The sequence below is a fragment of the Lactuca virosa genome, chromosome 1 (genome assembly GCF_052849685.1).
Source record: "Lactuca virosa cultivar CGN04683 chromosome 1, Lactuca_virosa_CGN04683_v6, whole genome shotgun sequence".
Classification (NCBI taxonomy): Eukaryota; Viridiplantae; Streptophyta; class Magnoliopsida; order Asterales; family Asteraceae; genus Lactuca; species Lactuca virosa.
The window spans coordinates 152,830,414-152,902,502 of NC_136426.1; the positions used below are offsets into that span (position 1 = coordinate 152,830,414).

General features: G+C 39.4%; 1 pseudogene; it reads left to right on the forward strand.

The window, feature by feature from the left end:
- Positions 1-29,016: 29,016 nt before the first annotated feature.
- LOC145107105 (protein DOG1-like 4) lies at positions 29,017-35,598 on the forward strand (annotated as a pseudogene).
- Positions 35,599-72,089: the final 36,491 nt, after the last annotated feature.

Here is a 72,089-nt window from a genome sequence, read left to right on the forward strand (position 1 = left end):
AGCTGGACGTGAACGCCCGTGTATGGCACAGGAACGCGCTGTGTTCCCGTTGAGACCCGCGACCAGGACTGCGAAGGAATGCCCAACATTCCACAATGGAACACCCAGCGTTTGTAAGTCAGTGGGCCTCTTGGGCCATTCCCTTGGACTAGGCTACTATGGGCCTATTGGATTATTCTTTTGGTTTGTTATTCGACAAAATCACATGATGGGCTTAATGATGGATCCATTTAAGGAGTTGGGCCCAATTTAGAAAATTGAGTCATAAGTGGGCCATTAGTGGGCTTGGGTCAAGTTATATAGAATTGGGCCTCCATGTTATGTATTTGGGCCTAGGTCATGGACCAAATTAGATCAGGGGTAAAATAGTCCTTATAACCTAAGAAGGATTATTGGATTTTGACTAAGTGACATTTTAATAATGATAGTCGGGGAGTCGTTGGAGCAGCTGTTAGAGATTCCTTATCGTAAGATTCAACACTCAGCTTTGCGAGGTGAGTTTCCTCCTAGGAACGAGTCTAGGCTACCAATGTCAGCCCGTTTATGTATGTTAGCATGTGCCGGACTTCAGTCCGATGTCGGGTAGTGCCCGATGTAGGTTTATATGTTTATATGTCTCCGGACTTCGGCCCGATGCCGGGGAAAGCCCGAGGAATGTGTGTATGCTTGATGTCTTTGTGATTCTTGCATGTGCTTATTTTGTATGCTTCCGGACTTCGGTACGAAGCCGGGGAAAGCCTGAGGAATGTTTATATGTTTCCGGATTTCGGTCCGATGTCGGGCGGGGCCCAAGGAATGTTTATATGTTTATGTTATGTGATTATTTATGTGTATTTGTTGATATGTTGATATGTATACCGAGCTTTTCTCGATGTCGGGCGGGGCCTGATGCCGGACTTCGGTTCGATGTCGGGCGGGACCCGATGTCAGACTTCGGTCCGATGTCGGGCGGGGCCCGATGTAGCGGGCAAGGCCCAGGTTATGTTATGTGATTATGTGATTATGTGTATGGTATGTGGTAGTTTGGGGAGACTCACTAAGCTTGGTGCTTACAGTTTTCAGTTTTGGTTTCAGGTACTTCCGGTAGCAAGGGGAAGAGCTCGGGATGACTGCAGTGCACACATCATTATGTTTATAGCCTAGGATGTTTTACTCTGATATATTGAAATGTGTTTTGATATGATACTCTAATCGATATGATGACTTATGTTTTTGGATGAATTGATTTTGGTAACTATGGTTTATTTAATAATTAAAAATGAAATTTGTGGTTATGATTTTTGGCATGTTACATTATCATCATCTTCATTATGTTCTTCATCAATCCAACCCTCAATTCCATCCCTAACATGGTTAACATAAACAAAAATTATGCCATATGTACCATAAGCATCACTAAGAAAACCAACATAATCTACAGCGTTTAGAATAGGTCGAATGCCATCACACATAGATTTTTCTACTTCATAGTAGTAAAGGTTTTTAATTTCATCATGAATGAAACATTCTAGGTAAGAGACACACTCGGAATATGTCATAGCAGAAAAATTAACATCATTGAAGGTGCTTTTCAAACCCCCAAAGTAAGATAAAGGATTACGAGTGAATACACCTTGGTAATTGAGTTCCACCATAGTAAACATTGAAGGGTTTTTAGCATTCTGACACTCCTATGGTGTACATGCAACCCTAGATGCTTTGGATCTATGTTTTCTCTAATATACATGCAAACTTTCAATTTCCAAAGCATCATCCTAACTAGCATACAATGGAGTATCTTTACTACAAAATTCTAGTTAGTTGACATACCTTTTATTGTAGTTGGAAACCTTGGACCTTTAAGAACTTAGTGCCCCAAGTGTTGCACCTCAAATGGAATCACACAACACCACCAACAATGGAGGAACTTGAGAAGAGATTCCTTGCACACATAAAATTCGGCTAGCCATCTTGCAACTCACTTAGGTGCCAATTTTGGTAGCTATGAGGCTTCTTATATAGTGTGACACAACTAGGGTTATACCATGTAAACCCTAATGTGCATGACTTTCCACATTCCTTAGGCTCCATGGGTTTTAACTTCCATGGAGTATCCATGGGTCACCACATAGGTTTAGCCCAACATAAAGAACTATGGATCATAAGCCCACTTTATAAGAATGAATGATTTACACAATCAATCATCGTATATTTAATTAGTCTCTTTTGATCACAAAATTAATTTCAAATTAATTCTCGATCAATACTAATTAAATAATATGATTTCATATTAATATATTAGAACTTATAATATATTAATAAACCATAAATAACCTCTTCTCAATTATCCATCCTTCATATTGTTCCGGTGCCATGCAACCCAAATGGACCATGCTACTCTCGGGTCAAGTACATACCAATTATAGTTATAGACTTAGACACTAATCCAACAGTCTCCCACTTGAATAAGCCTAATAACTATTATTGCAAGTATGACTCCACAACCCGACTAGCAATCGTAGCTCTTAAAAGCCGATGTCAAACTCCGACCTAGTCAATGACGTGTCCATTAGATAAGGGATCATATATTCCTCCATTCTAGATATCATATGGACTAAGACATGGATTATAATCATTCTCTCTATCCATCTGTTGTTTCCCGATTTCCGATTTATGACGACTGACTAATTAAACAAATCAAAATCAGTCCAGGCTTGGCCAAGCACTTAGGGGTGTCATCAATAAATCATCAAGGGGCTCACCAATATCGCTTTTATCCCTCCAAGGGTAAAAGGAATGGATAAACTTCGACTCATATGCTTTCTCTATCTACTCATCAAATGACACCCAACGATATGTTTTATAACATCGAGTTACCGGTGCATTTACATATCATCAATGTGCAAACGACTTGTAGACTGCAACTCATATCTCTCTGTTTGAAGAATATAAGATATTATCGTCTCATGATCACTCGTGATGAAATCCATCAATTGATTCAAATGAGCGTGGGTTGAATCCAATACTCGAATCTTATTCCAGGAGTACTCACGAACGCTACAACCACCTTGTCCTAGACAAACTTCAGGCCCATTCATGATAATCTTGCCACAATACCTACTTACAAAGTATGATCGACTGTGGATGGTTTGAATAACCTAGTTATTCGGGAAGTCAAAACATGCAAGGTGAAACACAAGAATAATACTGATCCTATATGGCCCAAAAAGCTTTTGAGTCATATTGATTACTTATTATTCATTGTATAATGTTTCGAATAATCAACTTAATACTTGAATTAAAACAATAGCTATGCCATGCTCCAAGCATGCACACTATGTTTGTCTAAACAATAGTTATGCCATGCTCCAAGCATGCACACTATGTTTGTCTGTGGTCCTTACTTTATCAATTGAACACATCTTCAATGAAACTCATTTCACAATTCTAAATCTTTATTACCAGTGTAAGAATTCCAAATTCTTGTCACTTCCAGAATGTGTTAGATTCTAAACTATCATGCAATGATTCCTTTGTAATGTCTAGGTACCAAAAGTCACAGAGACTTGATCAACGATATTACAAAGTATTCCATTGGAGATTTTTACAGGACAATTCCATGGAAGCGAAGTCTCAAATTCAAAGTACATTCCTTTAAACATCCTTCTTGCATAAAAGTTTCTAACCACAGATTCTTAATATCCAACACCCAATATGAAATCATTCCATATTTTCCATATGACAACTCATTATTGGTAGAATACTTTCTATTTATAATAATGTCGATATAGTCCATCCATTACTATGCTTCCAACTGCGCTTAAGTGACCAATCCTCGGTGAACCTTAGATTGTCCTTTAACAGTTGTTTAACCACTTTAGTCATATCTGGTTCTATCTATTTTTTCCCTCTTAATGCCCTAGGCGTTTGGAAAATATGTAGAACGGATGAATATTATAGCACATGTAATCGATCCTATACCCGAAGCATATAGGACACGATTCATGATGTCTTACATAAAGACATGATACTTGACCAGTCTTTTGCTATAATATATCTATTTCCCATGTTCTCATCATTCCAATTATGAAAAGGGATGTCGTAATCATAGTCGAATTTTGAGAACGCAATTAAAAATCCATATATAGAATTTGACTAAATGTGATTAAAATCTCAATCTAAGCTTTTAGATCTGAAATGAAGTATGAATTCATATCCCTTAATTATAGCAAAACAACTTTTCAAACCCTGCAACTTTGCGATTTGAAACCTTTGTTTTCTATAATTAACATTGCTAACTTGCAACACTTACCATAATAATTATGCTCCTACTAGCACAATAATTATTATCTTACTAGCATAACACTTATGCTCCCACTAGCTTTGACATGTATTCAGAAATCAGCTGGACTTGTAGAAATCAATACTTATTGACTTTTATTACCAAAGTTCAGATTTCTGATACGAGATGCTTCGATAAGACTTTATCTAGCTTTCTCAAACTCATACACCTTTCCTTAGATAGCTCACATGTGTGTCTAAACAATTTAAGAAGTTTACAACAATAAGTCTCAAATGTTTAGACCCTTTGCCATTTCTCACGATTTAAATTATGAAGAGGGATGTCATAATCATAATCAATTTTGAGAATGAAAATATCAATACTGCTATCTCCTTAAAATCTACTTAGTGAAAGCGTTTCCTCACCATCATTTTCATGAATCGGAGAGAAACCTTATGACACTTAGATTTTATGGTGTATGTGTTCCTATCCATGTGAATTTGTCAAAACCATAATCACAAGACAAGGTTTGTGACAAATCCAAACTCATATGGATTGAACTTGTTCAATCTTAATTTCTTTCCACTTGGCAGCACAAGGGCCTACCATTGCTTCCAGGTTGTTATGCAAATAACGGAGAACTCACAGAACGCACATGCATAGTCAACTTTACTGGAATGGGCACAAAAACAAGAATATGTCAACACGATAGGTTACAAACCTCAAGTCGTGTGCTAGTGTTTAACAATAGGTTTATTCTTGATTAGTTCTTGAAACTTGTCAAGATCTTTAAGACTCTCACTGACCTCTTGACATATAAGATTCTCTTGTCAAGAACCATTCCTTGACAAACAAATATTCAAGAGTTAGTGTGGATTCTAATCAAGAAAGACACTTCACACAATTAGTTTTAGTTGGTCTTTGTCCTATCCAAAACATCACAACTTACCAATTTCAAATGTTCAAGAGTAGAAAACATTTTAGTCTACATCTGATAAGTATTATAAACCTTTCTTAAGATTATGTCACTCAATTTACAATCTTGGAGAATAACTCTAAGACTCGATTTGGAACGAAGTATGATTCACCTTTTTGATTTAACCATTCCAACAATTCACGACTCCTCTTCTTAGCCATAGAAATGCACTAAGATGACCTTATAAGATCAATTGTCATATAGTTTTCCATAATCATTAAGATGATCATAAAACACGATACTAAAGTACTCTTCCATCTTTTCAGATTGGAGAAACTTTTATCTTTCTGCCTAATTTGATTCTTCTCCTTCGTTCTGCCAAACATTGAAACTATTCCAATGTTTCAGAATTACACTTAAACTTGTAAGCATAACCATATTTACTAAACTTTAGTAAATTATAACGAATAGTCTTATCGCTCTCTGTGGTGGCCCTGACCAGTGCATAACCAAGTTTACCCAATCTCCTAGTCCTTCACTTGATTCACATATCCATGTGATCAAGGAATTAGTCTTAATTTCCCAAAGACAAAGGTTCTCATTCATCACACAATACGAGTTGCATGCTTCCAAGTTTCCATCCAACTGAAACTTGGGTGATGAGAATCTTTCTTTTATTTGGAAAATTATGACACTACCACAAACGAAAGAATCAAATTCATATACCAATATTGCTATCAAAGGAAACATATAAGCTACAATTTTTTTTTCACAAATGCCATTGTAAGGAAATTTTAAAAATAAGATAAATTTCAAAAATTTTCTTTATTTATAAAAATTGTGGAAAACTTTATCCTTACAATGCAAATATAAGTGGAAAAATGTTGTTATCTGTTCCTAAGCAATCTATCATAACTCTTAAGCAGCAGCTCACAAGCCTGATCATCGAACCATGCGATTAAAATCCATCTCTTCGCGATCAGACTCAGCATACTCTTCCTTTAAGCTTCCTTTCATTTATTCGATTCTTCAAAACACCAAAATGTAATTACATTACATCATGTATTAAGAATCTCCAAATAGGAACTTAATAGAGTTAGACAGTGGATTTTACCTGAAGTAGAGTCAAAAGTTTTGACTTTACCATCCTTATGATCTTTCAGGAAAATATGGCAGCTTCGCAACCAATGCCCGTTCTCTTGGACATAGAAACATATGGACTCTTTGGGAATGGCAAATGGGACAATCTCAGACTTAGCCCTTCTCATTACCATTTGGTCAGCCGGTTTGACTATGGTCGATCCCTTTCCATTGGGAAGAGAAGGCTTTTCTGGACTTCTAATGTTACCATTGTCAATATCCATGGAAGTTTACGGAGTAGATCTTCTAATCAAATTTGCTTTTATCAGTGCACCAAATCATTGCTGATTCAGCAGCAACAAGCAAATAGGTAAGATCAATAAGGGTCATGTCGTGGTCTGCCACATAGTAGTCCTTAATGAACTCACTATATGACTCGAGAAGTGATTGAAGAACCCAGTCAACAGCCAACGTCCTTGAGACTTCGACACCCAACTCTCCCAGCTTGTCAATATGTAACTTCATCTCCAAGGCGTGAGCACATACAGACTTTTCTTCCTGCCAATAAGGGTTTGAGTGACCTTGAACTTGTAGGTTAGGGAGAATAATTGGAGGACGTGGAGGAAGTGAAGTTCCACTACAACACGAAGAAGGGATTAATCTTTCACCTTGATTGCCTTGTGGAAAATCATCTTTAAGAGGAAAACTTATTCTAAGAGATTTGAGAAGACCATAGTTGTATGAACTGGACATCTACATGTGAGAAATTCAAGTTAGTTGATTTAAGTCCTTAATATAACACCCAAATGAAATATTAAGGCTAGGACCCAACACAATATTTTACAATTCGGAAGAGGGATGCCGTAATCCGAATGCAAAATATTTGAAAGTAGGTAAATGACGATTTACCAATTTCCACCACGAAAAACGAAAAGGAACTTTAGGTTTTAAGTGAATTTAAATTCCTAGATCCTTTGAGATTCATTGAACTTTTCAAGGACATGTTTAAATCTCGATTGTGCCCTTCAAGTTTTTGACTGGGATGCCAAGGATCATAAAAAAGGTGTGAATAACCATGCAAATTAGCTTGGTACTCTTAATGTTACCTCACCTAATAAATATGCCGGTTAACCACACACGCTCCATTGATCTATGATTAACATCAAGCTACCCTTTGTCACGCACTGTCAGTCCTAGATTAGTGTGCCGGTTAACCACACACGCTCCACTAACGACTTAACAAGGTGCAAAGTGCAATTTCATGGGTTAGCACCAAATTCACATTTTTCCTAAGTAACTAAGATTGGGAATTTATAAGTGTTTAGCTACTTAGTATTTCATTATCCTTTTAATGAGAATTTAAATGTCCTGTCAAACCCGTTCGGCTAACGACCCTCCACCAGTCAAGGAAGCGGTGGGTGAGAGTGGACACCCATTAAACTGCCATTTTATAGGCAGTAACCTTATACCCCCCTTATAGACCGGCTTCGTGAATGAGGCCTACTAATGGTAAGACTGACTTTACTCTTATATATATATATATATATATATATATATATATATATATATATATATATATATATATATATATATATATATATATTAAACCTATAATTTTATAATAGTATAAGGGTTGAATTTTAAACTTTCAAAACTCGAGGGTTTGGAACTAAAGTATTCAAAAGGTGAAACTTTACAAATTCCAAAACTTGAGGGCAAGTTTTGAAACTTGTCAAAGCTTTTCAAATTCGTAACTTATGAGTTTAATATTGGTTTTAATGAAAAGACTCTTGAAAATTCACAACTTAGGGACAAGTTATGGAGTTCATAAAACCATTTATGGGAAAAAGACTATTCAAATTCATAACCTATGATTTTAATGATCTCTTTAAAAGAAAAACTTTTCATTTTCATAACTTGAGGACAAGTTATGGAATTCATCAAAAAACCATTAAGATCAACTATTGTAACTTACAAAATCAAACAATTTATCTATGATCTAAATTAAACTCATAAGAACAAGACAATTCAAATCAAACAAATTTCATGTAATTAGCCTAACCATATAAACTAATACAAAACATGAAACTTTGACAATTATCTTATAAATGGGATAAGCATGATCATTGCCACATCAAAAACAGGTTTATAAGTTCAAAAACAGTTTAGGCTAATGATCCTAGTCCAATTCCAGCCTTAAAATTCGAAAATCTGCATCCAGGAGCACCAACTCGTCGAGTGCATGAACAAACTCGGCGAGTTGGTCAGGTTTGTGAGGGGACTCGGCGAGTCCACTGTTAGACAGCAGAAAATCGATTTTTTCAAGCTTTGAAAACTAGTAGCATCAAGTATATTGGAAAACAACCCTAGGCTCTGATACCACTGATGGGTTTTTAGCATTCTAACACTCCTATGGTGTACATGCAACCCTAGATGCTTTGGATCTATGTTTTCTCTAATAAACATGCAAACATTCAATTTCCAAAGCATCATCCTAACTAGCATACAATGGAGTATCTTTACTACAAAATTCTAGTTAAATGACACACCTTTTAGTGTAGTTGGAAACCTTGGACCTTTAAGAACTTAGTGCCCCAAGTATGGTACCTCAAATGGAATCACACAACACCACCAACAATGGAGGAACTTGAGAAGAGATTCCTTTTGCACAAATCATTCTGCTAGCCATCTTGCAACTCACTTTGGTGCCAATTTTGGTAGCTATGAGGCTTCTTATATAGTGTGACACAACTAGGGTTACACCATGTAAACCCTAATGTGCATGACTTTCCACATTCCTTAGGCTCCATGGGTTTTAACCTCCATGGAGTATCCATGGGTCACCACATGGGTTTAGCCCAACATAAAGAACTATGGATCATAAGCCCACTTTATAAGAACGAATGATTTACACAATCAATCCTCATATATTTAATTGGTCTCTTTTGATCACAAAATTATTTCCAAATTAATTCTCGATCAATACTAATTAAATAATATGATTTCATATTAATATATTAGAACTTATAATATATTAATAAACCATAAATAACCTCTTCTGAATTATCCATCCTTCAGATTGTTCCGGTGCCATGCAACACAAATGGACCATGCTACTCTCGGGTCAAGTACATACCAATTATAGTTATGGACTTAGACACTAATCCAACAAACATTCCATCATCAAGATTCGGTTATGTAATTTCTGATAGTATCTTCCCCCACTTGAACTAGACTTCGTCCTCGAAGTCTGTTGCAGTGAACAAATTCGGATAATGCTCCCACATCTCAGCCTGCGGCTCCCAGGTCCACCCGGAGCCCCTCCGATGCTGCCACTGTACCTTTATAAAAGGTACTTCCTTGTTATGCAAAACCTTTACCTTCCTTTCCAGGATAGCCACTGGCCTATCAACATAGTTCAGGCGCTCATCAACCTGAATATTATCCAAGGAAACCACCGTATCCTCATCCAATACGCACTTTCGCAGCTGCGAAATATGGAAAGTGCTGTGAATCTGACTGAGCTCCTTGGGAAGATCTAATCTGTAAGCAACCAAGCCAACCCTGGCGATCACTTGAAACGGACCAATATACTGGGGACGCAATTTTCCCCTCTTCCTGAAGTGTATCACACCTTTCCAAGGTGATACCTTCAGTAATACCATGTCGCCGACCTGAAACTCCAACTCGGATCGGCGCCGGTCGACATAGCTCTTCTACTGACTCTAAGCAGTCTGCAATCTCGGTCTGATCTGCTGAATCATCTTCGTGGTTTGAAGGACTACTTCGGGCTTCCCCATAACCCTGTGACCAACCTCGCCCCAACAAATTGGGGTACAAAATCTTTGCCTATACAAGAGCTCGAAAGGTGGAGCACCAATGATGGAGTGATAACTGTCGTTGTAGGAGAACTCCACAAGAGGTAGGTAGGAGTCCCAGCGCCCACCAAAATCGATACCACAGGCCCACAACATATACTCAAGGTTCTGTATCGTCCGCTCACTCTGGTCGTCGGTCTGCGGATGATAAGCAGTGCTGAAGTGCAACCTCGTACCCAGTTCCTATGGAACGTTTGCCAAAAATGGGAGGCAAACCGAACATCACTGTCTGAAACAATGGAGACCAGAACCCCATGGCGAGCAACGATCTCGCGAACATACACATCGGCCAACTTCTCGACCGAAGAACTCTCCTGAATCGCCAGAAAGTGGGCACTCTTGGTCAATCGATCCACGATGACCCAAATAGCATCAAAACCCCTTGCCGTCTTCGGCAACTTGGTGATAAAATCCATTGAAATCTGCTCCCATTTCCACATGGGAACCTCCAGAGGCTGCAACTTGCCATGCGGCCTCTGATCTCAGCCTTGGCCATTCTGCAGGTCATGCATCTCTCAACGTACCACACTATCTCTCTCTTCATACACGACCACCAATAGCTCATTCTTAAATCCCGATACATCTTGGTGGTCCCCAGATGGATAGAAAAATGAGACTTCAGAGCCACTTCCAATATAATCTGTCTGAACCTACCAGACATCAAGACCCAGACCTGACCACATCGGGTCAACAACGCACGACTATATGATACAAATCTAGCAATTTCACCTCTGATCCTCTCTTTCTTCCAATTCTCTTCCCGAACACCTTCGGCCTGATCCTCCCTAATCAATCCCAAAAGCAGGGAATCCACTTATATCCTCATACACGACACCCCATCTGAAGACCCAACCGACTTGCGGCTCAAAGAATCCGCCACTACATTCGCTTTACCCAGATGGTAAAGGATCTCGCAGTCATAATCCTTGACTACGTGCAGCCACCTGCACTGCTTCATGTTCAGGTTCGGCTGATCCATAATATACCTCAGACTTGTGTAGATAGTACAACGGACCCCATATAGATAGTGCCTCCAAATCTTGAGGGCAAAAACTACTGCCCCCAACTCCATATCATGCGTGGAATATCGTGTCACGTGCAGCTTCAGCTGCCGCGAAGCGTAAGCTATCAATCGTCATCTCTGCATGAGGAACGCCCCCAAACCAGTGATGGATGCATCACAGAATACCACGAAATCCTCAATTCCGTCCAGAAGGGTCAATACTGGGGCCTCGCATAATCTCAGGGCCCCATCGAAAATCCAACCCTTCCTCGTCAGACGAGTGAGGGGTACTGCAATCTTGGAGAAATCCTAAATGAATCTCTGATAGTACCCTACCAAACCAAAGAAACTCCTGATATCTGAGGGAGATTTCGGAACCTCCCACTACATCACGGCCTCGATCTTGTCCGGATCGACCAATATCCCATCCTGGTTAACGCGATGTCCACTGAACTGAACCTCTTGTAACCAAAACTCGCACTTCGAGAACATAGCGTAAAGCCGTTCTCTCCTCAAAACCCCCTAGAAGCTCACGAAGATGTTCCTCATGTTGCTCTCTGGTCTTGGAATACACCAAGATATTATCAATGAACCAAATAACGGAACGATCGAGCATCGGCCTGCATACCCGATTCATCAAATCCATGAATATTGCAGGTGAATTGGTGAGCCCAAATGGCATCACCACGAACTTGTAATGCCCATAACAAGTCTGAAACGCGGTCTTCTCCACATCCTCCTCTCTCACTCTGACCTGATGACACCCAGACCTCATATATATCTTGGAGAACCAAGATGCACCCTGCAACTAATCAAAGAGGTCATCAATCCGCGGGAGGGGATAACGGTTTTTCATCGTTATCTTGTTCAACTCCCGGTAATCAATGCACATCCAGTGTGAACCATCCTTCTTCTTGACGAACAAAATCGGCACTCCCCACGGAGAACTACTCGGTCTGATGAACTGTTTGACTAGCAGCTGAGATGACAAATCCTGCATCTCAGGCGGTGCCAAGCGGTATGACGCCTTGGCAATAGGGGCTGAACCTGGCACAAGGTCGATCCTAAATTCGATATGTCTCTCGAGAGGCACACCTGGTAACTCCTCCGGAAACCCATCTACGAGCTCCCTGACAACCGGGACCTCTGAAACTGAAGTCTGATCCCCAACACGTGTATCCACCACATAAGCCAAGTAGCCCGTACACCTATGCTGAATCTATTGTCAAGCCCTGGCTGCATAACAAAACCCTAAACCCATCTTGGTGCCCTATCCGTAGATAACCAGTTCTCCCCCACTTGGGGATCGAACTACAATGCGCTGACCCTCACAATCAATCATAGCACAGAATCGACTCAGCCAATCCATACCCACAATCATGCAAACATCCCCCATAGGGATAGGGATCAGATCGATCAGATAAGGCACCCCGAAGATCTCCAGAACACAACCCTGATACAGTGATGATGAAGAAACCTTGTGTTCGTTGGTGATAAAAACTCGCAACGGACACTCTAACTCCCTAATAGGCATATCAAACTCTCTACTGAACGATGGAGATACAAAGGAACGACTCACACCCGAGTCAAACAACACTAGAGCAGGCAAAGAGTTCACTAGGAACGTACCTAACAGAGGCACATAAATTAGCATAACATAAAATATAATCAATAGAATAATGGATAGAAACGTACCAGTCACAACATTTGGAGCTGCTATGGCCTCCTCGACAGTGAGCTGGAAAGCGCGACCTCGAGCCCTCGGGGGCTCCACCCTACCCTGACTCACATCAGTGATCTTCAAAGTAGCCGGTGCTGGAGCCTGCGCCGGCCTAGCAGCAAGCGAGGGACAGTTGGCCTTCATATGGCCAACCTGATCTCAGTGATAACAAATCCTGGAGCTGAGTGCTGGGGCCTGCTGGCGGCAATCCCTCTCCATATGGCCCTTCCGGCCATAATTGTGGCACCTAGAAGATGATCAGAAAGCACCCTCATGAACCTTGCCACACTTCCCACAAGTGTGGCCCTTCCGACTCCTAGATCTGACATCAGCGGCCTTCAACCGCTTCGACGCTGGCTGTGACTCGGCCCAGTCCGACCTCTGCTCCGTTTTCTGAAGCTCCATCTCAATCTCAGGCCGCTTGGCGGCCTCCTACAAATCCAACAAAGAACCATAGCGTTGGGTGGACACAAACTGTCGGATCTTCGTATTGAGCATGCTCAAGTAACGGGTCATCTGAGCCTGCTCCGAAGCAGCAAAATCAGGACAAAACATGACCCTCTCAGTGAACATCTTGGTGATCTCTGTCACCAACTCCGTCCCCTGTCTCAAATCCAGATACTCCTGGGCCAACCTTTCACGCTCTACTAGCAGCACATATCTAGAGCGGAACATCTCCGAGAACTGCTCCAAAGACATAGTAGCTCTCTGCTTAGAAGAAAACGAACTAGTAGCAAGTCTCCACGAATGCTTTGCTCTCGACCTCAGAAGGTTCAGAGCGCCCCTAACCTTCTGGTCAGCTGGGCAAGAACAGGTGAAACACCATCCCTCAACATCAGACAACCACTTCATGGCTTTGATCGGGTCCAGCACTCCATCAAAAGTTGGGGGCTTCGTATTGTCGAAGTCCCGATACTGAAAAACCCGACCCGGCCCGATCTAATCCATGCAGCTGCAACGGCTGCGGTGGCTGCAGCAGCAGCAGCCTTGGACAAAGTAGCATAACGCTCATCAAAGTACTCTATCATGGCGGTCTTAATAGACCCAAACATCTCTGGCAACTGAGCTCGGAAGTGAGCAACAACCTCCTCCAGTAGGATCTCCTTAATCCTGCCATCCAATGCATCTGACCGACCCTGACTGCCAGCTCCCCATCCCGATCCGGACCCAACCTCAAATCGTCTCGTAGTCACTATACTAAAAGTAAACCAGTTGGATATCAGATAACACGCATATCACATCAGGGGAACCAACTCCCAATAAATCCCCAGGGGTTGTGACTTCCTTGTTACGAGTACGGGTCCTGTGCTTTTAGTAGTACGGGCCCATACTACCTTCCACACCTACCTGTATTTATCTCAGAGGATCATCACAAAAACCCTAACAATACACACTAGCATAATCATACATTCAATCCTCACTCCCCAGAGGAAAGGATAAACATCTCGAAACTGGTCGGCTGACCCTATACAACTCATCCATGAAACTTCCACCAACCCTGCAGCACACGTGTATGCTAATCATACATAACGCTGGATCCTATAGACAATCGAATATCTGATCCTACCCTAAGCCTTTCATCAAACAATAATAGGAAATAAGGCCAAACCAAATATTCTCAGGCTATAGAATCTTAGTTATGTATAACCATGATGCACACACTAAGCAACTACAATAATGATGTCAATTCCATTGAAGAAGAACCCTAGGCTATCAGACATCATATAATCAGACAATTCTATCATGCAAATTCTTGAAGATCCCTAGCCTATCACTAGCATGCTGTTCTAACATATCACAATATCAAGTAACAATGTGGTATTTTGGGGGTCTACTTACTGGCTTCGGTTGATCGTACACATCGCATCCTCCTTGATTATTTTGAAAACCATTTGAAAAATCATTTTTAAAATCTTTTTCCTTAGTTTGAGACTGGATTCACACGAGAGTTCCTCCAATCCACTCAAACCAATGCTCTGATACCAACTTGTAACAACCATAAAAATCATGAAAAATTTAAACTTTTAAACTTTTAAAACCAACCAAAAATCATAATAGTTTACAGTATAGTTTTCAAAACATGTTTAATATCAGAGTATTCCCAAATCATAAGTCAAAAACACGAGGAGGTACACGATCACGCCTTCGCCTTCCCGCGATCATCTGAGGTACCTGAAACATAACCCAAAACTGTAATCCCAATGCTTAGTGAGTTCCCCCAAAATACCAACACAAAAAATAACACATATACAATATCAGCATGCAATGGGTCCACAACTAACAGACTGGATTACCCCTGAGCCCACAACATAAGTATGACTTACCCTCGGGCCGATAGCTTATGTCTGGCTTGCTCCCCAACCAGATCATTCCCTGGACTAAATACCATTGAGCCCTCAGTACGAGTCTGGAACTCAGCTCGTATCCGGAATACACATGAGCCCTCAGTATGAGTCTGGCATGCCCTACCCGGCCCTCAGCTAATATCTGGATTGCTCCAAGGTTTATTGGCTACTACACTAAGTAGTACAACCTCAACCAAACCCGCACAATATGTCGACATATAACATATAATATCATATACAAATAATCATACAAACAATATCACAGGTAGTCCTACAAATCTACCAACTAGCATATTAGAACTAGCATGCATATCTATCCATACTCAGCATACCAATGAATATCAGGTTATCAAACCAAAGGACCAGTCGTGGTCCCTTCGACCCGTAAATACAGTGAGGAAAACTCACCTCGCAGCTGAACAGAACTGATGAGGCCCGACTCCGAATCTTAGCTCTCTACACAACACCTATATCCACCAAATGGCCAATTCCATCAAAATTCCAAAATAACCAAAATGCCCTCAAAGTCAAACTTGGTTAAAGTCCAATTCAATTGGTCAAACCCACTAAACCAACTGAGTCAACCCAGCCGAGTCAACTCAACAAGGGCTGACTCCTGCGAGTATATGGGGCGTAACCCAGAGGTACGCTTAGCGTACGTGAAGCCTCGTATTAACCAGCTTACGGGGCGACTGACCGAGTACATGGGGCTTACTCCCACCTATGCGGGGCGTAACCTCGCAAACCTTAAAACTTCATTAAGTGCTTATTGGCTTAAGCACTTAAGCCCATACTTCAGATCTACGGTCTAAATGCACCCTGGATTCATAAAGTTTCCAACTTTATGACTTTACACGTCCATAAAGTCCTTAACACAAGGTCTTAATCCATTAAGACATTCTACAAGATGCATGAGACAATTCTAGCCATTGTGACCTCATTTTTATGGCTTAGGACCCTCAAAATGACAATAACTAAACATGCATAAAATGGGACCTTTGGGACAAGAAAAGTAACATAAAACACCCAAAAGTGGGATCTAACCACCAAGACATCAAGGTATAGACTTTATACCTTCTAGAGCTTCACAATAAGGCAAAGATCCCAGATCCACAAGCTTGCTTCCACTTCAAGGCTTCTTGATGCAACTTCTTCTTCCTCTAACACACCAAAAACACACTCTTGAGCTCAAAACACACACTAAGGGGCTAGGGTTTTGCAAAAACGTCTCAAAGGATGTGGAGCTTGAAAAGGTAGAGAGAAATGAGCCATAAGGATTTTTAAATACCACCCAAACCCTAAAATTTAGGGTTTCCTCCTGTCATTAGTACGCCTAGCATACAAGGGCGCGACCTAGTACACTCATCGTACCTTCATGTACGCTTAGCGTACTCCTCCTGCCCAAAATTACAATATTGCCACTAGGGCTTCAAGACACATTCTATTAGACTTACGGACCAAAATGTTATAAAATAAAATTATAGGGATGAATTCAGAAGTACCTGAACCTCGAGGTGTTACACAAATGATTGGCTTGCTTCTTTTGGAATATGAAACCCATCCTTTCCAACTTCTCAATGTACGACTTCGTTTTCATAACATGCGCACACATAAAATTTCCATTTTTATGTTTACATGGAAAAAGGGCTTGAGTTGGTTCATATCTTTCAAATTGTGATGTTAGGAGAGTCACAGGAGGAGGTGGTGAGAGTGAACACCCACCATACAAGGGAGCGGTGGGTGTATTTTAAATTTTTCAAAATATTAGGGTTTAAAATTAATTTTTGAATTAAAAAATTAATAATTAATTAATGTTAAACTAAATAATGATTTAATATTTTATCTTAATTAATCAAGTAAATAAATTTAAATCATATGGGTTAAATAATTATTTACCAATTAAACAATTAATTAGATAATTAAAATTTAATCCTAATCCCGTTAGCTTCTAATTTTCGAAAAAGGCATAGGGTCATCAGGTTTTAATTATTCAAATTTCTATTAAAATAATAAATAAGGAAACTAGAAACCCTATGGATACCTATCAAGATTTCGAAAATAAGGGGGGGGGGGGGCTGTCTAGGATTTTAGAAAACCCTAGCCAAGTCAAAATTCAAGCCTTAAGGGTTTATTTTCGATAAACACTAGATTTGATCAATTCACAATTATGCATAATCAACAGAAAACAAAGGCTCTGATATCACTGATGGGTTTTCTAGGTTATAAAAATTACATATGAGAACAAAAACACTTAAACCCTTAAGTTTATATACAAGCTAGAAAGGATCCACATATTCTCTATTGATAGCAATAAACTATGAACATCAAGAAACTCTAGAGAGAGGCTATGAAAATCGAAATTAACATAAGGTTAGGGTTTACATACCTTTTTGATTATTATGGCAAATAATCAAATCAAATCCTCTTGAAAGTCCTTGGAAAGCAAGCACCAAAAGCTTGGATGTCACTAATGACTCACACCCAAACCCTAGAACTAGAAGACACTTGAAGAGAGAAGAGGAGAGTGTAAATTTTCGTTCATAACCCTCTTGGAAGAGAGAACCACGAAAATTGATGTCCAAGGGGTCTTATTTATAGTTTACATAACTTAGGGATAAAAAAAGATTTGAATAATTAAATAATGGATTTAATTTCAATTCAAATATTTTTCTTATTATCATCTAGGATGTTTCTGTAAACCCTAGAAAGGCTCCCAAAACCGTCCATGACATGATGCTTCTAGATCTATCTGTTTTGCTCAACCATTAAACAATTACAATTCACCCCTTGCACATTTAATTAATTTCAATTAATCCAAATTTAATTCCAGATTAATTTTGATTAATAATTAATCAATTCTAATTGATGCCATATTAAATTATTAACCATATATATTAACAAATAAATTAATTTAACAATTGATCTCTTATTAATTTATTAATCACATAATAAATTAATAAACCAACTGTCTATTTCCAATTAATATATTAATTATATAATATATTAACAAATTATTTCATCATAATTTCTAATTAGTTTATTAATCATATAATAATCTAATAAATCATCATCTCTCTATAAATGTCATTCTAATCAAGTTTAGTTCTAAGGGCAACCCAAAAGAACTTTGCTTCTAATTACAAGAATATATCACTTTAGTTATTGACTCATACACCATAATCTAACACCATGAATTACTCAAAAAACTTGTTTCAGAAAATCAGATTCTGGTATATTAATCTGAAAATAACGCTTTAAAAAAAATCAATTCTTTTCCATATAAAAAAAATCATTATTTGCTCATAAAATTACACAGCAAGTCAGCATCATCACAGATGACGAATTAGGGTAGAATAGAGGATAGAGTATGACGAACTAGGGCAGGGAAAAAAATAAATTACCACTTACCACGGCGTCTTTGTTCAATTTTAGAGAAAGAATGTGACCGTCGGTCGATTTTAGACAGTCGAGTTAATTTTCAGCAAAACGAAGGTCGTGAAGACCGGGGGAAGGGCGTTGGCAGGCGGAAGGCAACCGCCGGGTGCCAGACCGTGACTCTGTGTTGACGAAGCTGATGACAGGCAATTGCCATCAATTGATGCCAATTTCAATGGGCGGTGACGAAGAAGAAGGGAGACGCGGTGGGATTTAAAAATTGAAGCGGCAATCGTTGAAAATAAAATCAGCCGATGACCATCCCACCGGCTAAATATATTAACCGATTATTCCACATCTCCAAACCAGCCAACAAAAGAAAAAATGGTTTGGTTCGGCTAAAAACATGCTACTGCATTCTTGGAATTTATTGCATGTATAATTACAAAGTAAAGTGCTTCTCACCTGCTAACAAATGTAATCTTACATTTTTAGTCCATGATCTTTTATGTCTATTCCATAATTAATCTACCCCTAAATATATTTCGTTTTATTCCCTGATTAGAATTTCATTTTATCCCTAAAGTTTCAAGTTCATAATTTGTTTCATTTTGAATTCGTTTTTAAATGTAAGGGTAAATTACACCAATCATCCCTCGTGCATATCTCAGAAAGCGTGTTTAATCCCTATTTTAAAAAATTAACTCGGATCGTCCCTAAGTTTGTTTTTTCTTGCACGGTTAGTCTCTATGGACATGAAATGACTATTTACCCTTAACAATTTATTTTTAATTTTTCTTTTATTCATTTATTAGTTTTACTTTAAAAAGAAAAAAGAAAAAAAAAGTATCTTCACCCTCCCTCCCCCTTTTCTTTCTCCCATACTCGTTTCCGACTTTTCCTCTCTAACTATCGACGGACAACAACCATGAAGCCGTCGACAACCATGAAGTAGCCACCAACGAAATCTACTCAGTCACCGTATTCTCTCTTCTACAACCCAGTTGACGACCACACATATCCTCTATTTCTTTTTGTGGATCGCACGAACCCTATCTCAGCCACTATAGGTGCAAGGCAATCATCGGAGCAATCAGCGCCGCCATCGCCCATCGTCTGTACACCAGCCTTCAACAGTACTCCTGCCAACACCCTTTATCTACGCCATCACCCTCATTGAACATAAAAAGAAGAACAAATCTCTTATTTTCCGCCTCCGCCTCCGTTCCAAACCTTAGTTTCGGTGGTACCAGAGGGTTTTGTGCCAAATCAAACTCATTACAAAGTTTCAAGTTAGAAGAAATCGAGTCTGCCATCCGATATGTTTCCGATGCGAGATACGAGTTTGCTGCGGAGGAGAAATGTATTCAGTTTACAAAGGGGTTTTGAGGGATATATCGTCTATTGTCAGTGAAGTGTTAAGAGGTGGATGCTTTTTATTGTATGATTTTGCATCAAAAGGGAATTGTTGAAGGAAGATCCATGTTAGGTTTAAAGTGGGTGTTGGTTGCGGTTTGTGATGGTGAACACGGGTGCAACAAGAGTGTTCCTGTGACATCCCCTAATTTCTCGGCCAGAAACGACCGATTTAATTTATGCTTTTAAAATAAAGTTAGAGAAAATATTTTAAAATACGTTGCGTAATTGGTCCCCAAAACAAAACGTGATAAAAACTTATCAAAACCTTTCTTTAAGAAAGTATATAATTTCCTTTTATATCAAAACCTCAGGATGTCATGTTCCGATACAGATCAAAAGCATAAACAAGACATTATAAGCCTTACAACAGTTATTTACAACTACTGGCCTATAATCCAAAAAATCTCTCATCATCATCCGACTATGCTCGGGGTCCACTACCTGTAAGATAAAAAGCTGAGTGGGTCAGGCTTGGGAGCCTGGTGAGCATATAGGGTTTTCCACCCACAATAAATAAATTTATCAATTTCATCAAACAACAATAACCCGATTACCCATTCCCGTTATCCTCACTTTACATCCCTAAAACAACTATCACAAGGGACCTAGTCTAAGGATTTTCATCGGGGCGACAACACTGCTTGGGGGGGGGGGGGTTCCCAGCAATTTATGTCAAATAAGGCAACCATGTGGGGGATGGAGTACAGCAAATGAACACCCAAGCTCATTAACACCTACAAGTTGCGAGCCTGCCAGCGTTCCACTGGACTGTCTAGAAAAGTCTGTGGTCGTCATCCATACTCCGCTAGATGACTGGATCACAATAACATCGAGGTCTCTCATCATTTTATTTCATCACACATCAACTATCTACCCATGTTTTACCCAACATATTTGTAGATAAAAATACATATACAGTTTAATTTATTTAAAAATCTGTATAAATCATTCATTCATCATCCATCTCAAATAAATAAACAATATATAATCACACAGCACGTATTTTATATACATAATTTCATATCTATGTGTAAGATGAAAGTGACTACACACTCACTTGATTTAATGATAATCGGGCAGCACTTCGTTTCCTAAAACGATTGTTTCTAATAAAACCGGGAGTTTTATTGAGAAACCGGGCTCTGCGAGGGTTGGGCTTCAAAACCGAAAAGATAAATTTCTCGGGCACTTTGGGGCGTGTTTCGGGTGTTTGGTATAATATCGGGGCCTTGGGGGAAGTTGGAATGAAAGAAATATGGGTTTATGGGTGTAAAATGACAAATTTCCAAAATATACCCGGGAGGTCTCGCACCCTTCTATTTATAGGGGCGAGGCTTGTGATCCAAGGGCTGAGAAGACTCCACGCGGAAGCAAATCCGAAGAGAAGGAAGGTGGCTCGCACGTGCGAGCGTCAGCTGTTGGCCTCTGATTGGACCGAGGTCTAGGTCTGAGGGTTGGGTCGTGGCGCTACGTGCGAAGCTCGGACACGTCAAGAAAGGGCACGCGTCGGACTCTTACTGGATCGCGCTTCGGATGTGAGGGCATGCGACACGCCTCGCCAGCTGGCTTTGGTGACTCAGCAATTTCAGACACGTGGCGCGTTATGAGCGAGGGTGACGTGGCCGAAGTCCCACCATGCGAAATTTATCGGATTTGGCATTTTTTCTCGATTTTTGTGCCAAAACTTCTAAAATCCATAACTTTCGCATACGGGCTCCGTTTTTGTCGTTCTATATATGCACATGTAGGTAAAATTACGCTCTACAACTTTCGTTTACACTTTGTCGGCTAATTTTGACTTTAATTTTTATATTATTATTTTTAACAGACCGGGATAGGAAATCCGTTAAAAATTCATAACTTCTTCATCCGAAGTCCGTTTTCGTCTGTCTTTTTACCGTTGTACTACTATTGACGAGACCTTCGATTCTCGTTTAGGTTGTGTCGGCTAAAAATCACTCGATCTAAAATTCGAGTTTTTAGCTGTCTACTGCTAAGCTGAAAGTTAGAAAAATCATAACTTCCTCATACGAAGTCAGATTTGGGCGTTCTTTTTATACATACTCTCGGTTTAACGAACACTACGACTTTCGTTTATATCACTAATGCTAAAAAGTAGTTTATCAAAAACTCACTTTTTACGTCATTCGGCACCGTGCCGGTTTTGTCGCGAAACTTCGACATGTCATAACTTCTTCGTTATAACTCGGATTTCGGTATTCTTTATATATCCGTAATCCTTGTCACGCCCACTACAAGTTTCTTAATAGATATCGGCTTTATCTAATATTTATTATCGACGCTCATTTTTATTCTTAACTAATTAAATCCTAATAATTAAGCATAAAACACATAATTCACATAATATTCACATAATTCCTTTTCATTTCTTCAAAATGAGTTACAAAGGTTAACCTAGACTATTATGTCAATATTAATTCCTAGCCTAGAAACACGGGCGTTACAATTCTCTCCCCCTTAGGATGATTTCGTCCCCGGAATCACACATCAGCAAACAAATGCGGGTAGCGACTCATCATGTCACTCTCCGTTTCCCATGTGAGATTTGGCCCATTCGTAGGTTTTCATCGCACAAGCACTAAATCGACCATCTTGTGTCACAACTTCTTAGTCTTACGGTCAACGATTGCCTCAGGTTCTTCAATTAACCTCTTGTTTTCATCCAACCTTAATTCAGAAAATGGGAATTATGTCGGGCACATCTCCCGTAAACTTTCTCAAATAACACACATGAAAGGTATTATGAATACCCTCTGGTTCTTCCGGTAATTCTAGCTTGAAAGCTTGATTCCCAATCCTCTGAAGAACTTTAAACGGTCCAATAAACCTTGGACTCAACTTTCCCCTCTTACCAAACCTTATAAGTCCCTTCCACGGTGAGACTTTAAGTAAAACCGAATCTCCAACTTCGAATGATATCGATTGTCTTTTCTTGTCAGCATAGCTCTTTTGACGATCTTGAGCAGCTAACATCCTTTCCCTAATCAATTTCAACTTTTCAGCAGTCTGATGGACTATTTCAGGTCCCATAAACTGCTTTTCCCCAGCTTACATCCAACATGACGGCGTTTGACACTTTTCTCCATACAAAGCGTGATAAGGTGCCATCTTGATACTCGAGTGGAAACTATTATTATAGGAAAATTCTACTAGAGGTAAGTGTTCATCCCAGTTACCTTGGAATTTCAGGGTACATGCTCTCAGCATATCCTCCAACGTTTGAATTGTTCGTTCACTTTGACCATCGGTTTGCGGATCATAAGCTGTACTCAAACACAACTTGGTACCCAATTCCTCTTATAGACTCCTCCAAAACCTTGAGGTAAAAAGGCTGTCACGATCGGATACAATCGTTAATGGAACACCGTGAAGCCTCACAATTTCCTTCACGTAAGAATTCGCAAGTTTATCCATAGACCATTTCTCGTTGGCTGCTATGAAATGCGCACTCTTAGTGGAGCGATCAACGACCACCCAAATCATGTCGTGACCGTTCCTTGTTCTGGGCAGTTTAGTCACAAAATCCATGGTGATGTCTTCCCATTTACCCATGGGTACAGGCAAAGGTTCTAAACTCCCATACGGTTTTTGATGTTGTGCCTTAACCCTAGCACATGTTACACACTCGGCCACATACTTAGCAACATCGAGCTTCATCGTCGGCCAACAGTAATAGGGTTTTAGATCCCTATACATTTTTGTACTGCCGGGATGAATCGAGTACATGGTCTTGTGAGCTTCTTCCATTAGAAGATCTCTTATTCCTCCCATCTTAGGTACTCAAATCCTATCTTTGAATACCTTCAGTCCTTGACCGTTTGTATCAAACACTAATGTTTTACCCAAACGTTCCTCCTTTCGGTCATTTTTCTCTAAAGCTTCCTCTTGAGCTTTCTTTATACTTTCCACAATTGCCGAGACAACTTCAATTCTCAACGCTCTTGGCCTTTTCTTTTCAAGATTTACCTTCCGACTGAGAGCATTATCAACAACATTTGCTTTACCAGGGTGGTAAAGTATCTCACAGTCGTAGTCCTTGAGTAATTCTAGCAAGCGTCGTTGCCTCATGTTCAATTCCTTCTGATTAAAGAGATATTGAAGATTCTTATGATCAGTGAAAAGTTTGCACTTTGTGCCATAAAGATAATGCCTCCATATCTTTAAGGCGAATACTACCGCTGCCAACTCCAGATCATGAGTGGGGTAGTTCTTTTCATGCTCTTTCAATTGCCTCGATGCATACACTATCACTTTATCCCTTTGGGTCAGAACACAACCTAACCCAACTTCTTTAACAACGAACGCGATACTTCTATTGATCGCTTTGATCATCCTTTACTTCAATTTGGCTTAAGTCAAATGCTACATCGAACTTGGTTATCTGAACCACGTAATAAACTCATCGTATTCGGACTCGATTCGATGTGACCTCTAGGGTCGGAATAGCAATCATCTTCTTAGTCATTACCGAAACGATGGTAACGACATACTTAAACAAAAACGAAATCAATTACTAGCTTCTTGGTAACCTTGTGACTTTCCCTGATCCAAGTGTGAGTCATGTGCTTCCAGTAGTATAGATCTCTACTACTATTCACACCTACTCATACTCGTCCCAAGTACTGTCTCCCAGTCCCCAAGTCCGAAAATCACAAATTATTTTAACACATACGGATGTGTCCTATTAATCATAAAATTTTCCTAAACTCTATTAGGACTTCTTCCATGCGTATCTTCAATCATCAATTCTACTTCAACTTGGTTGGTGATGGAAATTCCAGACGATGGGACAACTTCAAGAATTACACCAATCATTCCATCATCCTGCCAATCGAAGGTGTACTTCAGACGTACCGTACCCCTCTAAACGTTCCGTTATTTTATCAGACATATTCTAAAGGCAAGATACCACTCTTACGATATCTTCCGATAGGTGTCATTCACTATCATAAGCCCTCCATTTACTTAATTCTCTACGAGTCTTCACCATAACGTTTGGTACACTCAAGCAGACGCTCGGTGTACTTAGGCAAGAATTTAATATAGGAAAGCTTTATTTATGATAGACGTATAAATCTCCTTATCACTTCGAAACGTTTACATGCTAGTTGTAATATCGTAGTCATACGCTTAGAATCCTGAACACATAAGGTTTTCAGATCCGGTCGACAACAGACCATAGATCCGAACAAATAATATTATATATGGCAACCATATAACATTTAGCACATAAAAGCATTTTAGGCATCTTTCCTAAAATAAACTAGTGCTCGTGTTTAAAATATGGTAGACACTCATCTCACAATCATCACTTAGCATTCTAAGTTTAAGTCTAGAAATCCTACAAATTCCTAGTTCGCTTAAACTAATGCTCTGATACCAACTGTGACATCCCCTAATTTCTCGGCCAGAAAAGACCGATTTATGCTTTTAAAATAAAGTCAGAGAAATTCTTTTAAAATACGTTGCGGAATTGGTCCCCAAAACAAAACGTGATAAAAATTTATCAAAACCTTTCTTTAAGAAAGTATATATTTTCCTTTTATATCAAAACCTCGGGATGTCATGTTCCGATACAGATCAAAAGTATAAACAAGACATTATAAGCCTTAAAACAGTTATTTACAACTACTGGCCTATAATCCAAAAAATCTATCATCATCATCCGACTATGCTCGGGGTCCACTACCTGTAAGATAAAAAGCTGAGTGGGTCAGGCTTGGGAGCCTGGTGAGCATATAGGGTTTTCAACCCACGATAAATAAATTTATTAATTTCATCAAACAACAATAACCCGATTACCCATTCCCGTTATCCTCACTTTACATCCCTAAAACAACTATCACAAGGGACCTAGTCTAAGGATTTTCATCGGGGCGACAACACTGCTTGAGGGGGGGGGGGGGGGGGTTTCCCAGCAATTTATGTCACATAAGGCAACCATGTGGGCGATGGAGTACAACAAATGAACACCCAAGCTCATTAACACCTACAGGTTGCGAGCCTGCCAACGTTCCACTGGACTGTCTAGAAAAGTCTATGGTCGTCATCCATAATCCGTTAGATGACTGGATCACAATAACATCGAGGCCTCTCATCATTTTATTTCATCACTCATCAACTATCTACCCATGTTTTACCCAACATATTTGTAGATAAAAATACATATGCAGTTTAATTTATTTAAAAATCTGTATAAATCATTCATTCATCATCCATCTCAAATAAATAAACAATATATAATCACACAGCACGTATTTTATATACATAATTTCATATCTATGTGTAAGATGAAAGTGACTACACACTCACTTGATTTAATGATAATCGGGCAGCACTTCGTTTCCTAAAACGATCGTTTCTAATAAAACCGAGAGTTTTATTGAGAAACCGGGCTCTGCGAGGGTTGGGCTTCAAAACCAAAAAGATAAATTTCTCGGGCTTCTCGGGCACTTCGGGGCGTGTTTCGGGTGTTTGGTATAATACCGTGGCCTTGGGGGAAGTTGCAATGAAAGAAATATGGGTTTATGGGTGTAAAATGACAAATTTCCAAAATATACCCGGGAGGTCTCGCACCCTTCTATTTATAGGGGCGAGGCTTCTGATCCAAGGGCTGAGAAGACTCCACGCGGAAGCAGATCCGAAGAGAAGGCAGGTGGCTCGCACGTGCGAGGGTCAGCTGTTGGCCTCTGATTGAACCGAGGTCTAGGTCCGAGGGTTGGGTCGTGGCGCTACGTGCGAAGCTCGGACACGTCAAGAAAGGGCACGCTTCGGACTCTTATTGGATCGCGCTTCGGATGCGAGGGCATTCGACACGCCTCACCAGCTGGCTTCGGTGACTCAGCAATTTCGGACACGTGGCGCGTTATGAGCGAGGGTGACGTGGCCGAAGTCCCACCATGCGAAATTTCTCGGATTTGGCATTTTTTCTCGATTTTTGTGCCAAAACTTCTAAAATCCACAACTTTCGCATACGGGCTCCGTTTTTGTCGTTCTATATATGCACGTGTAGGTAAAATTACGCTCTACAACTTTTGTTTAGACTTTGTCGGCTAATTTTGACTTTAATTTTTATATTATTATTTTTAACAGACCGGGATAGGAAATCCGTTAAAAAATCATAACTTCTTCATCCGACGTCCGTTTTCGTCTGTCTTTTTACTGTTGTACTACTATTGACGAGACCTTTGATTCTCGTTTAGGTTGTGTCGGCTAAAAATCACTCGATCTAAAATTCGAGTTTTTAGCTGTCTACTGCTAAGCTGAAACTTAGAAAAATCATGACTTCTTCATACAAAGTCAGATTTGGGCGTTCTTTTTATACATACTCTCGGTTTAATGAACACTACGACTTTCGTTTAGATCATTAAGGCTAAAAAGTAGTTTATCAAAAACTCACTTTTTACGTCATTCGGCACCGTGCCGGTTTTGTCGCGAAACTTCGACAGGTCATAAATTCTTCGTTATAACTCGGATTTCGGTATTCTTTATATATCCGTAATCCTTGTCACGCCCAATACAAGTTTCTTAATAAATATCAGCTTTATCTAATATTTATTTTCGACGCTCATTTTTATTCTTAATTAATTAAATCCTAATAATTAAGCATAAAACACATAATTCGTTTTCATTTCTTTAAAATGAGTTACAAAGGTTAACCTAGACTATTATGTCAATATTAATGTCTGGCCTAGAAATACGGGCGTTACAGTTACGATGGTGGTGTAACCCGACAAAGGAGGAAGTAGGAAGTTGGTGGTGGGTTTTAAGGTGGTATAAGGTGTTTGATTGAGGAAAAAAGGTGGAATAAGGGTGGAAATGGGAAGGTGGCGATGGAATTATGGTGTCTGAAAGATGCTGGTGGTGTGTTCGATCCGGTGGTGGTTGCCCTATTTTTTCTTTTATTTTTAAATTAATAATAATAATTATAACATTAAATGAAATGGAAAAGAAAAATAAAATGGCATAATAGTCATTTTATGTCTCGTAAGGGATGAAGTGTGTAAATTTAAACCAACGAGGGATGAAATGTCCAACTTTTAACCGAACGAGGGACGATCGGTGTAATTTACCAAAAATGTAATCTTAAATTTTTAGTCGCACACCTTCTCTTTTTATTTCATAATCCACCTCAAATCTATCATTTTATTCGTTGTTCGGAAGTTCTATATTACCTCTTAACTTTTGCAAATTCTTCTTTGTATTATTGAAATAATTTACGAATATTTTCCGTGCAACTTAATGGTTTATAAATGTTTGCAATGGTAATTAGTTTCAAAATTAAAAAATATTTCGGATATTTAATAGAATCTACTTTAATAAATTAAAGTTTTTTTTTACCACATGTCACACTTTCATTAAATTGACAAATGTCATTTTGTGGTTATTTTAAATTAATTTTTTTCACATGTCATTTTATGAGTTTTTTCTATTTTAATAATTCCACTTAATACTTTAATGTAATAATTACAATAAATGTAATAATAATAAATTAATATCAATTTAATGAATGGACTTACCTTCTTATTTCAGAATTCCCAAATTAAAGTTCATTACTTATTTTGTTTATTTATTTAAATTTAAAAGATAAAAATAATCAATTTTTCATTATTTTTCTTATTTTTTATAAATCCAATGTTCTTAAATATTTAGACATTTATATATATATTTTTAATTAACCCTATACAATTATTTTATTTACATATTTCTGCATTAATGTTTTTGAAGAATTTTTCGTTTTAACTAAACCTTTTTTTTAAATTAGTTTTTTATAGCTTTTTATATATGAATTGTGTTTTTCAAACAAACACATGTTCTCAGCTGCAACGTAAAAACATGCAATCTAGTTATCTAGTTAACATCAAATACAAAAGCAGTTAACATGAAATACGAAAGTCGGAGGGACTAAAACAACAAATAAACACAAGTCCAAGTCTAAACCTCTACATATATCGTCAAGTCGCAACTAATTAAAGACAAAACTTCACCTCTCAATCTCATGACCACATCCGAAACCACCCACCGCCAGCCCTTCCACAGGTTTTTTGACAGTTGGCTCCGGGAGCTAAATACCAACCTTAACAGCTCGTCTCCGCCGCCAACCTCCATCATGATGATGATCATCATCATATTGAAGACGACTCAGGTTCATTCTTGCTTATAGATAAAACTATAGGACACTACGAGGAATTCTATAAGGCCAAATCAAACGGCGCAAAAGAAGACGTGCTTTTGATGTTTATGCCTCCATGGTTAACAACGCTCGAGGATTCCCTTCTGTGGATCGGCGGATGGCGGCCGACGACGGCAGTCCACCTGTTGTACTCCAAGTCAGGGATCCAGCTTGAGGCCAGACTCGCTGATCTAGTTCCTGAATTCAACTGCATGGATTTAGGAGACTTGACTTCGAATCAGATGAAACGAGTCGATGAATTACAGAATATGTTGACTTAATCCAGATATTTTGGTTGTTTTTTTTTATCTATTTTACTGCAGAAAGTTTATTTGATTAGAATTGAATAAGTCTTATGGCATGTGGGCTGTAATACCGAGTCTAAAGGGTAGTGTGAGTCAGTTTCCTTGTTTTCTGCATTTCATTTATTTTAAAAGGGCAAAGTGTACGTTGATGGATGTATTCCATTGTGTTTTTCTCTGTGAAAGTGAATAAAGCTGCAACCTTTGCCATATGTGTTCTTCTGTCCCACTTTTACTTTTTTAAAGCTTTCTTATATATTTCTTCAAGTGTCCCCTGTATTACCAACATTTGGTATCAGAGCACAACCTGGTGCATGCCAAAATATCAGCCACGTGAAAGAGAAATGACAGGAAGCAGCAGTAATGATAAAGAAGGACAAGTCACACTCCATTATCCTATGTTATCTAGAAGCAACTATGTTGCATGGGCTATTAAGATGAAAGTGTTCATGCAAGCTCAAGGTGTGTGGGATGTTGTAGAGCCCAGAACAACAAACACGGTAGTAGAAGTAAAAAAGGACAAGATGGCCATGGCAGCCATCTACCAGGGTATTCCAGAGGACTTGCTGTTGGCCTTGGCGGAGAAGCAAACAGCCAAAGAAGCATGGGAGGCCTTGAAGATCATGTTCATGGGAGCAGATAGGGTGAAGACAGCAATGATTCAGACTTTAAGAGCCGAGTTTGAAGCCTTGAGCATGAAGGAATCAGAGGGTGTAGACGAGTTTGCTGCGAAGATAAGCAACATAGTGAGTACTATGCGTGCATTGGGGGATACGGTTCAAGAATCTTATGTAGTGAAGAAACTACTAAGAGCTGTACCATCCAAATTTCTCCAGATTGTTTCAACTTTAGAACAATTTGGTAATTTGGATGAGATGTCGGTTGAAGAAATCATTGGAAGATTGAAAGCTCATGAGGAACGTATGAAGGGTCATGTTGAAAATGAAGAGAGAAAGCTTCTTCTTACTCATCAAGAATGGACGGACAGAAATAAGAAGAAGACTGAAGAGGGCTCCAAGAACTTGCACAAAGGAAACCATGGAGGGTCTAGTTCGTCAAGGGGACGAGGCAGAGGTCGCGGAAGAAGCAACACCAGTAACCGTGGTGGCCATGGAGGTCGTGGTTCTCATCAACAGAAGGATCGTGGACCATCCGGTAGTCGAGACAAGAGTAAACTGCAGTGTTACAAGTGTCAAGAATTTGGGCATTTTGCTGCTGAATGTGAAAATCCAAGACGTGAAAGAAATCACGATTTAAACTTGGCACAAGAGCACCTCGATAATGAACCAGCCTTGTTATTGTCGATCCTTGATGATACAAAAAAAATCATTGAAGTTCACCTAAATGAGGAAAATGTGAATCCACAATTGAAGACCGGTGGTTATAAGGCAACAAGTTTGTGGTATCTAGACACAGGTGCTAGCAACCACATGACAGGTGACAAAGAAAAATTCCGTGACCTCAATCAAATGATACAGGGCTCAATCAGTTTTGGAAACGGATCAAAAGTTCGAATTGAAGGGAGAGGTTCAATCATCTTTCAGTGCAAGAATGGTGAACAGAGAAAGCTTCAAGAAGTGTACTATATACCAGACTTATGCTCTAATATAATAAGTCTTGGTCAATTGCCAGAAGAAGGAGATGAGATTCGAATAAAGGAACCATTTTTATGGGTTAGTGATGCTGTTGGAAAGTTGCTTATGAAGGTACAGAGGTCTCGAAACAGACTCTATAAAATCAATCTGAATGAGGTAAAGTCAAAGTGTTTACTTGGCGCAATCAGTGACTCAACATGGCTTTGGCACACTAGAATGGGCCATGTCAATTTTGATGCTCTAAAGGCTATGTCAGATAAGAAATTGGTAGATGGAATGCCAAGAATAGACAAACCCACTCATCTCTGTGAAGGTTGTCTAGTAGGGAAGCTGACGAAAAATCCTTACCCAACACAGTCGAGCTTTAGAGCAATAAGGAAACTAGAACTTGTACATGGAGATTTATGCGGGCCTGTCACACCTCCCAGACCCTCTGGGAACAGATACGTCATGCTTCTTGTTGACGACTATACAAGAGTCATGTGGGTCTATTTAATGAAGACAAAAGATGAAGCCTTCCAAGCTTTCAAGAATTTCAAGGCAGCAGTGGAGAATGAAACAGGAGAGAGTATAAAGGTATTGCGTACAGATCGTGGTGGTGAGTTTCTTTCGAATAAATTCACTGTGTATTGTAGAGAAACCGGGCTCGAGAGACAGTATACAGCTCCATACTCTCCACAACAGAATGGTGTTGTGGAGAGGAGAAACAGGACTGTTTTGGAGATGGTGAGAAGCAATATGAAAACAATGAAGGTGCCAGACGTGTTGTGGGGAGAAGCAGTAAGTCATGTTGTCTACATCTTGAACCAAGTTAACACAAAATCACTCAAGGATACCACACCATACGAATTATGGACTGGAAGAAAACCTTATGTGGGACACCTTAGAGTGTTCGGTTGTGTTGCTCACATGAAGATAGCAAAAAGCCATTTAAAGAAGTTAGATGATAGAAGTAAAAGGGTCGTACACCTTGGAATTGAGAAAGGAACGAAGGCATATAGATTATTGGATCCTGATTCGGGGTTGATTTATGTGAGTCGGGATGTGAAGTTCGAAGAAAAACAAACCTGGGTGTGGGAGGAGGCAATAAAAATCAAGTCTAAATTTGACATGAGCTTCACAGTGGAAGGTTACGACCTAATTGAAGGAGAGGAAAATCAAGGTGGGTCGATACCAGGTAATACATAAGAGATTGCGTTTGGGCTGCCGCAAAACAATGAGGTATCGATAGAAACTGGGCCAGTGTCCATTACTCCTCAAATGGACTCACACACAAGTCCACAGGGAAGTCCAAATCCCAAATCGTCGCAGGTCAGCCCTATTACGTCTCCAATACAATCACACTCAACATCACCAGAAACTCCAAATTCCTCTGTGGGTTCATCAAGCACAACATCGAGTTCAACAGGTGGCGGTGCTCCCAAGCGATTTCGATTGCTGACTGATTTGTACGAGCACACGGATCAATTGCTACTAATTCACGATGAAGAAGAACCCACTTCATATGCAGAAGCCAGAAAGCGATTAGAGTGGGTTGAAGCAATGAAGACAGAGCTCAATTCAATTGAGAAAAATCGGACATGGAACCTGGTAGAACTCCCAAAAGGACGAAAATCTATTGGATTGAAGTGGGTATTTAAGGTGAAAAGAGACCCAATTGGAAGAATTTTGAAACACAAAGCGAGATTGGTGGCACGGGGTTACGTTCAGAAACCTGGAATCGATTATGAAGATGTTTTTGCACCGGTTGCCAGACTTGAGACGGTACGTGTTCTGCTTGCCCTTGCAGGAACTCATGGATGGCTTGTACATCATTTAGATGTTAAGTCAGCTTTTTTGAATGGAAATCTGGAGGAAGAAGTGTATGTACGACAGCCTGAAGGCTTTGAGAAACCAGATCAAGAACACAAAGTTTACAAGCTCACAAAAGCTCTTTATGGGCTTAAGCAAGCGCCCAGAGCTTGGAACTTTTGTTTGGACAGGTACTTGAAGGATTTGGAGTTCAAAAGGTGCTCTCAAGAGTATTCGGTATATACTCGAAACACTCGAAACAGGAAAGGGAAAGTCTTGATTGTAGCTGTGTATGTAGATGAACTGTTGGTGACAGGTAATTACAAGTTAGAGATAACGAACTTCAAGACACAGATGAACAAACAGTTTGAGATAAGTGACTTAGGTCTTCTATCTCACTACCTGGGCATATAAGTGAATCAATTTGAAGGTGGGATCACTTTGAAGCAGGAGGCATACGCAAGAAACATTCTAGCAAAGACAAGAATGGAAGACTGCAACCCCACCAAGTGCCCAATTGATTAGAAAGTGCAGCTAAGAAAAGATGAAGATGGTGAGTTGGTCAACCCAACTGAGTACAGAAGTATTGTGTGAAGCTTACGGTATTTAACACATACCCGTCCTGATCTATCGTTTGCAGTTGGTGTTGTAAGTCGGTTCATGGAAAAACCAACTGAAAAACACCTCCAACTTGTAAAAGGTATCCTTAGGTATGTAAATGGCACCTTGGATTATGGTCTGGTTTATTCAAGAGGGGAGAAAGAAATCAAGATCAATGGCTATTCAGACAGTGACTTGGCGATGGATGTAGATGATCGGAAAAGTACTGGTGGTATGGCATTCTACATTAATGAGAATCTAGTTACATGGGCATCTCAGAAACAGCGCAGTGTTGCTCTATCCTCATGTGAAGCAGAGTTTATGGCAGCTACCATGGCAACTTGTCAAGCTATTTGGATACGTCGCCTACTGACTGAGATAACTAGACAAACAGTGGCACCTGCAATCCTGCATATTGATAACAAGTCAGCTTTAGACCTTATGAAGAACCCGGTGTTTCACGGGAGGAGTAAGCATATCAACACAAGATTCCATTTCATTAGAGAATGTGTGGAAAATGGTAAAGTGATAGTAACTCATGTTTGCAGCAAGGAACAAAGGGCAGATTTCCTTACAAAAGTCATGGGAAAGGTGAAGTATAAAGAGATGCAGGAGCTGATTGGAGTTAAGCAGGTGACAAATTCTGGATTAGGGGGGAGAATGTTGACTTAATCCAGATATTTTGGTTGTTTTTTTTATCTATTTTACTGCAGAAAGTTTATTTGATTAGAATTGAATAAGTGCATGTGGGCTGTAATACCGAGTCTAAAGGGTAGTGTGAGTCAGTTTCCTTGTTTTCTGCATTTCATTTATTTTAAAAGGGCAAAGTGTACGTTGATGGATGTATTCCATTGTGTTTTTCTCTGTGAAAGTGAATAAAGCTGCAACCTTTGCCATATGTGTTCTTCTGTCCCACTTTTACTTTTTTAAAGCTTTCTTATATATTTCTTCAAGTGTCCCCTGTATTACCAACAGAAGAAAACCATCCGTGAAGAAAGAGTCGTATCTGAGAAAATGGCAACTGTTCAGGAGTCAGCGGCAGATACCCCCATGGTGGATCTATCAAACATGGAATCAGAGATGATAAGAAATAACGAAGACCATGGGAGGAAGGACAGTGATGAAAAAGTGGAATCAGAGCTGGAGGGAAAGAATGATAAATTGGTAGAGATGTTACGCATGGTAGATGGTCTGAGAATGGAGACTTTGAAGTCCGTGGTGGAGATACTGACGCCGTTACAAGCGGTGTACTTTCTAATCGCTGCTGCGGAGCTCCACCTCCGGTTACACGACTGGGGCCAGAAGTGATAGTGGAAAATGGTAAAGTGATAGTAACTCATGTTTGCAGCAAGGAACAAAGGGCAGATTTCCTTACAAAAGTCATGGGAAAGGTGAAGTATAAAGAGATGCAGGAGCTGATTGGAGTTAAGCAGGTGACAAATTCTGGATTAGGGGGGAGAATGTTGACTTAATCCAGATATTTTGGTTGTTTTTTTTATCTATTTTACTGCAGAAAGTTTATTTGATTAGAATTGAATAAGTGCATGTGGGCTGTAATACCGAGTCTAAAGGGTAGTGTGAGTCAGTTTCCTTGTTTTCTGCATTTCATTTATTTTAAAAGGGCAAAGTGTACGTTGATGGATGTATTCCATTGTGTTTTTCTCTGTGAAAGTGAATAAAGCTGCAACCTTTGCCATATGTGTTCTTCTGTCCCACTTTTACTTTTTTAAAGCTTTCTTATATATTTCTTCAAGTGTCCCCTGTATTACCAACAGAAGAAAACCATCCGTGAAGAAAGAGTCGTATCTGAGAAAATGGCAACTGTTCAGGAGTCAGCGGCAGATACCCCCATGGTGGATCTATCAAACATGGAATCAGAGATGATAAGAAATAACGAAGACCATGGGAGGAAGGACAGTGATGAAAAAGTGGAATCAGAGCTGGAGGGAAAGAATGATAAATTGGTAGAGATGTTACGCATGGTAGATGGTCTGAGAATGGAGACTTTGAAGTCCGTGGTGGAGATACTGACGCCGTTACAAGCGGTGTACTTTCTAATCGCTGCTGCGGAGCTCCACCTCCGGTTACACGACTGGGGCCAGAAGAAGGACGCGACTTAGTGGAATACCTTCAATCCATTTTCTGCAATAATATAAAATCGTAAATATAAGAGCAAACAACCTTAAAATCATCATCTGTAATAGTCTAAAATCAGATTCGGAATCGTCAAATAAACCGTGTCTTGTGTTTCATTGACTTCATTGAACTCACACTTTCTTTGGTGATTTAATGATAATCATGTAGTATTAAACCTGAACACATTTAAGGAACGTAATATGTAAGAAACAATTACAACAAACATCGATGATGAACTAAAAAGATGAGGAAACATACAAAGTGCATATAATTGGAATCTGTGCGTGCCGATACACCATTTCCAAGAACTCGAGAGATGCGATATTATCCTTCGCCCTGGCAAAAAAATAACTTAGAAGTGTCGCAGACAGAATTTGACACATTCGCAAAACCAGTTCAAACATAATGTGGTTTGTCTTGTATAGAAATTAAAATGTTTTATTGTGATAATATGTAAAATTATACACAAATAAAATAATGTGAAAGTAAGTTTATCATAGCATATTTTAGTCTCTTGCTTATTTTGTTTGTATATATCGTTTTAGTTGTACGCTTAGGTTTGTTAATAAATTTAAGAGAAATTAAATACAATAAAAGATTCTATTTTTTTATGTTTGGTTCAAAACAAATCAAACCAATTTACTTACCCCTCCCACTAAATATTATATTTACCCCCTTTTTATTTCTTAAATATTTCATTTTACACGTTTTCGATTGTTAAAATTTCATCTTTCACCCTTTCATTTTTATTGAAATGTTTTAACCATTTTTTATATAAATATAGTTTGGTATAATATCATTTATACAATATTTAGGTTTTTTAAATTTATTTCAACATTAATAATTATTTTTGACAAATAAGAGTTAAGGGTTAAAATTATAAGTTATATAAAAATGGTTAAAAATAAAAATTAAGGGATAAAGTTTAAAATATGGGGTATATAGAGTAACTTTTTTTTGGCGAATCTTATATAAAGTAGGAGTTTATGAAGTAAGAGGGGTAAATAAAAAATTTTAGGAAGTAAATGAAGTAATTTGATGGGATCCATAAAATCTTAAAAAAGAAAAAGGATAATTAAAAGTGAAATACATTTGTGTTTTAAAGAGGGAACATGAAGTCGTAAGTAAAATAAAAGGGGAAATGATATAAACTTCTTACAAAGTTTTTAGGGTCGGACGATTCACTTCCTAAAGTTTATTTGGGGCTTTATGGGGTAAAAATTAGGATACAACCTGCTCTTTTAATCCATTTTCAACCTGTAATAGTCAATTTACCATGCGACAAATGACCATTTACACCAACAAAAACTCATATTGTGCCCCTATAAAGCAAAAAAAAAATTAAGATCAATGATCAAATGCTTATGCCGCAAGATCGATTTCACAAAACAGAAGCACAAATTTCAAATTGGAAAATGGAAACCTAAAAAGTTCATAATTCACTGCGAGTAAACAAACTAACTACTGAATTTTACTTAATTTGATGAAGAAACATGCATGTTGATATCATGATCCTTTAAAATTTCTGCTCCAATAGCTCATTATATTTTTGAAACCGAGGGTTTCTTCTTATTTTCTTGTTTTCCGGCTAGGATTGATGGCGGAGGTAATGGTGTAGCATGGTATATCCGGTGAACTTGTGTTTTAGCATCTGGATTGTTATCGTTTATTCCATTATAAAGTTTCTTTTTCTCCTAAATCACTTCGATCTTGTGGCATAAACATTTAATCCCCAAACTTATTTTTTTTATCTTTATAGGGGCATAATGTGAGTTTTTTTGGTCTAAATGGTCATTGTCTCATGGTGAACCGGCTATTATAGGTTGAAGGGACCAAAAGAGCAGGTCGTATCCTAGTTTATGCCTCCATAAAGCCCGACAAAAACTTTCGGGACTGAATCGACCAACCATAGAAACTTTGTAGGGCGTTTACGTCATTTCCCCAATATAAAAAGCTACTAATTTTTATATTTTTTTGGTTAAGTTAGCTAAGATGTGAAATTTTATTAGACAAACAGTATCATTTAAATTAAAGTGAAATTTTTGATAAAGTCTTAATATTTTGGGTCGGTTTACAGTTCAATCATAATATTTATTTTTTGAACAGAAAAACCCCAATTATTTAATTTTATAAAATAATTTGTTATTTTTGGTTCAGAAAAATAATGAATGTTTCATTAATTTTGGCAAAATATAAAATAATCGTGATTTGTCTGTTCAAAAAATAAAAGTTTTGATTAAACTGTAAACGGATCCAAAATATTTGGACTTTATTGGAAATTTCCGTAAATTAAAATAAAATTACAAAAAAATATTTCAATTCAATTCACAAGATGATCGATTATCTTTGTTAAATAGTAACATGAAACCAAAAGATATTTGACCTAGCGGTAACAAGAGTTGGTGGACAATTGTCCTTCAAACAAAGCTTGGAGGTTCAAGTCTAATTTGGGGTGAAAGGTATGTATTTAGGTAATTAGAATTATTGTATTTAAATACTATACATATTTTGTGCGTTCATGAAACTTATTTTGAATTAGGTTTTGAAAAAATAGGAACAATTTTGGTATTTTGAACTTAATTTTTATCATTATTTGTTCATTTATTTAAGATATGACTAAGACCGTGTGGCATATGTATGCAATACAGACTCAAGATAAACCCTTCCCAAGTTTAAGATATTACCCTTTTTGGGGTTGCACAACATACGTGCATTTTGCAACCTCTTGTTTAGTTCTATGGTGATGGCTCATTAGAACTTGACTTTGGATGTGATAAGAAGTGTGATATTAACACAAACACATATGGATATGAAGTGTGTGGTGTACTTTGTATTATCCTTATCTGGACCCGAAAGTTTAGCCATCAATTATGAGTATGAGTTTAGATTATGGACTTTAGTTTGGGAGTTAAAACCATATGAATTATACTTTTTGATTATGTTGATTTGATATCATGAAATTGCTAAAGATATTTTGGCAATACTTACTTTTTAAAAATGCCTCTCTCATATTTATGCTTGATTCTAACCTTGTTTTGAAAATATTTTTGGAGGATTGACTTTTTGTTTTGATGATCTCTCTCTTTCAAAGCCCATGAAGAGTTAACTTGGGGAATACTTGGTAGGATTTCCAAGCTTAACATTTTTTTGATATGTATTCAATTTATGTCATTCAGAAGAAGATATACAAAAGTTTATTTTTTGATATGTATTTAGATCATGTCATTCAGAAGATATAAATACGTTTCATGAGCTTGGACATTTTAGAAGACTTTTGGGATGTGTAATGTCTTCATTTACACTATTGTTCTTAATAATTACTACTTCATCCCAACACAAGAAAACTTATTTCAACTTGCACTTTAGGACCAAATTCCATACTAATGAACTTTTGGGGTTATCATAGAAACATCTCAAATTGTAACACCTCAAATTTTAGATAAAACTTTTCTTTTTTAACTTACCAAAAGAAAGTTTCATGAACCAAGTTATCAAACACATAATTTTTCAAACAACCATTATTACAAAATATCAGAGTTCACAAACTGTCCCAGTAAAAATCTCCTAACGAGTGTGTACAATCAGACATTCGCATTCCCGCGGTCCTCAGAAGTACCTGCCACATATTAACCAACAACTGTAAGCACGAAGCTTAGTCAGTTCCCCAAGATACCACATACAGCAGAACATAAATAAACATTTATGGGTTATCATCAACCCTGGGGACTATCAATAGTCCCAGTGGGCTAACAGCACACCCTGTGGGTTATCAGCAACCCTGGAGACTATCAGCAGTCTCAGTCACACATAAACATCATAATACAAAATAATAGTTAGACCCAGCTGGTCATCACAAATACAACTATTCTACCACACAGGTAAGAATAAGTGAGGAGACTCACCTAATACTAACGACAAGTAAATCTCACACCCGAACTGCCGGAACTAGACCCCGCCTAGTCAACGAAATAATTAACCCTAATTAATAATTAATGTTCAACACTCAACTTGCGAATCGAAATCCCACAACTAAGTCCTTTGAGGGTAAAAAGACCATTTTGCCCTTCTCATGGTCTAAAACCCTAAATCTTGACCAAAAGTCAAAAGTCAATGAAATTCAACTGCCCAGTTCGTACGTTGGGCGTACCTCTCCTTACGCGGGTCGTACATCTCGAAAAACATAGAGATCAGGGGTGGAATCGGTTATGCGGGGGTGTAGCCAGGAGTACGCCCGGCGTACTCCGTTTGTTTCATTCCTCTAACTTGTGTCTTAATCCTTTAAGACATCTAACCTCCAACTTCAGATCTGACCATCCTAAGGTGTATTATTCCATAAACTCATCGACTTTAAGCCTTTGCATGGCTAGGATGGAACCAATGCCACAAACTTTAACATACAACACACTCTAAGCTACCATACTTATGCATGGGCCATAAGGAGTCATCAAGTAACAATTTTTATGACTTCACAAGTCCTATATTGCATGAAAGGTCAGCTACAAGTCCTTGGAGTGCTCTAAACTCATAAAGGTCTAATCTTGGGGAACAAAACTCATAAAACATCTATCATGTAGATCAAATAGTAAACTTATCAAGGTATAAAATTTATACCTGAAAATGATGCACCAAAAGGAATGGTTTCTGGATCTACAAGCTTGCTAGCAACCACTTCTTATTCTCTAGTCTCTTTCTTCAACTCTATGAGCCAAAATCACTCAATAAGCTCACAAAACTCACACAAGAAACTTAGGCTCGAAATTAGAGTTTGATAAGGAGCAACCCTTAAAATTAGGATTTGGAGTATGGGCTAGTACGCCATGCATACCAAGCATACCTCCAGCGTACTAGCATGGCACTCCTGATCCGTTACTTGCGCATGTACGCTGCGCGTACCTCCTCGTACGCACAACATACGGACTAATCTTGCAAACTTTTAAATATTGAGGAACTAAAAGTGAAATTCTTAAATAAACCAAGGATTAAAATGATAATACCTGAAATTTGGATGTTATAATTCTTCCCCAGTAGAATTATACATCGCCCTCGAAGTCATTCTCTGAAAACAACTCAGGATAGTGCTCGCCCATCTCTTCCGATGTTGCCATTGAACTTTGACCAAGTTCACTATCTTGTTCCTCATGGTCTTCATTCTTCGATCCAAAATTTCCACAGGCTTCTCAACATAATTCAAACGATCGTCGACCTGAATGTCCTCCACAAGAACCATAGCTTTCTCGTCATCTATACACTTCCTCAGCTGGGAAATATGGAATGTATCATGAATCCGTCTCAACTCCTCCGGTAACTCCAACCAGTAAACTACTTTGTCTACACGGGCCAAAACTCGAAAAGGGCCAATAAACCTAGGGCCTAGCTTGCCCCGCTTCCTGAAGCGGATAACACCCTTCTAGGGTGACACCTTCAGAAGCACCAAATCCTTCACCTGGAACTCTAGCTCAGAGCTTCGCCGATCCGTATAACTCTTCTGGCGGCTCTGAGTCGTCAACAACCTTTGTCTAACATGCTGAATAAGCTCGGTCATCTTGAGAACTATCTATGTGCTCCCCATGACTCTCTGTCCAACCTCGCCCCAACAAATAGGAGTCTGACATCTCCTTCCATACATAAGTCCAAAGGGAGGCAAGACGATACTGGCATGATGGCTGTTGTTATAAGAAAACTCAGCCAATGGAAGATAGGAGTACCAACTCCCTCCAAAATCAATGATATAGGCACACAAGATATCCTCAAGCGTCTGAATAGTACGCTCGCTCTGCCTGTCTGTCTGCGGATGATATGTAGTACTGAAGTATATCTGGGTACCCAGTTCTTCGTGAAACCTCTTCCAAAAGTTCGAAGTAAAACACACTTCCCGGTCTGACATAATAGAACTTGACACCCCATGTCGAGTCAACACCTCTCGAACATAAGTCTCAACTAACTTCTCAGCAGAAGAGCTCTCGATGATGGCTAAGAAGTCAACACTCTTCTTCAAAGGATCCACTATTACCCAGATAGTGTCAACACCCCTCGTAGTCCTCGGCAACTTCGTGATAAAATCCATGGTGATCTACTCCCACTTCCATAGGGGAACCTCCAGAGGCTGCAACTTGCCATGAGGGCGCTGGTGCTCGGCCTTGACCTTCCGGCAGGTCAAACATCGCTCTACAAACCAGGCCACATCTCTCTTCATACATGGCCACCAGTAACTGTGCTTCAGGTCGAGATACATCTTAGTAGCCCCTGGAAGAATGGAAAATCTCAACTTGTGAGCCTCCTCCATCCAAATCCGTCGGGCCTCACATGCATACGGTACCCATACTCGCCTATGATGAGTCAAAAGCCCTCGTTTGTTGCTACCAAAGGTTGAAACCTGGCTGACCACCCGCTCACTTGTAACACCCCCGGTTTTCATGTATTTTCAAGTTCATCTCTTGGTTTTTAAGTATGTCATTTTGGTCCTTGTTTTGGAAGGAAGTAGTGGCAAGAAGCCCAAGTGGCAAGATCGTAATTTTAGATGAAGGAGTGGTACGTTGAGCGTACATGTGGGTACGGTAAGCGTACTAGGTTGTGCCCTAGTACGTTGGGCGTACTCATGTCCGAAAGAAACCCTAAGTTTTAGGGTTTTAGGGGTATTTAAGCATCCTTATGGTCATTTATCCCCACCTTTTCTGCCTCCGAAGCCTTGGAGTCGTTCTTGAAAAAGCCTAACCCCCATTGAGTGTGATTTTGAGCCCTAAAGTGAGTTTTTGGTGTTTTAGAGGAAAGAAAGGTGCATCAAGAAGCTTGGAAGCTTGAAGCAACGATTGGATCTGGAAGTTTGGCTCTTCTCTCCATCATCTAAAGGTATAAAGTTCGTACCTTTATGGTTCATTTGATAGATCTCATGTTTGGGTCTTTTTATGCTTCTTTTTGGTCCCAAATGCTCCATCTTGAGCATGGCATGTTCAGGATGTTTTGAGTCATCCTTTCAGACCCTTGAAGGGTCCTTGGTCATAAAAATGAGGTCCCAATGGTTAGAAGTGTCTCATACTTTTGGTAGAAGGTGTAAGGTCCTGAAAAGGATCTTTACCAATGATCAAGCAACAAACAATCACAATAGAAGTAGAAGAAGAAAAGAAATCGAGCTTGCACACGTTTATATTTAGAAAAACGTCAGGTACAACTCGATGGAATAATCTGTAAACACTATGGCATCAACAACCCCACATAGACCTACACCTCCACTATATATACAAGACTGGACCGCAAACTGGGTTTACGGCCGTAAACTCACTTCCTGACCGTAAACACATAAACAACCCACAAAATGCATTAACGACTCATACTGAACTATTACAATTAAAGCCTAGACCAAACCATTAACTGGACCCTTCAATCTCCCCCTTGGTTTGGTGCTAGCTTGGACTCAGCTTTTGTTGACCACCAGTACATCAGATTTTCCCATAACTCCGTTCCACATCTCCTTCTCGATAATCTCAGCAACCATCGAAGTGTACTCCTTTGCAATGGGCTCAAAAATGTCTTCAGCCACCTTGATCTGATGAATGGAAAGCTGATGAATGTCCCACTTGCCAAATTGAAGCAAATCCCTCTTGTCATACAAGCGGATACAATCGTCTTTAAGCTTGATGACAGCAGTAGCTGTGGATTCATCAAACACCCAATATTGCATGGATGCGAGAGATCCATCTGGATAATTTTGAAGAACGGGAATCTGCTTTACTTGAGCAGTAGCGGGCCACATCACTGACCGAAGTGGCTGACTTGTTTTGGGATCAATGACGCTAGGGTAAATCTTGATAATAGACTCTGCAGTCTTCATAGAAGGGAAGCCCTTAACTACTTGATCTTCCAAAAAAGTCTTGAACTGAGTTGCCCTGGGATTGTTTGATGGATTTGAGAAAGGAGCTTTAGACAGCTCCGTAAGATCAATCCTAGTAAAGGAATGAAAATCGTGAGCATCTTTGTATAATTCAGTATTGCCGCTCTTTCTTCTCACCATCCACATATTCATAGTGAATTGGGGTTTCTAGATAATTCAAACCGTAGTCCAACAACTGATGTTGGATCCAGATAACTTGAGAACAACAGGCAGATGCAGCAACGTATTCCGCTTCTGCTGTTGAGGTAGAGACGGTATGCTGTTTCTTGCACTGCCACGACACCAGCCTATCTCCAAGGAATTGGCACCCTCCTGATGTTGATTTCCTGTCAAGCTCACAGCCTCCATAATTACTGTCAGCAAAATCATATAAATCAAATTCAGAATTCTTCGGATACCAAAGACCCAATTTTGGGCTGCCTTTGATATACCGAAAAATCCTTTTGACAGCAATAAAATGTGAAAGTTTAGGATTAGCCTGATAGTGAGCGCATTGACAAACTGCAAACATGATGTCGGGACGACTTGCAGTAAGATACATCAACGATCCGATCATCGATCTGTAGTGTGTCTGATCTACGGATTCGCCATCAATATCTGGATTCAGCAGGGGTCTTTCAGCCATTGGTGTCGATGCAGGTTTTGCGTCTTCAAACCCGAATTTCTCAAGAATATCCTCCACATACTTAGCTTGATGTAGCAGGATGCCGGTTGAATTTTGATGTAGCATACCGTCTCTACCTCAACAGCAGAAGCGGAATACGTTGCTGCATCGGCCTGTTGTTCTCAAGTTAACTGGATCCAACATCAGCTGTTGGACTACAGTTTGAATTATCTAGAAACCCCAATTCACTGTGATAATGAGGCCGCAATTCAAATTACTAAAAATCCGGTCCAACATTCCAAAACCAAGCACATTGATATCAAAATTCATTTTATCAGAGATTGTTATGAGCGCTCGCTCATCCGGCTAGAACAGGTTCCCACTGCCAATAATGTGGCAGATCTGTTCACCAAGCCTTTTAACAAAGCTCGATTCGATGTGCTTGTGGGATTTTTGAAAATGATTCGTTTTGAGGATTAAATTTTTTAGGTTAGGTTCGTTTAAATTTGCGCATTTTACTCATTTCATTCTCACCCGTGCACAAATTTAGGGGGAGAAATAAACAAAAATCAAACAAAAAAATTGAAAAATTAAAAAAATCCAAAAACATCTTGTTTCTGTTTTATTTTTTTTTTCAGAAAACAATCAAAAATCCAAAAACATTAAAAATTCAGAAAAATCAAAAAATATTGTTGCTTACAGTTTTGCTTGTTGATGTAGTACTGGGAAGTGATATTATCAAGTGATAACAGGCAATCTGAGTCTGCGTAACGTACCCAAAGTTGAAGGGTCTATGCTCTGGGTTTGATGCGTTGGTAGGCACGAAAGATTCTAAATGGACATGACTAGGCATAGCTGAACTTAAAGAATTCATAGACTTGACAAATCTTGACCTAGTTAGATCCGTTTAGCCTGACAATACGACGCTTGGATAGGTTGAGCAGGGAGATATATATGGGAATCTACTGGTCACATTAAAGAACCTGTACTTGGAACCGTGGATTAACTTTTCCACGATGTGCGGATTCTGTCCTTAATTCCGGTATTGATGGGGTGACTGGTGAATTCCGATAAATTAGGTCTGTAGAAAATTGTTTTCTCTCTATCTATCTGTTAGTCATATGTTGCTTCCTTTGCGTGATCGAGAGATCCGACCTGGCCTGTAACATATGTAGCTCTATTTCTCTGCATCCTCTATCTATGCAATTCTTTCTATCTGTTAGCCATATACTGTCTCCTTTGCGAGACTCACAATCCGACCTGGTACACAGTATATGCACCATTCTACTTCTCAATCCCTCTAAAACTTCAGTTAGTCATATGTTTCACCCTCTGCGTGATTGGAAGAGATCCGACCTGGGTGTATAGCATATGCATTCTAAATCTATCTTCTCTCTTAATAATTGTCTGCTCACCCGATGTAAGGAGTATTCTGGAAGTTCTTGATTACTGGAGCATATCAGGAAGCGGGAACCATGTTCTAGTACAATTAAAATTGAACACTTACAAATTGTCTATAGATCTCGCTGCTCAATTTAGGTGAACAACAATATCCCTGGTCGTCGTCAGCTGAATGGTTTAAGAAATATTATCTAGGAACTTAGGATCACTTTGTCTTATAACTAATAGTATGTCCTAATTTTGTCACAATTTTTCGTGTTTAAGTGGACCATAATACCGGCGATCGACCAGACAAAGACGTGAAGATAAAAGGTACCGACAAGTGGATTAAGGCTGTCTAACAACTTTGATCCCAGTGTCAGAAGATAATTTTCAGTGATTTTTGAGATAAATTTTGTCTGTGTTTATTCTTATTTTATTTTTATTTTTATTTTTATTTTTATTTTATTTTATTTTATTTTTTTATAATTGTCAAAAATTTAATTTTTAAATCTTTTAATTCTTAAATTTTAGAAATTAGTTTATTTTATTTTTAGTTTAATTTTAATTTTACTTTTATTTTAATATCCTCAAAAATTTTTATTTTTGAAAATTTAATCGGGATTTGGACTGTGCCTTACACTGTGTGGGAGACAGGTAAATTCAAGGGAGGTATAAAAGGTGGAGTTTACTGCTGTAAACCCTTTCCACCTCCCATTTCACCCTTTTACAGCCGCAAACTCTCTCTACTCTCTCTCATCTTTGAAATTTTTTTGTGAGATTTTGCAAAATCAGTTAGTCCACATCGAAGGTATGCTAAAGCTGACTGAGGATATGTGATTTGTTCATCGATTCGACTAAAACTGGAGGATTAATCGAGGTTTTACTGATCGTCGGCGTTTACGGTTTGGGGAGGGTTTACGGTTTAAGCTTACGACCATAAACAGTCTGGGCTTACGGTCTGGATGTTTACGACCGTAAACTCCTTTTGAGTTTACGACCGTAAACTCAGTTTACGGTCAGGTGACCACTGCAATGGGTTTACGGCCGTAAACTCAATTTGGACCGTAAACTCATGTTTGACCTGAAGCCCCAGAAACATGGTCATTTCACCCAGTGAACTCATCTCAAACCGCTTTTTCATCACGCCTTCAAACTCTTTGCAAAGCTGTGGACTGGTAGACCCGAAGATAATGTCGTCAACGTAGATCTGGACTAGGATTTGATCATTATCAACATGCTTGATGAATAAAGTTTGATCAATAGTGCCGCGAGAATATCCATGCTCGAGCAAGTGCTTTGTAAGAGTCGCATACCATGCTCGAGGAGCTTGATGTAACCCATACAACGCCTTGTCCAACTTGTAGACATGATTAGGAAACTTTGAGTTAACGAACCCAGGGGGTTGGTCAACATAAATTTCTTCCTTCACCTTGCCATACAAGAAGGCAGTCTAGACATCCATTTGGTAGACCGTGAAGTTCATGTATGAAGCATATGCGAGAAAGATACGAATAGCCTCCAAACGAGCCACTAGAGCATAAACCTCAGTATAATCAAGACCCTCAACTTGTCGAAACCCGCGAACCACCAACCTTGCTTTATTGCGCACTATTACACCAGAATCGTCCTGCTTGTTACGATAGACCCAACGCGTGTCAAGAGACCTTTTGCCCTTTGGTAACTCAACCAATTTCCAAACCTCGAGCTTTTCAAACTGATTTAGCTCTTCATGCATCGCATCTACCCAGCTGAGCTCATTCAAAGCCATGTCAACGTTCTTGGGCTCTATTTGAGATATAAAGCAAGAATAGAGACATGCATTGACATCTCCACTCTGACTTCTGGTTTTAACTCCGTCACCCAGCTGGCCAATGACGTTATCGATCGGATAATCGCGTTGAATTCTTGAAGGTATGTCTTGGCTGATATCATTGAGTGAAACAGGAAGAGTGTGAATGTTGAAACCTCCATTATTTGCTAATTGATCCACATTGGATGAATCTGCTACAAACTCATTAGCAATTTCTTCAGGAAAGAGTAGTTCCATAAAAGTTGGATTGACAGCGGAAGCATCTCTAGACATGAACTCTCTTTCAATAGGGGTAAGAGGTGTAGCATCAGCATTAGGAGTTCCATTTTGAACTTTAGACTCTGGACTATCAAGTCGATCAGATGACTCCCCCTCAGGTGGAGCAGAGGACTCCCCCTCAGATGGAGTAGAGGACTCCCCCTCAACCGTTGGAGGTCTGTAGACAACTTCTTCGTCTTCGTCTTTAGAAACAATCTTCGAACCAGAAGAGGATCCATTTGAGCCATCTGAAGACGCATTTAAGGATTTGAAAAGCGATGTGTAATCAAATAACCAGTCAGGACCCACTCGAGCGTCTGTTTCATTCTCCTCCAACCAGCGCACGTCATAGGATTCGACAATCTTCTTAGTCTTCTTGTTGTAAACGCTATACGCGGTGCGCGCAGCATATCCTATAAAGTAACAATCATCGGCTTTGGCATTGAATTTAGGGTTGGATTCCAGGTGAAGAAGGGTGCAAGGGCAGCCAAATATACGGAAATGGCTGACTGAAGGCTTGTGTCCATAGAGAATCTCGTACGGTGTCTTCATCTGTGCTTTGTTGATTAGAACACGATTCTGCACGTAGCAAGCAGTGTTAATCGCCTCAGCCCAAAAGAAAACAGGTAATTTAGAATCACAAAGCATTGTCCTTGCAGCGTCTTTTAAAGTTTTATTTCTCCTTTTAGCAACACCGTTTTGTTGAGGCGTGTGAGCAGAGCTGTATTGACGCACGATCCCCTTTTCTGGGCAGAAATGGTCAAGAACCGCATTCTTGAACTCAGTTCCATTGTCAGTACGAAGCGCCTTCACCTGGTTGTTGGTTTGATTCTCAATCATCACAATGAACTTCTTTATCAAATCAGCAACCCCAACTTTGTTGGATAAGAAGAAGACCCACGTAAAACGAGAGAAATCATCGATCACAACTAGACAGTACGAGCTTCTATTGATGCTCAGGACGTTGACCGGACCAAATAAGTCCATATGCAATAATTGGAGCACCTGACTGATTGAGTTGACTTGCTTTGGAAGGTGTGGTTTTCTATGATGTTTTCCTTGGGCACAGGACACACACTTATCAAATATAATAAAGTCTCTGACAGGTAAGCCTCGGACCATCTCATTTTTAGCAAGGCGATTCAGGTTTTTCGCGTTAGCATGACCGAGTCGTCGGTGCCACAGCATTGCGTTTTGTTCGGAGACTTTTGAAAATAGGCAAGTGACTTGTTCAGGGATGTTATTGTTCATGTCAATAATGTAAGCATTCCCATCCCGCTTTGATTTGATGAGAATCCACTCTTCCGGGATGACAATGCCTGGCTTGAGAATCAATGCATTCTTTATCGGTAAAATGGGTAGAATAGCCTTTGTCGCAAATTTGGGAAACACTCAACAAGCTATGCTTTAACTCGGCAGCAAAGTTGACATTTTCAAAGCTTAGCACTCCATTTGTAACGGTTCCTCTCTGAGTGATCTTGCCACCATCTCCGCCCGCGAAGGAAACATACCCCCCATTAAAATATTGAATGTCGCTCAATTGGGAGATGTCTCCTGTCATATGCCGGGAGCAGCCGTTGTCGACGTACCAAGGACGGACGACATTCCTCCGCAACTGTCCCTGCAAAATGAGCGGGATCATTTAGATTTGGGAACCCAGGTCATCACTGTCATGGGTTTCCTTTTCGCTTTCTCTGATTTATCTTTTGATGATTTCAAATTAGGATCCTCATTCCTAATCACTTCAGAGGATGGAGATGATGGATTGGAAATTGATTTGGGCATCCAATGATATTTAGGTTTTACAACAATCTCAGGTGGTTTTGAAATAGGTTTCTTATGAGTTTGCACTGAGCCTCTGGATGTTCTACCAGAAGTGGTTGAAAATCCAGAATTGTTTTTTGACGAAACCGATCTTGGCGGAGCTTTGTTCGGTTTTGGCAAACTATTTTGAGCTTTGTTAGTAAAGACCCTTTTATTCTTTTGAAAAACAGCCCTTTTTCTACTTCGATCATCTTTCCAATCATCATTTCGAGAACGAGTTCTTGAGGATTTTCTAATTAAAGACCTTCCTCGAGATTCGTTCTCTCCTCTTGGTGACAAATAGTTCACAAAGATCCTATTTTGACAATTCCTAGCTATATGACCACCAACACCACAATTAAAACAAATCTGTTTATTATTTGAACTTGTACTGCATTTCTCAGATTTATTATCTTGACAGACACTCTTACTCTTCTCAGAAGAACATGCATGAGAAATAGGTTGTGAGATAAGTGAGGGTGCCTCAGATGGTGTGACTTGTGGAATTGATGGTTTTTCATGAGAATCACAAGCATCAGAATTACCAAACAATTCATCAAACATATCAAAGAAATTAAATTCAACAGTAGCAGATGTGGAAACATCACACGAAACATTATCAGTCTTAACATCAGAAACACAAACATTTTCATTTGAAACAAAAATATCAGAATTAGAAACAGAAACAGAAACAGATTCTCCAGCTTCACGCTTTGCCTGATCTAATGGTTGATCTGCATGCAGTGATCAATCATGTTGGCAACTACCTCTCTTGATCCATCAAATTTTCTAAAATCAAAATTTGCAGTTTCAAATTGTCCTTTTAATGTATCAAGCTCGGTAATTAGCTCATCATTTTGTCTTTTAACATAATCATAAAGCTCACATTTTTCACTGTATACTGTTTGAATTCTCTTAAAGTCCTTTATTTTTGTCTCTAACTGGGCCTTAAGGGGTTTTTGTCCTTTCCTAAGTTGATAGCTCTCATATCTAAGGTCCTCTACTTATCTACGTAATAATTGAATTTCATCATGAAGAAGTTTAACATATTCTTTACAAGCCTGAGAACAAGACGGTAAATTTACCTCACTTTTCCTGGGCTCGGAAGTAGAAGACACCATCAGAGCAAACTGCAGCTCCATCATTTCTGCTTCGGGATCAGCTGCATCATTCTTCAAGGAAGCATCATCAATCTGAGCTAGGGGAGTATTTTCTGGCCCTGAGATATTCAAAGCCTGAATCTGGTCCTCCCAGTCAAAAGACTGAGCGACCATAGCAGTCTCACCATTAACTGCAGCACCTGCATGGTTGTTTCCCACTACAACTATCGTCCTGTTGTTGTTCATTCTACGATCAGGCTTTGGACACTCACAAGCAAAATGACCCGGCTCGTGGCAGTTGAAACATCGCAACATGCCCTTGTTGAATCCCACCTTCTTATCAGCATTCATGCCCCAGTTGTTCTTCCCTGTCTTCTTAGCAAACTGCTTGGCCCTGAAAACAGCCATAGCAATCTGCCATGTAATGTCCATCTCTTCCACGTCTTCAGGATGAATCTGATCCAGGTCAGCAAATGACAGCTGAGGTGGAAGCTCTCCAGCTACAAAGGCATTGTAGCAGTTAAAAAGCCCAGTGGCTAGAGCCAGATTTTCATCAGTGTCTTTCGTGTTTGAGGAAGAGGCTACAACTGGCACATTTGGATGGGGAACAGCTTGTGGAGTGACAAATGGCTGGCTTTGAGAATGAGGAATGGATGATGCAGCAGCAAAAGTCTGAATCTGAGGTTGTTGATCAGCAAACACTTGACCTGAGGAAGTCATGATTGATGAGAGAGCATTGTTGGATGAGATTCCAAGATTTGCAGTAGAGTACGAGTTCACATGGTTTATTTCTCTCTGTTTGTCATCAATATCACAAGCTTTGATGATCGCCATGATTTCAGCAAGAGTGAAGCGATTTAGATCCTTGGTATTCTTAATCACAGCAACATTCATATCCCATGATCTAGGAAGAGCATTCAGAAGCTTCTTGTTAATCTCTGACTTGGTCAAGAAAATCCCAGATATGTTCATGTCAGTGGTGAGAGTTGTGAACCGCTGCAGCTGAGCCTCAAGAGTCTCTCCTGGAATGTAGTTGAACATATTGAACTTTTGTCTCAGCATGTCCTGGCGACTCTCCTTCATATCTTCATTGCCCTCATACACCTCAATTAGGGCTTCCCACAAATCCTTAGCTGAAGTATACTCTCGGAAACCTTGAGCAATATCAGGAGATAATACCATGGTTAGAGTGGCTAAAGCCCTTTCATGCTCTTCAACCTTTTCAAACTCCTCATCTGTGTAGTTTTCAACAGCCTTGTCAATCACTTGTCCTCCAACTGTCATAGTGATTCTAACAGGGCCTCTAAGAATGCTTCTCCAGACTTTGAAATCCTTCATTTTAATGTATTTTTCAATTCTGTACTTCCACTCAGGAAAACCATCTGCAGACATTAATCTTGGAATACGCGTAGTAGTGCCCATGACAGTATCAAGTTCGTGAGAATGATTTTGACTTTGAGATTCCATTTGAAATTAAAGCAAATTAAAGTCACAAAAGAGTTTACGGTTGATGATGATGAGATTACGACCGTAAACTGTGTTTACGGTTAATGAGTTTACGACCATAAACTTGGTTTACGGTTGAGCTGTTTACGACCGTAAACTGGGTTTACAGTTGAGGTGTTTACGACCGTAAACTATGTTTACGGTTTGGACGTTTACGGTTTGTACGTTTACGGTTTAAGCGTTTACGGTTAATGAAGCTTAGTTTACGGTTGTTGAAGATTCACAGTTTACGGTTGTTCAAGTTCTTGAGTTTACAACCGTAAACAGGGTTTACGGTTGGCAGTAAACTCCCAGAAGGTCTTCAAAAACACGTTTTTGCAATAGATTCAGTCCCTTTAACCACGAAAACACTAAAACCAGGCTCGAACAATAAGAATATCAGTTTAAACAGCCCAAAACTCGATTGAATGAAGCTTTGACACCGGTTTTTGCTCTGATACCAATTGTAAGGTCCTGAAAAGGATATTTACCAATGATCAAGCAACAAACAATCACAATAGAAGTTGAAGAAGAAAAGAAATCGAGCTTGCACACGTTTATATTCAGAAAAACGTCAGGTACAACTTGATGGAATAATCTGTAAACACTATGGCATCAACAACCCCACATAGACCTACACCTCCACTATATATACAAGACTGGACCGCAAACTGGGTTTGCGGTCGTAAACGTGTTTACGGCCGTAAACTCACTTCCTGACCGTAGACACATAAACAACCCACAAAATGCATTAACGACTCATACTGAACTATTACAATTAAAGCCTAGACCAAACCATTAACTGGACCCTTCAGAAGGGTCTTAATGGATTAAGACCTTGTATTAAGAGCTTTATGGACGTGTAAGGTTATAAAGTTGGAAACTTTATGAACCTAGTATTGTTGGATTAGATGTCTAAGCCCATAATTATTATTGGTATGTATTCGACGGGAGAAGCATGGTCCATTTGGGTTGCATAACACCAGGACAATTTGTTAGGATGGACTCTTGAGAAAAGGTTATATATGATTTATTAATATATTATAAGTTCTAATATATTAATATAAGATCATATGTTTTGATTAGTATTGATCAAGAATTAATTTGGAATTAATTTAGTGATCAAAAGAGACTAATTAAATCTATGGGGACTAATTATGGTAATTAGTTATATTTATATGTGTTGGGCTTATGATCCATGTTGGACCAAGTTTATGTATGAGTACATAAAGAGTTGGGCCACATGAACCATGGATCATAAAAACCCATAGGTATGGATTTGGGTTATACCCATGACTCCTGAAATACAACACATATAAATACATATATGATGACCTAAAACCTCCACCCCTTGTGCGTGCATGTTCTTGGAGTTCATGAAGGTTTTTGGTGCATGGAGTTTCTCTCTCAAGAGTCACATTTGTTCTAGGTGAGTTGTGATTCCATTTGAGATGCAACACTTGGGGCACTAAGTTCTTAAAGGCCAAATGCATCAAGACTTCCAACCACATAAAAGGTATGTTACACTAACTAGCATCTTGTGTAGTTTACATCTTTGCATGCTAGTTATAGGCTTAATACCTTGGAAACTCCTGTGCATGTATACTTAGTGAAAACATAGATCCAAGGTATTTAGGGTTGTATGTGCACCATAGGATGTTGTAGTATACTAAAACCCATCAGTGGTATCAGAGCCAAGGCTTGTTTTTAATTATACTTGATGCAAATGGCTGAAATTCGATGTTTTTTTGCTGTCTGGACAGGGGAATCGTTGAGTCCATTAAGGGACTCGTCGAGTCCATGTAAAAATTCATCCAACTCTTCGAGTTGGTTCTTGCACTCGGCGATTTGGATCCCCTGACAACATATCTTCGAGTTTTTTTTTTTGGCTAGAATTGGACTAGAAACATTACCCTGAGTTGTTTTTGAACTTATAAACCTGATTTTGATGTGGAAATGTTCATGCAAATCCAATTTCAAAGATAATTGTCAATGGATTCATGTTTTGTATTAGTTTAATGGTTAGACAAATTACATGAAAATTGTTTGATTTGAATTATCTTGTTCTTATGAGTTGGTTTAGATTCATAGAAAAATTATGTGATAATTTGTTTTCGATCCAAATTGATCTAAAAGTTGTTCATAAAATGTGTTTTTGTAACTTGTCCTCAAGTTATTTGAAAAGTCTCATTTATGATTTTTAAAACTCATATGATTTCCATAAGTTATGAAAATGAAGAGTCTCATTCTTTTAATGTTTTAAAGTCTTCCATAACTTGTCCTCAAGTTATGGAACTTGAAGAGTTTTTTCATTAAAACTACTTTAATCTCATAAGTTATGGAAACCAAAAGATTTTTGAATTGTTCAAAACTTGCCCTCAAGTTTTGGAATTTGTAAAGTTTCCCCCATGAATACTTTAATTCCAAGTAAACCCTTAGAATTTTAAAAAGTTAAAATTCAAACCTTATACTATTATAATATTATAGGTTTAATATTTATATATATGTATAAGAGTATGTCAGTCTTACCGTTAGTAGGCCTCATTCACGAAGCCGGTCTATAAGGGGGTATAAGGTTACTGCCTATAAAATGGCAATTTAATGGGTGTCCACTCTCACCCACCGCTTCCTTGACTGGTGGAGGGTCGTTAGCTGAACGGGTTTGACAGGACATTAATTCTCCCTTCATTAAAAGTATAATGATAAATACTAAGTAACTAAACACTTATAAATTCCCAATCTTAGTTACTTAGGAAAATGTGAATTTGGTGCTAACCCATGAAATTGCACTTTGTACCTTACCAAGTTGTTAGTGGAGCGTGTGTGGTTAACCGGCACACTAACCTGGACTAGTAAGTGTGGCAAAGGGTAACTTAATGTTTATCATATATCGGTGGAGTGCGTGTGGTTAACCGGGACATCGATTAGGTGATAAAGTTAAGGGTACCAAGTTAATTTGCATGGTTATTCACACCTTGTTTGTGATCCTCGGCATCCCAGTCACAAACTTGAGAGGGCACAATCGAGATTTAAACATGCCATTGAAAAGTTTAATTTATCTCAAAGGATCTAGGAGTTTCAATTCACTTAAGACCTAAAATTCTTTTTCGTTTTTCGTGGTGGAAATTGGTGAATCGTCGTTCGCCTACCTTCAAATATTTTATTGCTTGGATTACGGCATCCCTCTTCCAAGTTATAAAATATTGTGTTGGGTCCTAGCCTTAATATTTCGTATTGGGTGTTATATTCAGGACATAAATCAACTAACTTGAATTTCTCCCATTGTAGATGTCTGGTTCAGACAACTATGATCTTCCCAAATCTCTTGGATCAAACTTTCCTAATGAAGATGATGTCCCATGGTTGGATCATGGAAATCATACTTCTCTTCTTCTACCTCCTCCAATTTTCTCCCTAACGTACAAGTCCAAGGTCACTCAAGCCCTATTGGCAAGAAAAGTCTGTGTGTGCTCACATCTTGGAGATGAAGTCATACATATAGACAGGCCGGGAGAGATGGGTGTCAAAGTCTTGAGGAAGTTGTTTGTTGACTAGGTTCTTCAGTCAATTCCTAAGTCACATAGTGAGTTCCTTTGGGACTACTATATGACAGACCATGACATGACCCTTAATGATCTTAGCTATTTGCTTGTTGCTGCTAAATCAGCAATGATTTGGAGCACTGGTAAAGAAAATTTGATTGGAAGATCTACTTCCTAAATTTCTATGGACATTAACAATGGTGACATTGGAAATCCAGAAAAGCTTTCTCTTCCCAATGGAAAGGGATTGGCCATAGTCAACTCGGTTGACCAACTGGCAAAGAGAAAGGCTAAGTCTGAGATAGTCCCATGTACCATTACTAAAGAGTCCATATGTTTCTATTGCCAAAAGTAGGGGAATTGGTTGCGAAGCTGCCCTATTTACCTGGAAGTTCACTAGGATGGTAAAAGTCGAAGATTTGACTGTGCTTCAGGTAAAGTCCACTATCTAACTCTAATAAGTTCCTTTTTGAGATTCTTATTACATGATGTGACTAGGTCACATTTTGATGTTTTGTAGAATCAAAGAAAGGAAGCTTAAAGGAAGAGTATGCCGATTCTGATCGCGAAGATGGATTTCGATCGCATGGTTCGGTGATCAGAATTTTGAGCTGCTACTTAAGAGTTATGATATATTGGTTAGAAATAGATAACAACATGTTTTTCATATGCATTTGCATTGTAAGGATAAGTTTTTCCACAAGTTTTAAATAAAAGAAAAGTTTTTGATTTTATTTATTTTAAGTATCCTTACAATGGTATTTGTGAAAAATTATTGTTTATATGATTCCATTGATAGCAATATTGGAAAATGGATTTGATTCTTTCATTTGTGGTAGTGTCATAATTCACCAAATAAGGAAAGATACTCATCACCCAAGTTTCAGTTGGATAGAAACTTGGAATCATGCAACTTGTATTGTGTGATGAATGAGAATTTTCATCTTTGGGAAATTAAGACTAATTCCTTGTTCACATGTATATGTGAGTCAAGTGAAGGACTAGGAGATCAAGTACACTTGGTTGTGCGCTGATCAGGTTCACCACAAAGAACGATAAGGCTATTCGTCATGATTTACAAAAGTTTAGTAAATATGGTTATGCTTACAAGTTTAAGTATAATTCTGAAACATTGGAAAATTTCAATGTATGACAGGACGAATGAGAAGAATCAAATTAGGCAGAAAGATAAAAGTTTCTCTAGTCAGAAAAGATGGGAGAGTACTTCAGTATCATGTTTATAATAATCTTAAAGATTAGGAAAAACCATTTCACAATTGATAAGGACATCTTAGTGCATTTGTTTGACTAAGAAGAGGAATCGTGAATTGTAGAAATGGTTAAATCAAAAGATGAATCATACTTCGTTCCAAAATTGAGTCTTAGAGTAACACTCCAAGATCGAGCGTTAAGTGACATAATGTTATGAAGGTTTATAACACTTGTCAAATGTAGAGTAAAATGTTTTCTTACTCTTGTGCATTTGAAATTGGGAAGTTGTGATGTTTTGGATAAAATAAGACCAACTAAGACCAATTGTGTGAAGTGTTCATCTTGATAAGTATCCGCACTAACTCTTGAATATTTGTTTTGTCAAGGAATGGTACTTGACAAGAGAATCTTATATGTCAAGAGGTCAGTGGGAGTCTTAAATATCTTGAGACGTTTCAAGAACTAATCAAGGGTATTGTTTATCACTAGCACACGACTTGAGATTTATAACCTATCGTGTGACATATTGTTGTTTCTGTGTCCATTCGAGTTAAAAGTTGATTACGCATGTGGGTTCTATGAGTTCTCAGTTGTTTGCATAACTACTTGGAAGCAATGGTAGTCCCTTGTGCTACCAGGAGGCAAAAAGTTAAGATTGCACAAGTCCAATCCATATGAGTTTGGATTTGTCACTAACCTTGTCTTGTGATTATGGTTTTGACAAATTCACATGGATAGGAACACATACACCATAAAATCTAAGTGTCATAAGGTTTCTCTCCGATTCATGAAAATGATGGTGAGGAAACCCTTTCACCAAGTAGATTTTAAGTAGATAGCAATTGTGATATTTGCATTCTCAAAGTCGTTAGTGGAGCGTGTGTGGTTAACCGACACACTAACATGGACTTATTCGAAATGGAAAAGGTCTAAACAATTGAGACTATTATTACAGCATCCCTTTTCATAGTTTTAAAAATTGTTTAGACACACATGTGAGCTATCTAAGGAAAGGTGTATGATTTTGATAAAGTCTTTTCAAAGCATCTCGTATAAGAAATCTAAACTTTGGTAAGAAAGTCAATAAAGTATTGATTTCTAGAAGTCCAGCTGATTTCTGGATACATGTTAAAGCTAGTGGAAGCATAAGTGTTATGCTAATAATTATCATGTTAGTGGGAGCATGATTATTATGTTAAGTGTTAATTATAGAAAACAAAAAGTCTCAATTTGTGACTTTGTAGGGGTTGAAAAGTTGTTTTGCTATAATTAAGGGAGATGATATTATACTTCATTTCAATTCTAAAAGCTTAGATTGAGATGTTAATCGTCCTTAGTCAAGGATATATATATGAATTTTACGTTGGAATGGTTCAACATAAGAAAATTCTATATATATTGCGTTCTCAAAATTCGATTATGATTACGGCATCCCTCTTCATAGTCGCATTATGAAAACATGGCAAATACAAAATATTGTAGCAAAAGACTGGTCTAGGATCATGTCTTTATGTGAGACATCATGAATCGTGTCCCATATGCTTCAGATATATGATCGATTAAATGTGCTATAATATTTATTCTTTCTAAATTTTTCCTAATGCCTAGGGCATGAAGAGGGAAAAAGTACTAGAACTGGATATGACTAAAATGATTAAGCAATTGTCGAGGACAATCTGAAGTTTACCAAAGATTCGTTGCTCATGGACAATTGGAAGTATAGTGTTAATTTTGGAAGGACCATATTGACATATTTTGAAAGGAGGCAACTCTTGTTCAGAAGTGATAGTCAAAATGGAATGTGGAAATGTTTCCATAGGTGGAAGTTATTCTTTAAATTTGTGTAAGATTAGAAAACTTAATGCAAGAAGGATGTTCAAAGGAATGTACTTTGAATTTGAGACTTCGTTTCCATGGAGTTGCTCTCCATTGGAATACTTTGTAATTGTCTGTTGCCAAGTCTTTGTGACTTTTGTGCATAGTCATTACAAAAGGATCATGGCATATAAGTTTAGAATCTAACAGATTACAGTAAATGGCAAGATTTTGGTATTCTTACATTTGCAGGAAGGATTTGGGATTGTGAAATGAGAATCTGGGATTTTGGTATTCCACAAAGTAAAGATCATAGACAAACATAGTGTGCATACTTGGAGTATGGCATAGCTATTTTTTGGACAAACATAGTGTGCATGCTTGGAGCATGGCATAACTGTTGTTTTAATTCAAGAATTAAGTTGATAAATCGAAACATTATACAATGAATAATGTGTAATCAATATGGTGATAAATAAATGGTGTTTTATTTATATTCATAAGTTCTGAGACCATATTGGATTCGATTATTCTTGTGTTTCACTTTGCATGTTTTGACTTCCAGAATAACTAGGTTATTTTTTCCGAATGACTAAGTTATTCAAACCATCCGCAGTCGATCATACTTTGGAAGTAGGTATTGAGGCAAGACTGTCATGAATGGGTTTGTAGTTTGTCTGGGACAAAGTGGTTGCAGTGTTCATGAGTACTCCTGGAATGAGATTCGAGTATTGGATTAAACCCATGCTCATTTGACTCACTTCATGGATTTTATCACGAGTGATCATGAGACGATAATATCTTATATTCTTCAAACCAAGAGATATGAGTTGCAGTCTACAAGTCGGTTACACATTGATTATGTGAAAACACACCAGTAACTTGGTGCTATAAAACACATTTTTGTGTGTGATTTGGTGCGTATATAGAGCAAGCATATGAGTCGAAGTTTATCCATTCCTTTTACCCTTATAGGGATAAAAGCGATATATGTGGGCCCCTCGATGATTTAGTGATGACAAACATAAGTGCTTGGCCGGGCCTGGACTAATTTTATTTGTTTAATTAGTCAGTCGTCATAAATCGGAAATCGGGAAACAACAAATGGACAAAGAGAATGATTATAATCCATGTCTCAGTCCATATTATATTTAGAATGGAGGAATATATGATCCCTTATCTAATGGACACGTCATTGACTAGGTCAGAGTTCGATAGCGACTTATAAGAGCTACGATTGCTAGTCGGGATCTTGGAGTCATACGCAATAATAGTTTTAGACTTATCCAAGTGGGATACTGTTAGATTAGATGTCTAAGCCCATAACTATTATTGGTATGTATTCAACCCGAGAGTAGCATGGTCCATTTGGGTTGCATAACACCAGGACAGTTTGTTAGGATGGACTCTTGAGAAAAGGTTATATATGATTTATTAATATATTATAAGTTCTAATATATTAATATAAGATCATATGTTTTGATTAGTATTGATCAAGAATTAATTTGGAATTAATTTAGTGATCAAAAGAGACTAATTAAATATATGGGGACTAATTATGGTAATTAGTTATATTTATATGTGTTGGGCTTATGATCCATGTTGGACCAAGTTTATGTATAGGTACATAAAGAGTTGGGCCACATGAACCATGGATCATAAAAACCCATGGGTATGGATTTGGGTTATACCCATGACTCTTGAAATACCACACATATAAATAAATATATGATGACCTAAAACCGCCACCCCTTGTGTGTGTGCATGTTCTTGGAGTTCATGACGGTTTTTGGTGCATGGTGTTTCTCTCTCAAGAGTCACCTTTGTTCTAGGTGAGTTGTGATTCCATTTGAGGTGCAACACTTGAGGCACTAAGTTCTTAAAGGCCAAATGCATCAAGACTTCCATCCACATAAAAGGTATGTTACACTAACTAGCATCTTGTGTAGTTTACATCTTTGCATGCTAGTTATAGGCTTAGTACCTTGGAAACTCCTGTGCATGTATAATTAGTGAAAACATAGATCCAAGGTATTTAGGGTTGTATGTGCACCATAGGATGTTGTAGTATACTAAAACCCATCATGTATGTCTCTGGACCTTGGATCGGAAGTGTGAGCTTAAGTGTAGAAGCCATTAAGCATTTATGAAGAAAATGAGATTTGTGAGGGTATGCCCCGCGTACCCAATCAGCCACCCTGATGGTGGATTCTGCGCAGCCTTGTGTATGATGAGCGTACCTTCAGAATATGCCCCACGTACGCGGCAGTTTTGGGCCTTAGATGTTTACTTTTGGATTATGGGCCTTTAGTCATATAGTTTGGGGCTTGGCTTTAGGCGAAGCTTGTGGAAGGGTAAAAAGGTCTTTTACCCTAATTTAAACTCATAGTGTGAGTCAGGGGCTGGATATTGATGGATTGTCTTCATGGTATTTGGGAGCACGTGGATTTTAGTGGATTTGCAGTCAAAGATTATGCGTGAGATCAGCTGTTGATGGGGTGTTGTCTTGATGTTGGCGGTTCGGGGATCTGTCAGCCAAAAGCCAGGGATCGTCTGTATGATTCAGTAGTGCGAGGTGAGTTTTCCTTACTATACTTTCGGGTCGAAGGCACCGAGGTCGGCCCTTTGGATTGTTATTCTGGTTTATCGTATGATGTGTGTTTTAGTGATCTGTTAGATCTGCCTGTTATCTGTTTTGGCTATATGTTGACCGGTTACATGTGTTGATGTAGTGTAGTTGGGTTGGGACTGTACTGCTTTGTGCTGCCAGTCAATAAACCCAATAATATTTATATCGGTATGTTATATGTATGCTTATCTGTTATGTATATGTCGACATGGTTTATGTGTGGTTGGGTTGAGGCGATCCTGCTTTGTACTGAAGGCCAACAGAACCAGGGCGTCCCGGATAGACTGAAGGCCAGTAGGGCATACCAGTCAGGCCAAAGGCCCGGAGAACAGTCCAGATAGGTTGACGGCCTGGTGAGGCGTACCAGTTATACTGAAGGTTCTGTGAGGTTACCAGATAGACTGTAGGCGGGTGGGGCGTTCCAGTAAGACTGAAGCTCTGCAGGCGTACCATATAAACTGTAGGACGGTGGGGCATTCCAGTCATGGTGATGGCTCTGTATGCATGTTGTTTGTTGTTTATGTTATCTGCTGTGTGTTGGTGTTTGGGGGAAACTCACTAAGCTTTGTGCTTACCTGTGATGCAATAAAATGAGTGGGTCAGGTTTGGGAAACATGGTGAGATTGTAACATCCATAAAAATCAAGACCAAAAATTTCATTTTAAATTAATAATAAACATAAGTCATCACCCATTTCATCAAAACATGAGTCTAATTCAAAACATTATTATCAGAGTTTCCAAATCAAACATCAGAGTAAACATCTCAGGCTAAAACATCTTGGTGTGTGCAATGTAGTCAACCCGAGCCCTTCTCTTTGCAACTAGAATTTCCTGAAACCAAAACTGAAAACTATAAGCACGAAGCTTAGTGGGTCTCCCCAAACTACCACATACCATACACATAATCACATAACTTGGGCCTAGCCCACTGCATCGGGCCTCGCCCGGCATCAGACCGTAATCCGGTACACATATAAACATATCAACAATGCATATAACATAATCACATAACATAAACATAACCTTGGGACTCCGCCCAGCTACATCGGGACGAACCCGACATCGGCTTACCCGGCATCGGGCTCACCCCGGCATCCGACCGCATCGGGCATCGGGCTCACCCCGGCATCAGGCTCACCCCGGCATTGGGCTTACCACGACATATACATAGAATCATATATCATAAACACATAACATAAGCATATAACATACATCGGGCTTAGCCCGACATCGGACCGAAACCCGGAACACATAACTCATAACATATAAGCTAACATGCATCGGGCTTACCCCGACATCGGACCTAAGCCCGGAACACATAACACATAACATATAATCTAACATGCATCGGGCTTACCCCGACATCGAACCGAAGCCCGGAACACATAGCATATAACATGCATGAATCACAAAGACATCATGCATACATATACTCCTCTCGGGACCGCCCCGACATCGGACCGAAGTCCGGAACTACTAATATCTAAGCGGGCCGTCATTGTGGCCTTAGACCCGTTCCGAGTGGAAGAGGACTCACCTGACACTGCTGAAGCCCTGCTGATACTCTTCTGGCTTCTAACTGGCAATCCCCCGAACTGCTGCTCCTCTGGCTCCCCGAGCTACCAATACCAAAATGGCACTCAGTCCCGAATATCCTTAACAGTCCAACTAGGTCAACCTTGGTCAAATTCAAAGTCACGGTCAAAGTCAACACTCCGAGTTGACCCAACTCGTCGAGTTGCTCCTTCAACTTGTCGAGTTCTATGCTACTCAGACTCGTGATAAACCGAGTCAACTCGTCGAGTCATCCTCAGACTCGGCTAGTCCTTCCATATCCAAAATCGGGACAACACCACTCAACTCGTCGATTCCTTTCCTGGGCTCGACGAGTTCCTCTATCTATTTGGGCCATCTTAATGGATTAAGCCCCTACACTTCAGATTTGAGCTCCAAACTTCGTGTACACTCTGGAAAAGACTCCTTTAGGGTAAAGTTTCCAACTTTACCCACTACTAATCCTTCTTAATGGGTTTAGCTCAAAACCCTAGCTCCTTAAGACATAAGTCTTTGCCCCAAAAATCATATTACTTCAAATCAAGACATGAAAATTGAGATCCAAGTCTTAGACACCATATGGACTCATAAAGTCTCAAGCTTTCCTTCCATTTATGGCCTTTTGAGCTTAACAAGGCCAAACTAGCACCTAGGGTTTGCATGGGGACTTCAATGGCATAAAGTTTGCACCTTTATGCCCTACCAGCCCTCAATGGTTCTAGATCTTAGAATATAAACCCTTGGGACGTCCATTCATCACATGATAAGATACGTGGACCAAAAACCCTCATAAAGTGACAAAGAAAAGATCTATCAAGTTAAAGGTCAAGATGGAAACTTGATTACCAGAAAGTGATGAGGGTAGGCTATTGTTTCTGGATCTACAAGCCTTTTCTTGAATCCTCAAGCTTCTTCTTCTTCTTCTTCTTCTAGCTTCCAAGTACTCAAGAACACTCAAAATGGCTCACAATAGCATTAGGGTTTCGAGATCTAGGGTTTGGACAATGGGACTAAGAATGGGGCTGGGAGGTGGAGAATAAGATGCTTAAATAGGAGGCACAAACCCGGATTTAGGGTTTCCCAAACCCAGACCAACTCGTCGAGTAGGTCACTTATCACGCGTTGCCAAAATCCGCTCCGACTCGCCGAGTTCTTCCCTGGACTCGACGGGTAGCTTTCTTAATTAGGGTTTTTCTTTCCTTTCCTAGCCTTCTGGATTCCGGGTGTTAAAATTCTCTCCCACTTAAACTAGACTTCGTCCTCGAAGTCCGCTACGGCCAACTACCCTGCAATCCGCTCACAGCATCCCTATACACTGCATACCTCATATGCTCGGTCCAATCCTCGAAGGGCTGCTTCTAATGGCCTTCCGTCCAGTCTTCCCGAGCATAAGCAAATCCTTGAAGATAAATCTTGAGAGCACTCTAATGAATATCAATCTTGGGTACATTGCCCCTACCCATCCGACAATCCTTCTAATACTCTCCGAGTACTTACCTTTAGCTTCCAAGGGTTTCAACCTTTTTCCCCGCGCGGTTCACGTCCTTCTCAAGGCAACTGTACGTACAAAACAACCTTTCTTATCTCTGTGAAGGACAGATCCTTAGCTGTAACTAAATCCCCAGCCACTCCCAGCGTCGGTCGCTTCGCTGCTACCTACTGGATGCTTCCTCTTTCTATGTTTCAGTGCTGAACACCCAATCCCAACAAATGGATCAGATAATCCTTCGAGTAAAAGATTCATCCCTGCAACGGTTAGACTCAAAAGAGAGTTGTGCAACAGAGTCAAATCCTTCGCTATGAGATTATTTAATCCCACTGTGAGTGGCGTAGCACCTCTCGGTCAGCCAGCTGCTCCATACTAAAATTCTCTCATCATTACATGTCCGTAGATCCTGTTGCCTCTGATCCGTTTTCCAGATGAATCGAGACCACTTTGGCCCCAACTGCTCTATCATTATTTGGGCTACCAGACTCCTACGTGGTCGCCCCATACGGTTTCTGAACGAAATCCTTGTCTTTCAATAGTTGCCACTATCTATCTTGCCACTGAGGCTCTAATGACCTTCTGATCTAACTGATCGGATCCCTACGTCGAGTCCTGACATCATCCAAATCCAAGGCTAGAAATGATTGCTACCTGACCAATGGTAGCCTGATATCACAAGCAATCTTATTCGGTCCATTGCTTCCCTGATCCCATAACTGTAGTGGCTCTCCTATAGTCTTATCACTGGCTCAACCAGATCTAATCCATCTGGGAAATTCCGAATCCGTGGATTTCCATATCCTCACTGCTGCACCCGAACTAGTGCGTACTACTATTCCTTCCGCGTTCTAACAACACACTCGTGCCATCTACCAATCTAGCGAACGCTACGGCTACACCCGCAGTCTCACAACACTCTAGCACTATCTGCCAACCTTGTGAATGCTACAGCTACACCCACAGACTTACAACACTCTAGTACTATCTGGCTACTAGTGAATGCTACGGCTACGCCCGCATGCTTACAACACTCTAACACTATCTGACTGCTAGTGAATGCTACGGCTACACCCGCAGACTTACAACACTTTCTCACACTATCTAGCTGCTAGAGAATGCTACAGCTACACCCGCAGTCTCACAACACTCTAGCACTATCTGCCAACCTTGTGAATGCTACAGCTACACCCGCAGACTTACAACACTCTAGTACTATCTGGCTGCTGGTGAATGCTACGACTACGCCCGCATGCTTACAACACTCTAACACCATATGACTGCTAGTGAATACTACGGCTACACCCGCAGACTTACAACACTTTCTCACACTATCTGGCTTCTAGTGAATGCTACGGCTACACCCGCAGACGTACAACACTCTAACACTATCTGACTGCTAGTGAATGCTACGGCTACACCCGCAGACTTATAACACTTTCCATACTATCTTAATTGTTGATTACTAATATGAAAACATCCAACATCGATCATACACACAACCTATTATTCCAAACTGATCCCTACCATGCTAACTAAGAGATATGGGCCTCCGCCCACACTCCGCTAACTAGGAGATACGGGCCCTAGCCCACACTCCTCTAACTGCTCGCTAGTGAATGCTGCAGCTAACCTGCAGTCTTAGAACACTCCCATGTCGTCTCAACCACTAGCTATCAACCTGAAACATTCCATGTCGGATATTCACACAGTCTAACATCTAGACTTACTCGAGTCGTGCTAGTGATTCTCCATCTTTGTTTCCCAAACCAGCCATTCACTATCGCGAATATGCAAATTCAATGTTGCGAAGTTTCCCAAACTCCCAACCCACTCGCTCCTCTATCCAAACAGATACTTGGGCTGCTTTCTTTCTTAACAAGGTGACGCACTCACCCCAGCCTCATACTTATCTCTGATCCTGAATACTCGGAGGGTTCTCCCCCACTTCGATTCAACGAGCCCCTTATAGATCGCAGCCTGGAAAGGATTCCCAATCCTTCTTATCATCCCATGTTCAATCACCTGGCAACCAGTGCTTATCACTGCTAGAGATGCAAAGCCAACCATTACTAAATCTGAACCACTCTTGAAGACTAACAGAACTCTTCTTAAGTTCCAATCACGCTTGCTACAACTACTGTATCGTGAGAGCCTGCTCTAAAAAGGGTACGTATACGAACTACTACTCTAAAATCCATGGTATACAGATGGCATATAACTCAATCGCAAATGGAAAACAATATTCTAAATACATCTACTATCATCGATGCAGTACCATAACAATAAAATCATAAATAGAAGCTGACAGGAAAGCAAAAGTTACGCACCTGCAACATCAGGAGCTGCTCGCGCCTCATCCGTGACCAGCTGGAAAGCCCTACTCCTCGCTGTAGGTGCCTCTGCCCGGCCCTGACGGCCATCGGTGATCCTCAGTGTCGTAGGGGCTGGTGCCATCACTTGTCCTCCTGCTGCCAAAATCGGTCATTGGGCCTTCTTTTGGCCCCTCTGTCTGCAATGGAAGCAGATCAGGTCTGATCCCTGGGTGGTGATAGCAGTACAATCCCTACTTTAATGACCGACCTGGCCGTACTTGAAACAACTAGAATCACCACCACTACCTCTCCTACACGCACCCCCGTGTGTCCTGCTGCACTTGCCATGGCGGCTACGGTCCTGATGACCTCTATATCTAGAATCTGATGTATTGGGTCTCTTTCCTGATCCCGTGGATGTCTGCACCTTGTCTGGTTTCCTCTTCCTATCTGCCTCTAATTCAATCTCCCTCTCCCTGGCACGAGCAATCATATCCTCCAGCGTCTTGCAGCTGGACCGGCTCACGAACTGTCTAATGTTGCTCCTCAGCATCTCATGGTACCGAGCCTTCTCCATCTCCTCGTCCGCCACATACTGAGAAACAAGAAGGGCTCTCTCTCCGTACTTGGCGGTGATCTCCGCCACCGCCTATGTAGTCTGTTGGAGGTCCTGAAACTCTCGTGCTAACTGCTGCACCTCAATAACTGGTGCAAACTCGGCCTTGAACCTGGCCGAGAAGTCACTCCATGTCATCACATCAATCGCGGCCTCATCTCTGATAGCATGTCCGACCTCCTCCCACCAGTCCCGTGCTCTGTCCTTCAGAAAAAGGAGGCAAGTCGGACCTTGTCCCCCTCGGGACATCGACTCGTGTGGAAAGCGTTGGCGACATCGGCCAACCACCTGCTGCTAGCGATGGGGTCCCGAGCCCCATGGTAATCGGGAGCTCCACAAGCTCTGAACTCCTGGAACGTCAATGTACGCGCCCCTATCACGACCACCATCTCAGTGCGGAAGGCTCCCAGCCTCTCGTCCAAAATCTCCAATATACCCTCCTTGACCGTACCGAAGATCAAAGGAGTCTGATCCAGTATACCGCACATAATCTCAGCTGATACAAACTCTCTCATCTGCTCCTCGAGCTTACTGGCTCCTGAACCCGAGCCTGATCCCTCACCGGCGTGTGAACCCCCAACTGGTCTACTCCGTAACGTCGCCATACTGCAATGACATAACAACCATCAAAGTACTCATCACTACTGAGGGATCACACACTCACTACATGTTCCCTGGTCTTATCTTGGCCCTTCTTGAATCGAGTACGGATCCTCTTCTTTCAGTAGTACGGGCCCATACTACCTTCCACATCAATCCATACTTTCCTCAAGGATTTCCTCGACTCCACCGAGTCCCTTACTACTACTACTACTTCTCCCAGCACTACTCTCATCGTAGGCTTGCCCTAGGGTAATCTCTAACTCACTCTATGCCATCAACTGCATAAGGAGCTCCTACTATCTCTCCCTAAGTAGATCGCGAATATTGTTACATATCACTAAGACTAGATAATTCTTCGAATGAGAGATCCTGCCCTACAACAGTTAGACTCAAACGAGAGCTGCGAAATAGAGCTAGACCTAGCCTTTTGAAATTAGGGTTGCCCTAGGGTAATCTCTGACTCACCCTAGGGTAATCTCTGACTCCCCTCAAGCTTCTTCTTCTTCTTCTTCTAGCTTCCAAGTACTCAAGAACACTCAAAGTGGCGCACAATAGCATTAGGGTTTCGAGATCTAGGGTTTTGACAATGGAGCTAAGAATGGGGCTGGAAGGTGGAGAATACGATGCTTAAATAGGAGGCACAAACCCAGATTTAGGGTTTCCTAAACCCAGACCAACTCGTCGAGTTGGTCCCCCAACTCGTCGAGTAGGTCACTTATCCCGCGTTGCCAAAATCCGCTCCTACTCGCCAAGTTCCTCCGTGGACTCGACGAGTAGCCTTCTTAATTAGGATTTTGCTTTCCTTTCTTGGCCTTCTGGATCCCGTGTGTTTCAGAGATACGTAGGGTTTTCAAGCCCATAACATTTTAATGATAAAATGTCATTCCTACCAGACATATATTAAGTGTAAATATGTAACCTGTCCTAAAACCATCTACCAAATCCGAACCGACCCTTACAGATCCTAATTTGACAATCATCTGGACGAATCACCTTACCGGATGAACTGTCTAGGAAACTGTTTGACTATACCTGCTAGGGGTGTCCTTGGCTACTGTATGTCATATAAGACAACCGATGTTCAGAGATTTTGATGAATATAGCTTTCCATTTCATCTACGTCTATGGGTTATAAAGGCATGCTAGCAACGTAATTCACAAGACCGCTTAGAATAGCCAAGCGTTGGTCATCTACTCTGGACGATGACCCAGACATATTGTCCGGTTGTCTAATCGAGACCCACCATTTTCGGTCATCCTAAGACGGGGAGGATTACACTCCAATCTGGTCCCACACTCTAACTTAACTACGAGACCTAATCAATGTTAAGCCTATTTGACACTAAACAATCCTTTATAAGTCTTATTCCTAATCTAATGCAAGACCTATATCTAAAGGCAATTGATTTCTACAAAAATTCCTATTCCAAATGTTACTATCTTATATTTACGAATAGTACATAAAACAGATAATTAAAGCAACAATTATTATATGGATAATTTTAAGTTAAGATTATGTTCTTGATAATAACTATGCACCCACTTGACAAAGTGTCTGGTGATTGGTGAATCGGGAAGAACTTCGCCTTACACCTTTCTCGAAAGACCTAGATGTACATAACGCTACGTCTTATTCTAGTTTCATACTATGTGGAATTCTTATCTTAAGAGTTTATATTCCTCAACAATTCCAAAGTCTACTTCAGGATCAAACAAGTAAGGATCAGCCGGGTAGGACAGTCGGGAGGCAGGATCATTTCGACGTATAGTCTTTATAAAATCCAACAACCAAGCTGATGTGACCATTCTAGAAACCTCTCCTATAGTAGATCAATCAACATAACAACTTGTAATCATTGATAAATGTTACTCATAAGATCCTAGTAATGACTTAAAAATATAATGATAAATTACATAGGGACAGAGTAAGAGTAGCTCACTTACAGAGTATAATAGACGAAAATCAGGATCTAAACAGGTAGAATACTGACTTAGGTCCTTCCTACACAAAGATTATGGCATGTTGAGCACACGAGAGTGTTGCAGGGCTTCGACACAGGCTAGAATGAAGAAAAATAGGCTAACTATCAAAATTTTCAGAGAGATATCGGCTGGATGGTGTGGGGAGGAGTGAAAGAATGAGTTGGTATTTATAGGTGAGTTTGGAATCTTGCTCGCCGTGCAACAGAAGGCGCGCTGCACATAAGGGTGGCGTCAATCCACTGGGCTGTCGACACGTGGCACAATCTGGGTGGGGCTAAGTGGTTGACTTCGAGTGCAAGCTACACGCAACGTGCTTATTCGTCCAAAAAATGACTACATGACTTGACTAAAAGGGCAATGACGAAGCTTCTTTAGGGCTGTGCCCACCCCCCCCCCCCCCCCCAGTTTTTTAGAACCAGTCCTCTACTATTAAAATTTTTACATATTAGGCCTAAAACTATAAATTTTGACTTTGTCCCCCCTATTATCCACTTTTTTTACACATTATACTTTCGCCCCCCCCCCCCCCCCCCACAAATCAAAACTTCAAGCTTTGTCACTACATAAGGGTTACATGTTTGATTACTAAGCCTAGCTAGAAATGTGTGTCTTACGAAAGACCCCTACCTATAATCGTTAAATGTTAAGTGATCAGGAGACTTATGTATAGATCTATACGGGTTGACATCCCACTTGTGGTTGCTAGCTACAAACATGACAGAAGAGTCACATGGGTGATAATTGTATAATCATTACAACATCGTATGAAGCTTTGTGAGGGGAATTTCAGCACATCATTAGCTCGATTATAATGAACTCATTATAACCTTGATATTCACGCGTTAAGCAAACACATAAATCAGTTAAAAGAAACGTATACATAGTAAAACACCATTTTTGGAATAAAGATGCGCAACAAATTATATAAGTCGAGATAATAATTATATATGGTAAAACTCTACTTTTGGAGTAAGATATCATCACTAACTATATAAGTTAAAACATTACTTATAATCACTATCTTTAGATAAATAATATACAAGTAAGATAATTTAAAAACACTTATAAAGAAAATACTTGATATTTTCCGTGCAACATGCTCAAACTTTTGAACTCACCGACATTATGTGGATGTTTTCAAAATCACATGTATTCCTAGAAAACCAAGAGATGGAAGATTACACTCCCTGAAGTGATGGCGTGAAGATTGCAACCACCTATAGATCAATGATGTCACATTATTTAGTATTATATTGTTTAAAACAACATATTATTGTAACTCTTAATATTTTTGTAACCTCCTTTTTTTCATAATAATACATTCGTTGTTTATGTTATATTTTTGTATCTTTCAACGTATGTTCAATAACTATGATCCATGAATACGTCGCACGACCCAGTGTTTCCACCATCAACTAGGGGTGTGACAGATTGGTATCAGAGCTATTGGCTATAGCGAACTAGTACTTTCTTAGGAATTTACTACTATATCCTAGGGATTATAATCCGATTAGGTTTATCCCTTAAGCCTAATACTAAAAATATTATTATTAACTACACTACTGATTGACTACTTATAGGAAAGTGTCTAGAGTGGACTTGTCGCCTTTGGTTGCTGAATTTTAGAGTGACTATATGCCAAATTGGTCTTGCCTTTTGACTTTTCGTGCATGGTTGATCCTTAATTGATAGTATTGAAGTACAAAACAAGAATTTATAAAACACACAAACAAACTTCTGACATAGAGTTTATATATAAACTCAGTCCCTCGATGAGAAAACACCTATATATATATATATATATATATATATATATATATATATATATATATATAGATATATATGTATGTATATATATATATATATATATATATATATATATATATATATATATATATAAATTGGTATTTAGATATAATTACAATATTTTAGTGTATGTTTCTATCCTTTTAATTGTACTGTTTCCAGCACATTGCTGCAAATTCATATTTAATAAAATTTATCTACTTAGTCATTGAATTTTTCATTGTTTTTTTAATTGTGTGATCAGAAGTCGAAAATGTGCCCTTTAAAGTTGAATTATATTGTTTGTATTTTCTATGGGAAACTGTTTTGGTTTGGATTTTCATGTTTTAAAGGAATATAAGAAAACTCTGACAGTTTTACTACAAAAGGGTAATATGGTCTTTTACTCTTTTTCAGGGGTTCTGATGTAGAAATTGGTACAAACCCTAGTAACGATTTATGTCCCCCTTCTAGAGGGTATTTTGATCGACTTAAGGAGCCCTTTAGATGCAACTTTAACCATTTGTTTTGTATATGTTGACATCACTCCTACTATTATATAACCAAAATATGTCCAAAAAGTCAAACTGATATATATGACCAAA